Source organism: Salmo trutta, chromosome 24, assembly GCF_901001165.1.
Source record: "Salmo trutta chromosome 24, fSalTru1.1, whole genome shotgun sequence".
NCBI lineage: Eukaryota > Metazoa > Chordata > Actinopteri > Salmoniformes > Salmonidae > Salmo > Salmo trutta.
The window spans coordinates 35,144,044-35,216,132 of record NC_042980.1 but is presented as its reverse complement, the minus strand read 5'-3'; the positions used below and the strand labels follow the sequence as shown (position 1 = coordinate 35,216,132).

At 45.4% G+C, this 72,089-nt stretch overlaps 3 protein-coding genes and 2 long non-coding RNA genes across 5 annotated transcripts; 2 read left to right on the top strand and 3 right to left on the bottom strand.

Moving 5' to 3' along the window:
- Nucleotides 1-3,733: 3,733 nt before the first annotated feature.
- LOC115160541 (keratin-associated protein 4-3-like) lies at nt 3,734-5,199 on the bottom strand. The gene is made up of 2 exons (XM_029710707.1): nt 5,181-5,199; nt 3,734-4,416 (listed from the first exon to the last, which is right to left on the bottom strand). The coding sequence occupies exons 1-2, from the start codon at nt 5,197-5,199 to the stop codon at nt 3,734-3,736; spliced, it is 702 nt and encodes a 233-aa protein (XP_029566567.1).
- A 6,103-nt stretch (nt 5,200-11,302) lies between these two features.
- LOC115161190 (uncharacterized) lies at nt 11,303-21,043 on the bottom strand. The gene is made up of 3 exons (XR_003869204.1): nt 20,908-21,043; nt 14,140-14,248; nt 11,303-11,995 (listed from the first exon to the last, which is right to left on the bottom strand). It is a non-coding gene; the product is annotated as an uncharacterized LOC115161190 (long non-coding RNA).
- Nucleotides 21,044-21,664: 621 nt separating this feature from the next.
- On the bottom strand, nt 21,665-25,442 carry LOC115160540 (vegetative cell wall protein gp1-like). Its single transcript, XM_029710706.1, has 2 exons — nt 25,214-25,442; nt 21,665-23,109 (listed from the first exon to the last, which is right to left on the bottom strand). The coding sequence occupies exons 1-2, from the start codon at nt 25,440-25,442 to the stop codon at nt 21,665-21,667; spliced, it is 1,674 nt and encodes a 557-aa protein (XP_029566566.1).
- Nucleotides 25,443-39,806: 14,364 nt separating this feature from the next.
- On the top strand, nt 39,807-62,773 carry LOC115161187 (insulin receptor substrate 2). The gene is made up of 2 exons (XM_029711968.1): nt 39,807-43,440; nt 60,323-62,773. The coding sequence occupies exons 1-2, from the start codon at nt 40,113-40,115 to the stop codon at nt 60,325-60,327; spliced, it is 3,333 nt and encodes a 1,110-aa protein (XP_029567828.1). The 5' UTR covers nt 39,807-40,112; the 3' UTR covers nt 60,328-62,773.
- On the top strand, nt 48,956-50,840 carry LOC115161191 (uncharacterized). The gene is made up of 2 exons (XR_003869205.1): nt 48,956-50,609; nt 50,644-50,840. It is a non-coding gene; the product is annotated as an uncharacterized LOC115161191 (long non-coding RNA).
- Nucleotides 62,774-72,089: the final 9,316 nt, after the last annotated feature.

Sequence of the window (72,089 nt, the reverse complement as noted above, 5' to 3'; positions counted from 1 at the left end):
GACATGGCTCTGGTAGGGTTCTTAATAAAGATGCTACGTCAGACGGGGACAGCTATTTTAAACAGACCAACAACCTTCAAGAATAGTGTCGGTCAAGTGCCCTCCACATCAATGTGGAAAAGACAAAGGAGCTGATCATTAATGGCAACAACTTCCCAATGTTCCAACCACTCTCTCTGAACGACCAACCAGTGGAGGTGGATGACTGTTTTAAATACCTAGGGACACAAATTGATAATAAGCTGAGTTTTACAGAGAATTCAGACTGTATTTTTTTTTAAAGCAAGCCAACGCCTGTTCTTAATCAGGAAATGAAAAGGGTTTGGCGTCAGCCAGGATCTTCTGGAGAGGGTGTACAGCAGCTTGGTGGAGAGCATCCTTCCGTTCAATATGACAGTCTGGTATGGTAATCTGAGCGTGAGGAGCAAAAGCAAACTGACCAGAATAGTAAACACAGCCAGCAAAGTAATTGGCTGACCACAGGCACAGTTGAGCATTCTGTTCCACAAGGCAACCAAAAATAAGGCACTGCCATGGGCAAGATTAACTTTTTCAAACATTCATTCTCCCCTTGTGCTGTTGGACTACTAAATGCAAAGTAAATTGTATCTGTATATGTGCAGTTGGGAACAGTTGTGAGTGAATGTATTAATGTCCTCTATGTTGTTAGTGTATGCAACATGATGGACTGACTGGTTTAAATGTGTATGATGTGAGAATGTATGTGTATGTGATTCTTTTAATGAAGGTGATGCCAAACAAAAATGTTCATGCTGGATGGACAATAAAGTTTTTATTTTCTCTCTCTCTCTCTCTCTCTCTCTCTCTCTCTCTCTCTCTCTCTCAGGTTGTTGACATTGAATTCCAGCACAGACTGATTGTTTTGTTGACAAATTGTTCTTAAAGAGTAGAGGTGAGAAAATGTGTGAATGTGTGAATGGGTGAATGGGTGAATGGGTGAATGGGTGAATGGGTGAATGGGTGAATGGGTGAATGGGTGAATGTGTGAATGGGTGAATGGGTGAATGTGTGAATGGGTGAATGTGTGAATGTGTGAATGGGTGAATGTGTGAATGGGTGAATGGGTGAATGGGTGAATGGGTGAATGTGTGAATGGGTGAATGGGTGAATGGGTGAATGTGTGAATGGGTGAATGTGTGAATGGGTGAATGGGTGAATGGGTGGAGGACGAAACACCTATTTAATGTCAAGTCAAAAAGACACATACGATACACACACTACTGTGTGACTGTTCTTTTGTGGCACTGGCGTTTCCAAGGTGGAAGCAGGTCTGTAAGCGTTAGGAAGGGGTGTGGTAACCTGTCACCTAAAACCACTTAAATCACAAAGAGACAGGCAGAGAGCCATATGCACTCTTTTAACCCAATACTGATCTGTCAATCTCTCTGCTTTATGTTTTTATTTTCATTTCTTCCCTTCTGTTCCTTTATTTCAATACATCTGCTAATGACCTCTACTCCTGCATCTTTTATCTCTCTCCTTCCTTCTCTCTTTCCATCTCTCTCTTTCTTCAACTAGGGTATCCTCTGATGTGAAGGATCCTTTGTCTCCAGATTAAGAGGCTTGGCTGGGTTATCCCTAATCATCTCTTTATTTTTTGTTATTTCTCTTCAGGAGAGGGGGAGAGATGAGAGGGCTCCTTTGATTTTAATCTGGAGATCATTTTCCATAGGGGGCCCTAACCTGCGCCGTTGTAGTGTTACGTTCCCATAACACAAACTCAAAATGTCATCGCTCACAGAAAAGGGAACTAACAAAGGAAATCACTTTGACCAACAAAACAAAACAGATAAGTGTTTCAAAAGGGGTTTTGAAAGGCAGAACGTGTGTGTTTTGTGTGTGTGTGTGTGTTTCCTATTTAGGTAAGCAGGGGGGGCACGGCAGAGTAATTAGAGGGAGGGAGAGAGAGATTGAGAGAGAGAGAGAGAGAGCCTGACAACTTAAATTGGGAGAGATTATAGTATAGTCAAGATTTATTTTAAAGCCTTTGATCGTTGGAAAAATAAAAAGTTGAAAGTAAATGCCTTTGAAATGGAAGGAAGAGGAACAGAACGGCCTCAAACTGTATCAATGCCATCGATTCACCTTGACGTTACACTTAGTGAACTAAACCTCACGCTTCCCTGAAAGAAAGTGTATGTCTATAGCTGTGCTCTCACACATCACACTCCTGGTTGCTTTGGTAACCATACCTTGAACCTTGCAACATGTGTTGCATGTCACTGTGGCACTAATGCTTATCCTTGATGTCAGGCACATACCATATCAAAGGTTGACAGGGTGTAACTGTACAACAGTGGAGGCTGCTGAGGGGAGGATGGCTCCTAATAATGGCCAGAATGGAGTGAATGGAGTGGTATATAAACACATGGTTTTCATCTGTTTGATACCATTCCATTACACTCAATTGTAGACATTATTATGAGCCGTCCTCTCTTCACCAGCCTCCACTGCTGTATGATATTTTTCACAGCCCTTCCTTACAAAGATGTACATCAATAGAGGGTTGAGCTGAGTTGTGCTGTATGTGGCAGGTGGAATAGCAGAGACAATACGGGTTTGAAAGTATTATATTATATTATAGAAGTCATTCTGCTGCACAGCTTTCTATGTATGACCTCATTGGGGGGGGCTTGGGCAAGTTTTGGAGCTCACTGTATATTCCATATGTAACAGTTGTTAAGGTACTTTCTGATTTTCACCAGGTTCATATATTAATATGGCATGTTGATGTGTTATTATGCATGCCTGCATCCTGGGAGTAGGGGAGAGTGTACTTACGTTTTGCCCTGCGTGCTTGTGCATAAATCATTTTGATCCACTATGAGAGGTAAGCACGCTTTCTTCTCGTCTTCAGAAAGTTTGATTCTTTTAAGCACAAAGTCATACACACAGTGTTTTGTTCATGAATAATGTTGTATATTTAGAGGTTACTGATAAGTGGATGGTATTGTTAAGATGTAATTGTAGTTTTTAGGATGGTATCAACATTCTGAATTCACCATGTGGTTAATAGCTAGCTAAGGTATTAGCAGGCTATGGTATGTGTGAACGATGGCTAGCTCCTGGAATGATCCCAGTCCCTTGTATTGTGCATCTGTTGTAGAAAGAGGCGACGATTCGCAGAACATATGTGCTCTACAAATGTTTTATTTTCTTTTGGATGCAGATGCAGGATGCAGAGAGTGAATTCTGATTCATTAAAACTACCTGATCTCCAAAGTCCACGTCTATAGTCTCAATCAACCACACACAACGCACAGTTACAGCGGTGCAGTACAGCACCGGTTACACATACACAAGGGTGCCCATGCCTAGGTTGAATGTCTCTTCTTTCTACCCACTCACAGTATTTAGGATGATTGTTCTCAGTTGTAATTCTTGGGCATTGGGGAAATGGGCTTATTTGTACATATCTTACCCTTATAAAATCAGATGCCACTCACTACTTCTCCTTGGGTGGGTTTTCTTTTTTGTCAAAGCCATAATGACTCAAAGGCATGCACACATGCACGCACATACACACACATGCACACCCGCAAACACGCACGAGTGCACACGCACACGCGCACACACACAGTGTAGGTACTATTAATCTCATTGTCCTATACTATGCCAGTATTGACAACAACCCATTAGAGAGAGAACTGAAGAAGAGTAACGTTGACATATAAATGTATGCAAATGCAAACCTTCTTCTCACCAAGTGCCTTCAGTCACCATCACAGCAGTCCTCATCACAGCAGTCCTCATCACAGCAGTCATCTTCACAGCAGTCCTCATCACAGCAGTCATCATCACAGCAGTCATCATCACAGCAGTCATCTTCACAGCAGTCCTCATCACAGCAGTCATCTTCACAGCAGTCCTCATCACAGCAGTCCTCATCACAGCAGTCATCATCACAGCAGTCCTCATCACAGCAGTCCTCATCACAGCAGTCATCATCACAGCAGTCCTCATCACAGCAGTCACCATCACAGCATTCCTCATCACAGCAGTCATCATCACAGCAGTCCTCATCACAGCAGTCCTCATCACAGCAGTCATCATCACAGCAGTCATCATCACAGCATTCCTCATCACAGCAGTCATCTTCACAGCAGTCCTCATCACAGCAGTCATCATCACAGCAGTCCTCATCACAGCAGTCCTCATCACAGCAGTCCTCATCACAGCAGTCATCATCACAGCAGTCATCTTCACAGCAGTCCTCATCACAGCAGTCCTCATCACAGCAGTCCTCATCACAGCAGTCCACATCACAGCAGTCCTCATCACAGCAGTCCTCATCACAGCAGTCCTCATCACAGCAGTCCTCATCACAGCAGTCCACATCACAGCAGTCATCATCACAGCAGTCCTCATCACAGCAGTCCTCATCACAGCAGTTGTCTTCACAGCAGTCTTAAAGTCACAGCTTAAAGCACTGCCTTCTGCCTTTAATGCTTTCATGATGAAAACAACATCAACATCTGATGTTTCTCATGTAATCCTTTAACACAATCATCATATCTCAAAAATGAAATTACATTTAACACAACCGCAATTAGTCCTGGTCCTAATCAATTAGGATCATCTACATTTCAGCAGGGATTACATATTGATCAGACAATCAATACCTGGGAGCTTCGCTGTGACCTTAAGTGCTCTCGAACAACAGAAAACATGTTGTGTCGGAAGGTCTGCATGTCTGCAGAACATTAGCAACATTAGTGTGTGTATATATCTATGTGTGTGTGTGTGTATGTGTATGTGTGTGTATGTGTATATTCGTGTGTGCGTGCTTGTGTGTTTATGTTTGTGTGGCTGTAGCTTCCCATTAGCACAGCTATACCATAACAATCCATAGCCCACCCCACAGGAGACCCTTGCTGCCTTCCAGTGTAGAATAAGTTTAACACACTGACAGCAGGGCATGGTTCATCTTAACTGGAAGGGTTATGGCAGTAACAGGAGCAACCTAACCAGTAGGGTGCTTGAGGAGGGCTCTCTGCACACCAGCAGCTCTGAGCTTGTACCCATACATTCATTATCCCAACGTTACTGCTCACTTCATCTATCTAGTAGACCTCATAACATATTCATGAGCAAGAGTGTTGAGTTTAATGTGTGTGTGTGTGTGTGTGTGTGTATGTGTGAGCCTGATATAAAGTTACCATCAGAGTCACTGATCATGCTCCCTCTGCATGTAGCACTATGCTCTCAGTTTAATTGATCATTCTCCCTCTGCATGTAGCACTATGCTCTCAGTTTAATTGATCATTCTCCCTCTGCATGTAGCACTATGCTCTCAGTTTAATTGATCATTCTCCCTCTGCATGTACCACTATGCTCTCAGTTTAATTGATCATTCTCCCTCTGCATGTAGCACTATGCTCTCAGTTTAATTGATCATTCTCCCTCTGCATGTAGCACTATGCTCTCAGTTTAATTGATCATTCTCCCTCTGCATGTAGCACTATGCTCTCAGTTTAATTGATCATTCTCCCTCTGCATGTAGCACTATGCTCTCAGTTTAATTGATCATTCTCCCTCTGCATGTACCACTATGCTCTCAGTTTAATTGATCATTCTCCCTCTGCATGTAGCACTATGCTCTCAGTTTAATTGATCATTCTCCCTCTGCATGTAGCACTATGCTCTCAGTTTAATTGATCATTCTCCCTCTGCATGTAGCACTATGCTCTCAGTTTAATTGATCATTCTCCCTCTGCATGTAGCACTATGCTCTCAGTTTAATTGATCATTCTCCCTCTGCATGTACCACTATGCTCTCAGTTTAATTGATCATTCTCCCTCTGCATGTAGCACTATGCTCTCAGTTTAATTGATCATTCTCCCTCTGCATGTAGCACTATGCTCTCAGTTTAATTGATCATTCTCCCTCTGCATGTACCACTATGCTCTCAGTTTAATTGATCATTCTCCCTCTGCATGTAGCACTATGCTCTCAGTTTAACTGATCATTCTCCCTCTGCATGTAGCACTATGCTCTCAGTTTAATTGATCATGCTCCCTCTGCATGTAGCACTATGCTCTCAGTTTAATTGATCATGCTCCCTCTGCATGTAGCACTATGCTCTCAGTTTAATTGATCATTCTCCCTCTGCATGTAGCACTATGCTCTCAGTTTAATTGCCAGCGTCCCAGACAGACAGAATGTGTGGGAACAGGAGCTGATATCAATCATTCTAATAATACATGAAAGTGAATATGCTTATTCTTCAAATAATTTGGTTGAATGCTTAGTGGGATGTGTGTAAGGGTGTGTGTCTTTTTTTTGTTTCTGTGTGTGTGTGTCTGTGTGTGTCTGTGTGTCTGTGTGTGTGTGTCTGTGTGTGTCGACAGCTAGGCAGTATTATGACTGATTCACGTATTAGAGGGGTGCGTCAAAGCCTACTGTGTGTGTGTGCGTGTGTGTGTCTGTGTATGCACCCTGCCGTCTCCAGTTTGCAGACTTGCATTACGATCTCAAACACCCAATTCATTAACAGAGCCTCCCCATGTTCCTCTCTCCCCAGCCTACACTCCTACACTCCTACTAAATATGATCACTGTCTCATAGTGGGCCTGAACAACGCGGGCCGCTCAATATAATGCAGCCTGACTCAGGGCAATTCCATGGTATCAGAGTGATGCTGAGGCTCCAATTTTTTTTAGTTTAAAAAAACATATCTCTATGCACAAGGACTACTTTTTACAATTTCCACAGAAAATCTTTACAAAAACACATTTATTTAAAGAACAGTGCAGATGCATGTAGTTTGACATACATTTTAAAGTGAAAAATCTGAGTCTCAGCATCTCTCTGTAACCGTGGAAATGCCCCTAATAACAACTTAATAGCATAATCAAAAACATTTTCTATAAAAATGTCTGTCTTCACAAAGTAATCTATTTGCCCTCTGTTCACCCAAGATGCTGTCTCAATGCTTCGGCATAACATAAATCAATTCTAGAACAATTGGTGCATTGAATACTGTATATAAACATGGGATTGTATCATAAATGTTTGAATACGCTGTCCATGGAAATGAACTACAGCACATATAATACTGTATCATATTAGATGTGAATGGTGTCAGGAATTCCCAAGTTGAGATGCCCACAATTTAGAGAGCCAGGGATGTTGATGTATCATATGGCTACTGTCTGAGTGATGGCCTCAGCCCTTCTCTCACCTCATGTGGTTTCATTGCAGAGACGCCTCAGATAAATAAGTAAAAGCAGAGCATAATTGCGCTGAACACCCAGAAACTCAGAAAAGTCCATTAACTAGTTGATTAACTGTGTTTTAGAGGGAGACTCCCCTCTCCTACCCATGGGCCTCTCTGTTCCTCTCAGACAGACAGTCATTAACACGCAACATTAAATTAAAACACTCAATTGGTTAATCACACCACATGCATCATTTAGCCGTCTGTCCCCTCTCTCTCTCTCTCGTCTCTCTCTTTTTCTCTCTCCCTGTTTTCCACTGTCTCTGTTTTTCTCTTGAGGCACCACATAAGTCAAACTGAGCTCCATTGTCTGAGATGCTGCATGAAGAACATTTACCAACAAAGACTACGCATCTCTTCCAATACAATCCCAGTGTGTGAGCACACACACATACACATACGGGCACACACTCACAAATGCATGCACGCCCATGTAATGCAACCCCCCAATCCCTTAAGTACAAGCACCATGTGTAATGCTCCTAACGTACAATCACATTTCCCCTCACGATAGAAGACTTAACCTATTAATCCTTATATTAGCCTGTGTCCCTCATTTCAACTTCACACCAGATCACACTTAAATCTTAGATGAGGACATTGAGGCTGAGGCTCTTACACCATAAACCCATAAATGTGTGTTTGTGTATACACAGGTGTGTGTGTGTGTGTGTGTGTGTGTGTGTGTGTGTGTGTGTGTGTGTGTGTGTGTGTGTGTGTGTGTGTGTGTGTGTGTGTGTGTGTGTGTGTGTGTGTGTGTGTGTAGACGTAACAAAGCAAAAGTAAATCCGGGACACTCCAATTAGTATGATGTGTTACATTTCATATGGTATGTATTCATTTGTCGACATCCGTTATCCATTTCGTATGATATGCTACGAATTAGAATTCGTATGATATGTTATGATTTGCAGTTTGTACAATATGTCATGAAATGTATTTCATACAATATGTTTAAAATTTGCTAAATGTATTATGAGTTACGAATTCCAATTTGCTGTCACTAACATTAGCTAGGTGGCTAGAGCTAACGTTAGCTAGGTGGCTAACTTTAGCTAGAGTAGGGGTCAGGGTTAGGAGTTATGTTAAAAGATTAAGGTTAGGGTTAGGGGAAGGGTTAGCTAACATGCTAAGTAGTTGCACAGAAGCTAAAAAGTAGTGAGAAGTTCAAAGTTGCTAATTACCTAAAATGCTAATGTTGTCCTTGATGAGATTCGAACATGCAACTTTTGGGTTATTAGACCACTGCAGTAAACAAAAGTAGGGTGATTGGTTGGGGTATATGGATAGGCATATTATACGCCTACCCAGCTACCCCAACGAATCACCCTACTTTTGTTTACTGCAGTGGGCTAAATCAAAGTAACACAGCGTGATTCTTGCTAGTCTTAAACAAATCTACTTTGAAACAAAAGCATACAGCTCACACACATAGCAATAAGCTCAACCAATAAGAGTCTAAGCCCTGTCTAAGCCGGGGGGTTCTGCTAAGCAATATGGAATTGTTTTAAGAAGTTCATACCAAGGATCATTTTGCTATTTCATTTTGAATTTGAAGAATTAGAAAAAAATATTTTAGAACAAACGCATTGAATATCAAATTCACTACATGGAACAACAGATAGTTCCCCCCCCCCCCCCCCCCCGCCCAAAGAATCAAAAGGAAGTTTGTTCTGAAATGTTTATTCTATATCTAAGAAATATTTTTTTTTTGTACATATATTTAACCCCTTATTTTTGGCACTAAACAGGGTCCATATCTACAGTGCATTCGGAAAGTATTCAGACCCCTTTTGCACAATTTGTTACGTTACAGCCCTATTCTAAAATGTATTAAATAAAAAAATCTACACACAGTACCTCATAATGACAAAGCGAAAACAGGTTTTTAGAAATGTTTGTAAATGTATAAAAAAAGTAAAACATGAATACCGTATTTGCATCCTATTTCCATTGATCATCCTTGAGATGTTTCTACAACTTGATTGGAGTCGACCTGTGGTAAATTCAACTGATTGGACATGATTTGGAAAGGCACACACCTGTCTATATAAGGTCCCACAGTTGACAGTGCATGTCAGAGTAAAAACCAAGCCATGAGGTCAAACAAATTGTCCGTAGAGCTCCGAGACAGGATTGTGTCGAGGCCCAGATCTGGGGAAGAATACCAAAACCTTTCTGCAGCAATGAAAGTCCCCAAAAACACAGTGGCCTCCATCATTCTTAAATGGAAGAAGTTTGGAACCACCAAGACTTCTTAGAGCTGGCTGCCTGGCCAAACTGAGCAATCGGGGGAGAAGGGCCTTCGTCAGGGATGTGACCAAGACCCGATGATCACTCTGACAGAGCTCCAGAAGTCCTCTGTGGAGATGGGAGAACCTTCCAGAAGGATAACCATCTCTGCAGCACTCCACCAATCAGGCCTTTATGGTAGAGTGGTCAGATGGAGCCAAAAAAAGGCAGGAGAGGCTTCGGGACAAGTCTCTGAATGTACTTGAGTGGCCCAGCCAGAGCCCGGACTTGAACCCGATCAAACATCTCTGGAGAGACCTGAAAATAGCTGTGCAGCAACGCTCCCCATCCAACCTGACAGAGCTTGAGAGTATCTGCAGAGAAGAATGGGAAAAAGTCCCCAAATACAGGTGTGTCAAGCTTGTAGTATCATACCCAATAAGACTGTAATCGCTGCCAAAGTGCTTTAACAAAGTACTGAGTAAGGGGTCTGAATACTTATGTAAAAGGGATTTTTAATATTTTTATTTTTTTTGTAGATTGATGAGGGGAAAAAACAATTGAATCCATTTTAGAATAAGGCTGTAATGTAACAAAATGTGGAAAATCTAATGGGGTCTGAATACTTTCTGAATGCAGAGTACTTCCATTCATTGTTTCAACTGGTACGGGGGGACCTTCGGACAAGTCTTGTGAGGTCTGTAAGCTTTCCAGAGAAGAACAACCAACATGTACATGTCCGTGAGAGTCTCACCTTTCTACAGAGGGGCCATTTTAGTGTGTAGCCCAAACTGTTCGGACGCTACAGAATGAAGTTGGCATATCGGCTGTACAAGAACACCATCGAGTTTGTGAGAGTCTCATCTTTCCATAGCTGGGTCATAATAGTTTGTAGGCCAAACCGTTCGAACGCTTCAGACGATTTTTTGAGAAGACCAATTTTGGGATGTCTCATGGTCTGACATCCAAACACATATCTCTAGCTTATACTGACAGATTTTTATGGTGATTTCTTTTATTATGCCAATTAGATTTCCAAGTGGGCACAGACATCGACTCTAGGGGGTAAACAAAAAGAAGACTCCTGTACCATGTCAGATATAGAGTTGACATTTATTCAATTTGAGTTTGCAGCCCAATATTACGCTAGCTCTCCCCTAATGTTAAAAATCAAATAACTTTTATTGGTCACATACAGATGTTTAGTATATGTTATTGCGGGTGTAGCGAAATACTTGCAATAACGTGAGAAATAACATTGAAAAAATGTAAAATACTGCAAAGTTGCCTTGGAGCCAGAAACAAGGCGGCCATGTCTATCGGTGCCATCTCACACATCTTACAACATCTCACACATCTTACACCATTTCACACATCTTACACCATCTTACACCATCTTACACCATCTTACACCATCGCGCACATCTTACACCATCGCGCACATCTTACACCATCTTACACAATCTCACACCATCTCACACCATCTCACACCATCTCACACATCTTACACCATCTCACACATCTTACACCATCTCACACCATCTTACACATCTTACATATCTCACACTATCTTACACCATCTCACACTATCTCACACCATCTTACACATCTCACACCATCTTACACATCTTACACATCTTACACCATCTCACACCATCTCACACCATCTTACACATCTTACACATCTTACACCATCTTACACCATCTCACACCATCTCACACATCTTACACATCTTACACCATCTTACACCATCTCACACCATCTCACACATCTTACACATCTTACACATCTCACACCATCTCACACCATCTTACACATCTCACACCATCTTACACATCTTACACATCTTACACCATCTCACACCATCTCACACCATCTTACACATCTTACAAGTTCATGACCGTAGTTGAGTGGAGGCTTTAGCTCAAAGGGCTAACAGTTTCTTGAGACCCGGGTTTAAAACCTGGTTGGTCAAACAAGCAGAGTAACAGTTTAGGAAGAGAATAGACCAGCACAGATAATGACGGTACAGTCAGCCTTGAGTAACAACGTCGGTGCCCCAAGTCTGGCTCAGTATTATTTAATAGGGATAATCCTCCTCCACTCTATAATGGAATTACCATACATTATTGCAAATCTCTGTGGAGGAGCTTAAACTTGACCTTACCTGTAACTCAGTTATGCAGAGAGAGAGAGACACAGTGGACTTAACACTGTTTACAATGGCATTAGCTGCCTAGTAAGTCAGATTTAGCCCAGCTAACATGCTTCCTTCATCCCCTTACCAACTCTGGCTTATTTAACTATAGCCCCGAGCCCTTTGTACAGCCCTGCCTAGCGCTCATCTTGATTGGCGAGGCACCCAAAGACAACTGTGGATTCGTATTTATAGTTTGTCCAGATTGGACAGATTGGGCTCGTTCCTGTGGAGATGGCTGTGATGAACCTCAGATGACCGCACTCAGCTGGAAACAGGCTGACACAGAATGGCATAATGAGCTAGCCTTCCTCATCTGACCCCCTGAATCAGAGGGAGACAGAGAGAGGGAGAGAGACAGAGGTATCTTTATAGACCTTTATGCAGATTGCTGTGGAGAATGGGCATAATGAAAAACACAACAGAGGGTAATATAGAGAAGTAGACGCAGAAAGCATTCTCTCTTCTGGTCTGCAGGGTCCTCCTGTAAGTACGCTTTGTCATCAACACAGCCAACATAGTCACATGTTGACTTCAACACTGCCACATACTTAATCTTATACCAGCATTTCATACTAGATCAATATTAATTAACAAAACAAAAGACACTAGACTGGCATATGTTATAAAGATTCATAAAATGTATTTATCATTCAATCAGGATGAGATTTACAACTCTCTCTCTCTCCTCTGGGTATCCCCGGACTTATGGGAATGAAAGTAAGTAAAAACGGAAGATTTTGAATAGTTAAATAAATGCTATACTAGTCAGTGATTAAATGTATATTGAGGCATGTGTATGGTTTACGCCATACAAGGGTTAATGTTGCAGCTTTCCTCTGATACTGTAGGGTTATGGTTTGAACTTCAGTATAGCTGCTCTAATTCTTTTATTGATAACAGGTAGTGTTTGAGCGGTGGGAGGCTATCGAGGGAGGGTTGAGGTCATCTGTGGTAGGTACGTATGGTAGGGGGTTACGGGTCTCAGCTCTAGCCAACGAGTTAGGAGGGGATTGGACTTTATCAGGACAGATCAGTTCTAACCTTCCCTGTAGCTCAGTTGGTAGAACATGGTGTTTGCAACGCCAGGGTTGTGGGTTCGATTCCCACGGGGGGCCAGCACAGAAAACATTTTTTTTATGAAAATGTATGAAATGTATGCATTCACTACTGTAAGTCGCTCTGGATAAGAGCGTCTGCTAAATGACTAAAATGTAAAATGTAAATGTTCTAATGAGAGGGAAAGTAAACAGAAATGCTGCCAACAAAAGACAGAATATAGAAGAGAATTAGAAATGTGTTTTGTCCTCTGTTTCAAGTCTTCCCCTGAATAAAGTTGTAAAATGTATATCTCAATATCTTTACTTTGAAGAAAGCATTTATGTTAATGTTATTCTAAGGCGCATTTGTCTATTTCCACTGGAGGTAGTCTTTAAACAGACCCCACTCCTATTAATGTATTCTTTATCCTGAACTCTCTCCAGGGAATTATAGAAAGCACACTTATCATAACATGTATTCGTCGCCCTAAAACTAATTCTGATTTACCAGAAGCACCTGGGGTGAAGGTAAAACAATACTCAATATGCCACCTTGCAATAGGAATACCATTACTTTAGTAGTCTAGTCACGGTAGAACACGGCAACAACAACAAAAACAGTTTACATTCTATTCTACAAGGACCCTGTGCATTATCCTGAACCCACAATGAAATATTCCATTTGTTCTTGCTGAGAGGTTGAACTTAATTAAATTACAATGGTCTTTAGTTTGTTTCCAAAAATACAACCTACCCACCCCATCTCCTGAACTCAGAATGGATTACAACCTCCACTTCATGAATATGTATGACCCTGGGGAGGGGGTCAGTCCCAGAGATGTATTGGTTTTAATCAATGCTGTGGCAATGATGAATGCAATCAAGGCTCATATGCATATTTAAAGGAAAAGGGAAACTGCTGTTAAAAGGGACAACAATCCGGAAAAAAGCTTGTGCAGGCTACTGTTGAGATAGTCTTGTTCACTAGCTGCAAAGCCTAGATCTCTAGCACACAAGGCTATATGAGCAACAGTCACATATCAACCAAACAGACAAACAAAATACATGTATAAGGCCATTGGTTTGTATGTGTGACTGTTAAGAGTCTGTCTCTTGTTGTGTAAGTGTGTGATGTGGAAATCATGAGAGCCCTCTATAAAGTATAAGGCTCGCACCACTGATGATTATGGTGTTGAGCAGTAACACAGGGAGAAGTAGGCTTATGGCTTAACAGGATCCAGAGAGGCTCATGGCTGCCGGGGAGGCCAAGATTACACGTTTGGCCAAAGTCATGTCCAATCTAACCACCTTCTCATTCTCTCTCCTGTTGTCGACCTCTGTCTCTCCTGTATAGTCTGTATCCATCCCTATTTCTCGCTTATAACCCTCACCATGTCTCTTTCTTTTAACTGTATACTTTCCACTAACCAATTTCACAAGGTACTTCCATCAGTCCCTCCAGCCGTTCCTCCAGACATCTCTCCAGACGTCCCTCCAGACGTCTCTCCATCTGTCCCTCCAAGGGTCAGTTGTGGTGCTATGAAAAGGCAGGGACACATAAACAAGAGTCAGTCTCTACCCCTTTGACCCCCACCATCCAACCCTCCATCTGTGTGCTGCTAACCTAATTCACTTTGACCTTTAAGAGGCCATGGCACTATGAACCCACGACCCAAGGGCCACTGCTCCTCTGCTGCTGTTGTTTTTAACCAACAAGGTCACAAAGTCTTCTGATTCAAGCAGAAGCCAGGCAGTGTTGCATAAAATAACATTCTGTGGCAAAAGCAAAAAAAAACAAGGCAACAGAGATTTACTGCATGCAGTCAATTTCAGATGTGCCTGTGGCTACACTCCTATACTTAGTGAATCATTTTGTGTCATATTCTTTTACTCCTTGAATTGTAGAACCATATGCGTCAAGATGCACAGTTAGAGGCAGATATAGTGTCCAATCAGAGTCCAAAACCTCTCAGCAACAATGAGGTGTCCTGTTTTACAATGTTTTTGTGTCTGTGTGTGCGTCTGATTTACGTTGTCTGGCATATGGCCTGGGAGTGGTGGGAAGACTCGAAATATATATCCTTCATCTTTCTCTTAGAGCTGCCAGCAGACGGAGGTGAACGAATCTCTCAAAAGATGTTGGCCTTGCCTTTTTGGAACCGCCTCCTCGTCCTGGTCCTTTACTTATCTGGTTCCTTAACCTCACTTCCTGTCTCCTTCCGTCCTGCCTTTATGCCTCTGTCTCCTAGTCACGTCCCTTTTCTGACTTCTTCTCTAGTATTTCTCTGTCTTTCTCTACTACCGTTCTGTCTCTCTCTTCTTCTGTGTTGCCTTTCTGTGTCCGCCTTTCTGTGTCCCCTCCTTTTCTGTCTCCTTGTCCACTACCTCTTTGGATTCCATGTATCAGACCCTGCACCATGTCCCCTACTCTGTCTCCTATCTCCCTGTGTCACACTCCAATATTACCATGTGAGCGCGTACCTCCCATTCTCTAGAACGGGTATTACCAAACTGAATACCCCAGGGGTACACCCAATGCCGTCGGGGGTACGACAAATAAAAATGTGATTCACATTTTTTTAATTTAAAAATATATATAATAATAATTCTTCACATTTTCAAACAGTCCATTTATATTTTCCAACTGGGCTTTTTTCTCGCCTGAGTAGCCTCGTTACATTGCCAAAAATAAAATTAAACCATCTAGTGTTCAGCGAAATAGCAACACAATGTCAAATACAGGTAGCCTAGTCAAATAATTAACATCTCCAATCACATTAACCGTTACTCTCTCACGGGAATTCCATCAACGGTCCGTATGTAGCCAAACGTAGCTGCTGCTCATGTTGGTATCTGTACAGATGGCGCAAAAGCCATGACAGGAAGACATAGTGGAAGCAGTTGCTCCCGATGCTACTTGGGTTCACTGCAGCATCCACCGAGAGGCTCTTGCTGCCAAGGTAATGCCTGACAGCTTGAAAGACGTTTTGGACACTACAGTGAAAATGGTTAACTTTGTTAATTAAAGCAAAAGGCCCCTGAAATCTCGTGTATTTTCTGCACTATGCAATGCTATGGGCAGCGACCATGTAATGCTTTTACAACATACAGAAGTGTGCTGGTTATCAAGAGGCAAAGTATTGACACGTTTTTTTTTAATTGAGAGACGAGCTTAAAGTTTTCTTTACTGACCATAATTTTCACTTGTCTAACCGCTTGCATGATGACGAGTTTCTCACATGACTGGCCTATCTGGGTGATGCTTTTTCTTACCTGAATGATCTGAATCTAGGATTACAGGGACTCTCCGCAACTATATTCAATGTGCGGGACAAAATTGAGGCTATGATTAAGAAGTTGGAGCTCTTCTCTGTCTGCATTAACAAGGACAACACACAAGTCTTTCCATCATTGTATGCTTTTTTGTGTGCAAATGATCTCAATCTTACATACAATGCCAAACGTGATATAGCGAAGCACCTGAGTGAGTTCGGTGCGCAATTACACAGGTACGTTCCCGAAATGGATGACACAAACAACTGGATTCGTTATCCCTTTCATGCCCTGCCTCCAGTCCACTTATCGATATCTGAACAAGAGAGCCTCATTGAAATTGCAACAAGCGGTTCTGTGAAAATGTAACTTAATCAGAAGCCACTGCCAGATTTTTGAGCTGTGCTCAGAGTATCCTGCCTTGGCAATCACGCTGTTAAGACACTGATGCCCTTTGCAACCACGTACCTATGTGAGAGAGGATTATTGGCCCTCACTAGCATGAAAACGAAATACAGGCACAGACTGTATATGGAAAATGATTAAAGACTGAGACTCTCTCCAATACAACCCAACATTGCAGAGTTATGTGCATCTTTTTAAGCACACCCATCTCATTAACCTGTGGTGAGTTATTTACAATTTTCAATGAACAAATAGTGACGGATAGTGACCTGAACGCACAAACAAAACGGAGGTATTTGGATATAACTATGGATTATTTGGAACCAAAACAACATTTGTTGTTGAAGTAGAAGTCCTATGAGTGCATTCTGACGAAGAACAGCAAAGGTAATCCAATTTTTCTAATAGTAATTCTGAGTTAAGTGAGCCATAAACTTGGTTGGTGTCAAATTAGCTAGCCTGTGATGGCCGAGCTATGTACTCAGAATATTGCAACATGTGCTTTCGCCGAAAAGCTATTTTAAAATCGGACATAGCGTTTGCATAAAGGAGTTCTGTATCTATAATTCTTAAAATAATTGTTATGTATTTTGTCAACGTTTATCATGAGTAATTTAGTAAATTCACCAGAAGTTTTCGTTGGGTATGCTAGTTCTGAACATCACATGCTAATGTAAAAAGTTGGTTTTTGATATAAATATGAACTTGATTGAACAAAACATGCATGTATTGTATAACATAATGTCCTAGGTGTGTCATCTGATGAAGATCATCAAAGGTAAGTGCTGCATTTAGCTGTGGTTTTGGTTTTTGTGACATATATGCTTGCTTTGAAAATGGCTGTGTGATTATTTTTGGCAGGGTACTCTCCTGACATAATCTAATGTTTTGCTTTCGCTGTAAAGCCTTTTTGAAATCAGACAATGTGGTTAGATTAACGAGAGTCTTGTCTTTAAAATGCTGTAAAATAGTCATATGTTTGAGAAATTGAACTTATAGCATTTTTGAGGTATTTGTATTTCGCGCCACACGATTCCACTGGCTGTTGACTAGGGAGGGACGCAAACGTCCCACCTAGCCCAGGTTAAGTGTGCCTTGAATTCCAAATAAATCACAGACAGTGTCACCAGCAAAGCATCCCAACACCATCACACCTCTTACTCCATGCTTCACGGTGGGAACTACACATGCGGAGATCATCCATTCACGTAGTCTGCATCTCACAATGACATGGCGGTTGGAACCAAAAATGGCTACCCCAACCCAGGCCAACAGCTCCGCACCCCTCGCAGCTACTTGCCCGAGCCTCCCCAGCTTCTCCTTCACCCAAATCCAGATCGCAGATGTTCTGAAAGAGCTGCAAAACCTGGACCCGTACAAATAAGCTGGGCAAGACAATCTTGACCCTCTCTTTCTAAAATTATCTGCCGCCATTGTTGCAACCCCTATTACCAGTCTGTTCAACCTCTCTTTCATTTCGTCCGAGATCCCTAAAGATTGGAAAGCTGCCGCGGTCATCCCGCTCTTCAAAAAGGGTGACGCTCTAGACCCAGACTGTTACAGACCTATATTCATCCTGCCCTGCCTTTCTAAAGTCTTTGAAAGCCAAGTTAATAAACAGATCACTGACCATTTCGAATCCCACCCTACCTTCTCCGCTGTGCAATCTGGTTTCCGAGCTGGTCACGGGTGCACCTCAGCTACACTCAAGGTCCTAAATGATATCATAACCACCATCAATGAAAGACAGTATTGTGCAGCCGTCTTCATCGACCTGTCCAAGGCTTTCGACTCTGTCAATCACCGTATTCTTATTGGAAGACTCAATAGCCTTCGTTTCTCAAATGACTGCCTTGCCTGGTCCACCAACTACTTCTCAGACAGAGTTCAGTGTGTCAAATCGGAGGGGCTGTTGTCCAGACCTCTGGCAATCTCTATGGGGGTACCACAGGGTTCAATTCTCGTGCCGACTCTTTTCTCTGTATATATATCAACGATGTCGCTCTTGCTGCTGGTGATTCCCTGACCCACCTCTATGCAGACGACACCATTCTGTATCCATCTGGCCCTTCTTTGGACACTGTGTTAACTAACCTCCAAACGAGCTTCAATGCCATACAACACTGCTTCCGTGGCCTCCAACTGCTCTTAAATGCTAGCAAAGCCAAATGCATGCTTTTCAACCGTTCGCTGCCCGCACGACTAGCATCACTACTCTGGACGGTTCTGGCCTAGAATATGTGGACAACTACAAATACCTAGGTGTCTGGCTAGACTGTAAATTCTCCTTCCAGACTCACATTAAACATCTCCAATCCAAAATCAAATCTAGAATCGGCTTTCTATTTCGCAACAAAGCCTCCTTCACTCACGCCGCCAAACTTACCCTAGTAAAACTGACTATCCTCGATAGGCAGATCGATCCTCGACTTCGGCGATGTCATTTACAAAATAGCTTCCAATACTCTACTCAGCAAATTGGATGCAGTCTATCACAGTGCCATCCGTTTTGTTACCAAAGTGCCTTATACCACCCACCACTGCGACCTGTATGCTCTAGTCGGTTGGCCCTCGCTACATATTCGTCGCCAGACCCACTTGCTCCAGGTCATCTACAAGTCTATGCTAGGTAAAGCTCCGCCTTATCTCAGCTCACTGGTCACGATAACAACACCCACCCGTAGCACGCGCTCCAGCAGGTATATCTCACTGGTCATCCCCAAAGCCAACACCTCCTTTGGCGGCCTTTCCTTCCAGTTCTCTGCTGCCAGTGACTGGAACGAATTGCAAAAATCGCTGAAGCTGGAGACTTTTCCCTCACTAACTTTAAACATCAGCTATCTGAGCAGCTAACCGATCGCTACAGCTGTACATAGTCCATCTGTAAATAGCCCACCCAATCTACCTTCCTTATCCACATATTGTTTATATTTACTTGCTGCTCTTTTGCACACCAGTATCACTACTTACACACCATCATCTGCTCATAATCATCTGCTCATCTATCACTCCAGTGTTAATCTGCTAAATTGTAATTACTTTGCTACTATGGCCTATTTATTGCCATACCTCTTCATGTCATTTGCACACACTGTATATAGACTTTCTTTTTTTTCTCTTGTGTTATTGACTGTACGCTTGTTTAATCCATGTAACTCTGTGTTGTTGTTTCTGTCGCACTGCTTTGCTTTATCTTGGCCAGGTCGTAGTTGTAAATGAGAACTTGTTCTCAACTAGCTTACCTGGTTAAATAAAGGTGAAATAAAAAATTAAATTAAATAAAAATCTCAAATTTGGACTCATCAGACCAAAGGACAGATTTCCACCGGTCTAATGCCCATTGCTTGTGTTTTTTGGCCCAAGCATGTCTCTTCTTATTATTGGTGTCCTTTAGTAGTGGTTTCTTTGCAGCAATTCGACCATGAAGGCCTGATTCACGCAGTCTACCCTGAACAGTTGATGTTGAGATGTGTCTGTTACTTGAACTCTGTGAAGCATTTATTTGGTCTGCAATTTCTGAGGCTGGTAACTCTAATGAACTTATCCTCTGCAGCAGAGGTAACTCTGGGATTTCCTTTCCTGTGGTGGCCCTCATGAGAGCCAGTTTCATCGTAGCGCTTGATGGATTTGCGACTGCACTTGAAGAAACTTTCAAAGTTCTTGACATTTTCCGTATTGACTGACCTTCATGTCTTAAAGTAATGATGGACTGTTGTTTCTCTTTGCTTGTTTGAGCTGTTCTTGCCATAATATGGACTTGGTCTTTTACCAAATAAGCTGTCTTCTGTATACCACCCATACCTTGTCACAACACAACTGACTGGCTGAAATGCATTAAGAAGGAAAGAAATTGCACAAATTAACTTTTAACAAGGCACACCTGTTAATTGAAATGCATTCCAGGTGACTACCTCATGAAGCTGGTTGGGAGAATGCCAAGAGTGTGCAAAGCTGTCATCAAGGCAAAGGTGTCTACTTTGAAGAATCTAAAATCTAAAATATATTTGGATTTGTTTAACACTTTTTTGGTTACTACATGATTCCATGTGTTATTTTATAGTTTTGATATCTTCGCTATTATTTTACAATGTAGAAAATCGTCAAATAAAGAAAAACCCTTGAATGAGTACATGTCCAAACTTTTGACTGGTACTGTACACATGGAAAATATCCCTATCAAGAACATGAGTGAACAGAGAGTGTGTGTGTGTGTGTGTTGTGTTGTGTGTTGTCTGTGTGAGGGAGGGAGGGAGGGAGGGAGGGAGGGAGGGAGGGAGAGGGTAAGCAGAGAAAACAATTGAGTGAGCTAGTGGGTAAAGAAAGAGTTCTGATTAGGGTTACAAAATTCCAGGAACTTTCAATAAATTGCCTGATTTTCTAGAAATCCTGGTTGGAAGATTCCAGATTTTCAAGCTAATTCCGGTATTTCTGGAAAAACAGGTAATTTATTGAAAGTTCCCGGAATTTTGCAACCCTAGTTCAGATCCTAAACCCCGGTACACATAGCCTCCTACTCACAGTTTGCGTACGTAATCCTATTCGGATCAATTCAGGACAAACTGAGTGCCCCCTCTCCTTATCCCTCTCTCCCTTCTTCCTCTCTCCACTCACTCACTTTAGAACATCATGTAAGCATTGATGTATTCCTGTCAGCACTGCTGCACTGTGTGTGTATGTGTGTGTGTCAAAAAGGTCCAAAAGGGGGTTTGCGCCGCCCTATGGGACTCCCAATCACGGCCAGTTGTGATGCAGCCTGGATTCGAACCAGGGTGCCTTTAGTGTCGCCTACAAGCAATGAGATGCAGTGCCTTAGACCGCTGCGCCACTCGGGAGCCCATGTGACCCCAGACAATGCATAATTATGACAAAAGACAAATGAAGCCATTATGGAGCCTGCATATTATGTGAATTCAAATCTGTTTGATCAAAGCTGGGAAGTGCACTGGTTTCACACATATACATCTAGGCTAAGTGTGTGTGTGTGTGTGTGCCGGTGCATTTGGGTGTGTGCGTTCACACGCTTATGTGTGTATGTATGAGTGTGTGGTCGGCTTAAAGTAATATGTTGTGTAGGAAATGCTCATGAATAAATATATTGCTATCTGTGTGCGTCTTTATATAAACATGCTATCTGGCTCCTACATCTGGTAAAATAAACATGTTCTATCTCTCCAGCTTTGCTCCAATAAATAGACCTCCTGCCTCCTCTTATGAGTATATTAAATAAATATCTGTCTCACTTACCCATGAAATGAGAAAACTTAGTCATTTATCGTCAGTGTTGCACAAGATAAAGCAAGGTAAAACAGAGAAAAAAGGGGGAAGGGCGAGTGAGGAAAGGGATAGAGAGAGGGAGAGAGAGGGGCAGTAGGGGCTGGCAAGGTAAGGGAGGGGGCAGTAGGGGCTGGCAAGGTATGGGAGGGGGCAGTAGGGGCTGGCGAGGTAGGGGGCAGTAGAAGCTGGTGAGGTAGGGGAGGGGGCAGTAGGGGCTGGTGAGGTAGGGGAGTGGGCAGTAGGGGCTGGTGAGGTAGGGGAGGGGGCAGTAGAAGCTGGTGAGGTAGGGGAGGGGGCAGTAGGGGCTGGTGAGGTAGGGGAGGGGGCAGTAGGGGCTGGTGAGGTAGGGGAGGGGGCAGTAGTGGCTGGCGAGGTAGGGGAGGGGGCAGTGAAAGCTGGCGAGGTAGGGGAGAGGGCAGTAGGGGCTGGCGAGGTAGGGGAGTGGGCAGTAGGGGCTGTCGAGGTAGGGGAGGGGGCAGTAGGGGTGGCGAGGTAGGGGAGGGGGCAGTAGGGGCTGGCGAGGTAGGGGAGTGGGCAGTAGGGGCTGGCGAGGTAGGGGAGTGGGCAGTAGGGGCTGGCGAGGTAGGGGAGGTGGCAGTAGGGGCTGGCGAGGTAGGGGAGGGGGCAGTAGGGGCTGGCGAGGTAGGGGAGTGGGCAGTAGGGGCTGGCGAGGTAGGGAGTGGGCAGTAGGGGCTGGCGAGGTAGGGGAGTGGGCAGTAGGGGCTGGCGAGGTAGGGGAGTGGGCAGTAGGGGCTGGTGAGGTAGGGGAGGGGGCAGTAGGGGCTGGCGAGGTAGGGGAGGGGGCAGTAGGGGCTGGTGAGTTAGGGGAGTGGGCAGTAAGGGCTGGCGAGGTAGGGGAGTGGGCAGTAGGGGCTGGCGAGCTAGGGGAGTGGGCAGTAGGGGCTGGCGAGGTAGGGGAGTGGGCAGTAGGGGCTGGCGAGGTAGGGGAGTGGGCAGTAGGGGCTGGCAAGGTAGGGGAGGGGGCAGTAGAGGCTGGCGAGGTAGGGGAGGGGGCAGTAGAAGCTGGTGAGGTAGGGGAGGGGGCAGTAGAAGCTGGTGAGGTAGGGGAGTGGGCAGTAGGGGCTGGTGAGATAGGGGAGTGGGCAGTAGGGGCTGGCGAGGTAGGGGAGTGGGCAGTAGGGGCTGGCGAGGTAGGGGAGGGGGCAGTAGAAGCTGCGAGGTAGGGGAGGGGGCAGTAGAAGCTGGCGAGGTAGGGGAGTGGGCAGTAGGGGCTGGCGAGGTAGGGGAGTGGGCAGTAGGGGCTGGCGAGGTAGGGGAGTGGGCAGTAGGGGCTGGTGAGGTAGGGGAGGGGGCAGTAGGGGCTGGTGAGGTAGGGGAGTGGGCAGTAGGGGCTGGCGAGGTAGGGGAGGGGGCAGTAGGTGCTGGCGAGGTAGAGGAGTGGGCAGTAGGGGCTGGCGAGGTAGGGGAGTGGGCAGTAGATCTTATCTGTCGGAAAGATATCAGTTTGTCTCTGTGAATGGTTCGTCCTCTGACAAATCAATTGTAAATTTCGGTGTTCCTCAAGGTTCCGTTCTAGGACCACTATTGTTTTCACTATATATTTTACCTCTTGGGGATGTCATTCGAAAACATAATGTTAAATTTCACTGCTATGCGGACGACACACAGCTGTACATTTCAATGAAACATGGTGAAGCCCCAAAATTGCCCTCGCTAGAAGCCTGTGTTTCAGACATAAGGAAGTGGATGGCTGCAAATGTTCTACTTTTAAACTCGGACAAAACAGAGATGCTTGTCCTAGGTCCCAAGAAACAAAGAGATCTTCTGTTGAATCTGACAATTAATCTGGATGGTTGTACAGTCGTCTCAAATAAAACTGTGAAGGACCTCGGCGTTACTCTGGACCCTGATCTCTCTTTTGAAGAACATATCAAGACTGTTTCAAGGACAGCTTTTTTCCATCTACGTAACATTGCAAAAATCAGAAACTTTCTGTCCAAAAATGACGCAGAAAAATTAATCCATGCTTTTGTTACTTCTAGGCTCGACTACTGCAATGCTCTACTTTCCGGCTACCCGGATAAAGCACTAAACAAACTTCAGTTAGTGCTAAATACGGCTGCTAGAATCCTGACTAGAACCAAAAAATTTGATCATATTACTCCAGTGCTAGCCTCCCTACACTGGCTTCCTGTTAAGGCAAGGGCTGATTTCAAGGTTTTACTGCTAACCTACAAAGCATTACATGGGCTTGCTCCTACCTATCTTTCCGATTTGGTCCTGCCGTACATACCTACACGTACGCTACGGTCACAAGACGCAGGCCTCCTAATTGTCCCTAGAATTTCTAAGCAAACGGCTGGAGGTAGGGCTTTCTCCTATAGAGCTCCATTTTTATGGAATGGTCTGCCTACCCATGTGAGAGACGCAGACTCAGTCTCAACCTTTAAGTCTTTACTGAAGACTTATCTCTTCAGTAGGTCCTATGATTAAGTATAGTCTGGCCCAGGAGTGTGAAGGTGAACGGAAAGGCTGGAGCAACGAACCGCCCTTGCTGTCTCTGCCTTGTCGGTTCCCCTCTTCCCACTGGGATTCTCTGCCTCTAACCCTTTTACAGGGGCTGAGTCACTGACTTACTGGTGTTCTTCCATGCCGTCCATGGGAGGGGTGCGTCACTTGAGTAGGTTGAGCCACTGACGTGGTCTTCCTGTCTGGGTTGGCGCCCCCCCCCTTGGGTTGTGCCGTGGCGGAGATCTTTGTGGGCTATACTCGGCCTTGTCTTTGGACGGTAAGTTGGTGGTTGTAGATATCCCTCTAGTGGTGTGGGGGCTGTGCTTTGGCAAAGTGGGTGGGGTTATATCCTGCCTGTTTGGCCCTGTCCGGGGGTATCATCGGATGGGGCCACAGTGTCTTCTGATCCCTCCTGTCTCAGCCTCCAGTATTTATGCTGCAGTAGTTTATGTGTCGGGGGGCTAGGGTCAGTCTGTTACATCTGGAGTATTCTCTTGTCTTATCCGGTGTCCTGTGTGAATGTAAATATGCTCTCTCTAATTCTCTCTTTCTCTCTTTCTTTCTTTCTCTCGGAGGACCTGAGCCCTAGGACCATGCCTCAGGACTACCTGGCATGATGACTCCTTGCTGTCCCCAGTCCACCTGGCCATGCTGCTGCTCCAGTTTCAACTGTTCTGCCTGCGGCTACGGAACCCTGACCTGTTCACCGGACGTGCTTGTTGCACCCTCGACAATTACCATGATTATTATTATTTGACCATGCTGGTCATTTACGAACATTTTAACATCTTGACCATGTTCTGTTATAATATCCACCCGGCACAGCCAGAAGAGGACTGGCCACCCCTCATAGCCTGGTTCCTCTCTAGGTTTCTTCCTAGGTTTTTGGCCTTTCTCAGGAGTTTTTCCTAGGGAGTTTTTCCCAGCCACCGTGCTTCTTTCACATGCATTGCTTGCTGTTTGGGGTTTTAGGCTGGGTTTCTGTACAGCACTTTGAGATTTCAGCTGATGTACGAAGGGCTATATAAATAAATTTGATTTGATTTGATTTAGGGGCTGGCGAGGTAGGGGAGTGGGCAGTAGGGGCTGGTGAGGTAGGGGAGTGGGCAGTAGGGGCTGGCGAGGTAGGGGAGTGGGCAGTAGGGGCTGGTGAGGTAGGGGAGGGGGCAGTAGGGGCTGGCGAGGTAGAGGAGTGGGCAGTAGGGGCTGGCAAGGTAGAGGAGTGGGCAGTAGGGGCTGGCAAGGTAGGGGAGTGGGCAGTAGGGGCTGGCGAGGTAGGGGAGGGGGCAATCGTCTATGATTTCCATGAGATTTTCTGGTCTTGCAAAAAGGTAAATAATCCTGAAATGTCAATGAAATAATAGTGTGAAGTAAATGTCTGTCCAGGCCCTGCTGAAAAAAAACAGCATGCACCAACATGGTGCCCTCACCGTGTTTTCGTGGTGCCTTAGCTGTGTTTTCGTGGTGCCTTAGCTGTGTTTTCGTGGTGCCTTAGCTGTGTTTTCGTGGTGCCTTAGCTGTGTTTTCGTGGTGCCTTAGCTGTGTTTTCGTGGTGCCTTAGCTGTGTTTTCGTGGTGCCTTCGCTGTGTTTTCGTGGTGCCTTAGCTGTGTTTTCATGGTGCCTTAGCTGTGTTTTCATGGTGCCTTAGCTGTGTTTTCATGGTGCCTTAGCTGTGTTTTCATGGTGCCTTCACTATGTTTTCATGGTGCCTTAGCTGTGTTTTCATGGTGCCTTCACTATGTTTTCATGGTGCCTTCGTTGTGTTTTCATGGTGCATTTGTTGTGTTTTTGTTGTGTCTTAGCTGTGCTTTCGTGGTGCCTTAGCTGTGTTTTCGTGGTGCCTTAGCTGTGTTTTCGTGGTGCCTTTCGTTGTGTTTTTGTGGTGACCAGCATTCGCTGTGTTTTGCTTGTGACCAGGATTCGCTGTGGTTAGAAAGAAGAATAAATCAGACTAACCAAACCATCTAAACTGGAACACTAATCTCAGTAACAGATGCAATAAATTCAACTAACAAATTGGATTAGATGTTATTTATCTTTGTGTAGCATAATATTAATTAATCAATCAATGTAAATGCAAAAACACAACAACAAAAAGATATTGAAATAAACAATTCTAAAAATCAACAGCAATAGAGCATGCTGGGAAATATGATAATGATGGGCGTGATCAGACCAGCTTGACCAGCTAGACCATGCTGGACCAGCTTGATCACCAGCATATTAGCATCACCAGCCTAAGCTGGTATGTGTCCAAAACTCAGTGAAGGCTGGTCACCAGTGTCCAAAACACTGCAAAGGCTGGTCACCAGTGTCCAAAACACTGCTAAGGCTGGTCACCAGTGTCCAAAACATTGCAAAGGCTGGTCACCAGTGTCCAAAACACAGTGAAGGTGTTACATCTGCTCCTGCCATGCCCTCTACTTCTCATCCTGTGTCTCCCTAAGCTGCCACCACTCCCCCCAGTGATCTCTCCCTCTTCCTCTCTGTGTGTATGTGTGTGATTGTGTGGACGGAGACAGGTGTGCTGGAGGCAGAGCAGATCCCCACCAGCTGCAACCTGTTCCATAATCCAGACCTCTACAAATACTCAAATACAAATACTCCCTGTCTCCAGTCCCACTACTCTGTCCTGGACCCCCACACTCCACTGTGTCCTTGGATTCCTCTCTTGACCTGCTTACCCAGTCCCAATTCCAATCACTATAGGCTCAGCCTCCACACCTGGCTTCCTGCAACCCGCTCGAGCTTCCCCTGGCCTGCACCCCAGCTTCCCCCTGTGTTTCAATAAATACCTTGGTTACCTCATCCCAGTCTCCTCGTCTGAGTCTGCTCTTGGGTTCACCTGTTCCGCTCCGCGTGACAGAAGGCTGATCACCAGTGTCCAAAACACAGTGAAGGCTGGTCACCAGTGTCCAAAACACTGCAAAGGCTGGTCACCAGTGTCCAAAACATCACAAAGCCTAGACACCAACAAAAACAGCTAGAGTCTAGCTGCTAGACCATGATGGTAAAACAGCATAACCAGCTAGACCACACTGGTCAGACAAGCTTGACGAGCATCCGACCTGCATTTACCAGCAAATATCAGCATTGAAATGTATGGTGATCTATGCTGTTTATTTTCAGCACGGGGAGTGATCTTCATCATTAAATCTAATTTGGAACAATGACCCAATACTCTATATCCCTCAAACTCAACTCTGTACCTACTTTTTAAAAATTGTTCCCCTCTCGTCAGGGACTGATTTAGACCTGGGACACCAGGTGTGTGGAATTAATTTTCAGGTAGAACAGAAAACCAGCAGGCTCCGGACCTCATAGGGTAGGATTTGAGTACCCCTGCTCTATATCTTTGCTATTCAATATGACATTCATACGATAGAGCTACTTTAGTCCTAACCTCTAATTTCTCCATATTTAATACAACCCCACACAACCCCACACATACCCAGTGTCAAATGTGCAGATTCATTTAGATAATAGATTATGTCCATTCCAATGATTTAGTTGACTGAAGTAATCAAGAGTGTAATCATTGCTGCGAGGGCTCGATAGGGGAGCATGTCATGTCCAATAACACAGGAGATCTCAAGCGACACATGCTGCCTTTCTTCTAGGTCACTCCGTCTGCCATATTAATCACAGGGGAAATTAACTAGAAGAGAAATGTCAATCTGTCATTTACTGTATTAATTAGGGAATTGAGTCAATTAAAGCTGACACCATCAGAGTAACAGAGAGACCTATATCCAGTATGTACCATCCAGACCCTCCTCTGTTCACACACAGGTTACAGGTTAACATTCCATAGCAAATCAAATACTTTTTTATAGTTCATTGTTACGTTCCCCAGCTTCTGTGTTGTTTTGGGTTTGTATGTATTTGTGTGTGTGTATTTCAGGAAATGGCTTCCTGGATTCTAAGCAGCTGATTGGTCGGCCCCATCGAAGAGTGGCGCTCTGAACCCTCCCTCTCGTCAGGGGATACAGCTGTTTTCAATTACCAACTCCTTCTCCAGCTGGAATAAAGCTAGTGTTCCTTTGTAAGGAGAAGAGTGAGCTTCTTTGATGTCCTGTGTTGGGTTTCCTCAGTACCAGTTGTGTTGAAAGTATTTTGTAGCAGCTACTTCTGAGGTATGCGTATGCCAATAGGACTCAGTGTTTTTGATTATTGAAATTGTTCACTGAGTTTGAATTATTCTTTCATTTGTTCCCAGGGGGGAAGGCACTTTGGGAGTCCTTAGGGAAGAGTTCTGCGGGCATACATAACCCGTAGTACTTACTGTCTATGCACACTAGGTAAGACCTGGGTGGACCACCCCCTGTATTTTGGTTAGTGTGCCAGGAGGTGCTAAAAGGTTAGGTAGGAGAGGGGACTTTTTAAATTCTATTTTCTTTGTTTTGGTTCCATCCAGCCCCTTTTCCCCACATTACTGTTTTAAGGAAATAAATTCCCTGTAAACAATAATATTCTCTGCCTCTGTCATCCTTACCTGCACCTACAATCACATATCTCTTTCACTCCACGGGGAGTTGAGTGTAGCAGGGTGAGGTGTACGTAACATCCATATTCAAGCTGAGATTCTCCTTTTCTCTGGTGAAGTCTTGAGAAGTCACAAGACAAACACACACTAAGGGCAGAGACATACAGGGTGGCTTCTCTCTGTGGCTTTGTTGATCCCCACATCATCTCAGGTCACTAACCAAACAGAGGAGTGAGTAGATATTTGGCTCTGACTGAATGTCTGAGTGACTCTGGGTAGCTGAACTGGAGATTATTGTCCCCTACGCCGCTGGACTTGTTTTGAAAGTTGTCATAAGTAGCCTTGTACAAGCCGGAAAGGCTCATAGGGCAGGAGCCTATTTCTGTAGAGTAAGGCAGCTTAATGTGCAAGCACACCCCCTGGACATTAATCTATCGTAGAACCTTACCCCTGATCTATCTTCTTAACTCTGAGTGCCAAGCAGAGACACATCAGGTCCTATTTTTACAGTCTTTGGTATCACTCGACCAGCGATTGAACTCACAACCTTCCAATATCAGGACGAACACTCTAACCACAAGGCCACTGAGTTGTCATTGTGTTAAGCTACTGTGAAGTCCTATGCTAACCCTGAAAACAAACGCTGATCTGTATGGCTATACTCCTGAACATGACACTTCAGGAAAAACACCATAATATGGTCGGGGACAGCTAATGAAAATAACAGGATCACAATCAAGATTGACAACATGAAAACAACAGGATCACAATCAGATCGACAACATGAAAACAATATGCATCAGACACCCCCAGGGCTCAGGATATAATCTGTTTTGCAGCTGAACAAAATGAGGATTGTGTGAGGGGTGACGACTGGTGTGTTTGTGGGTGCGCGGAGGGTGGTTACAAATGCCGCAATAGGCTACTGTTCATTTGAGGCAGGGGGCTTGTGTTGGAATGAGAGGAGTAAGTCTGATCCCCCATGGCCCCCTCTAGCCCCGACCCTAATCTTATCTCATCACACAGGATAAACTAATCTGCTTTATGACAGATTATGAAACCAATTGTGATCAACAGTGTAGTGACGGCACTGCAGGGGATGGAGAGGCTGGTGACTGGGGTTGTGACTCAGCTATTGAAGTATACTGTAGGATCCAGTGGATGTGTATGTATTTGGGGTGAGGGGTGTGTTTGTGTACGATAGTCTTACCGTGGCCAGTATCCACAATGCATCGCAGAGTAAGAAATTGGTGGTAAGTGCTGAGAATAGAGACATTTTACTCCTACTCTTGTGGATAAAAATAAAAGATATGCATGAAGTCTCTTTAGTCATGACTCCCACCTAGTCAACAGATATTTATGAGACCTTGTGAGCTATCCTAACCATTTAAGTGTTACAAGCAAAACTACACTGAACAAAAATATAAACGTAACATGTAAAGTGCTGGTCCCATGTTAAATGAGCTGAAATAAAAGAACCCAGAAATGTTTTGTTAGCACAATAAACAAATTTCTCTCAAATTCTGTGCACAAATTAGTTTACATCCCTGTTAGTGAGCATATCTCCATTGCCAAGATAATCCATTCACCTGACAGGTGTGGCATATCAAAAAGCTGATTAAACAGCATGATAATTACACAGGTGCACCTTGTGCTGCAGGCAATAAAAGACAACTCTAAAATGTGCAGTTTTGTCTCACAACACAATGCCACAGATGTCTTAAGTTTTGAGGGAGCGTGCAATTGACATGCTGATGGGAGGAATTGCCACTAAAGCTGATGCCAGAGACATTAATGTTCATTTCTCTACCACAAGCCGGCCTCCAATGCCGTTTTAGAGAATTTAGCAGTACATTCAACTGGCCTCAAAACCACAGACCATGTGTAACCACACCAGCCCAGGACCACCACATGCAGCTTCTTCACCTGCGGGATCGTCTTGAGACCAGCCACCCAGACAGCTGATGAAAATTTTGATTTTCACAACTGAAGAATTTCTGCACAAACTGTCAGAAACCGTCCCAGGGAAGCTCATCTGCGTGATCGTCATCCTCACCAGGGTCTTGACCTGACTGCAGTTCGGCATCATAACTTACTTCAGTGGGCAAATGCTCACCTTCGATGGCCACTGGCACCCTGTAGAAGTGTGCTCTTCACGGATGAATCCCGGTTTCAATTGTACCTGGCAGATGGGAGACAGCATGTATAGCGTCATGTGGGCGAGCAGTTTGCTGATGTAAACGTTGTGAACAGAATGCCCCATGGTGGCAGTGGGGTTATGGTATGGGCAGGTAAAAGCTATGGACAATGAACACAACTGCATTTTATCGATGGAAATTGAAATGCACAAAGATACCGTGACGATAGGCCCATTGTCGTGCCATTCATCCGCAGCCATCACCTTATGTTTCAGCATGATAAATCATATCAAATCAAATTTTATTGGTTGCAGGCATATATTTAGCAGATGTTATTACGGGTGTAGCAAAATGCTTGTGTTCCTAGCTCCAGCAGTGCAGTAATATCTGACAATTCACAACAATACACACAGATCTATAAGTAAAATAATGGAATTAAGAATTACATAAATATTAGGATGAGCAATGTCGGAGTCCGGAGTATAAATATGTACAGTACCAGACAAAAGTTTGGACACACGTACTCATTCAAGGGTTTTTCTTTGTTTTTACTATTTTCTACATGCACAAAGATACCGTGACACCCACCAAGTAGAAGAATAGTGAAGAAATCAAAACTATGAAATAACACATATGGAATCATGTAGTAACCAAAAAAGTGTTAAACAAATCGAAATATATTTTATATTTGAGATTCTTCAAATAGCCACCGTTTGCCTTGATGACAGCTTAGCACACTCTTGGCTTTGCACACTCTTGGCATTCTCTCAACAACCTTCATGAGGTAGTCACCTGGAATGCACTTCAATTAACAGGTGTGCCTTGTTAAAAGTTCATTTGTGCAATTTCTTTCCTTCTTAATGCGTTTCAGCCAATCAGTTGTGTTGTGACAAGGTAGGGGTGGTATACAGAAGACAGCCTTATTTGGTAAAAGACCAAGTCCATATTACAGCAGCTCAAGAACAGTTCAAACAAGCAAAGGGAAACAACAGTCCATCATTACTTTAGGACATGAAGGTCAGTTGATGCAGAAAATTTCAAGAACTTTTAAAGTTTCTTCAAGTGCAGTCGCAAAAACCATCAAGCGCTATTAGGAAACTGGCTCTCATGAGGACCACCACAGGAAAGGAAGACACAGAGTTACCTCTGCTGCAGAGGATAAGTTCATCAGAGTTACGAGCCTCAGAAATCGACAATTAACTGCACCTCAGATTGCACCTCACAGAGTTCAAGTAACAGACACACCTCAACATCAACTGTTCAGAGGAGACTGCGTGAATCAGGCCTTCATGATGGAATTGCTGCAAAGAAACCACTACATTAGCATGTGATCTTCAGAACTAGCATACCCACCGAAAACTTCCGGTGAATTTACTAAATTACTCACGATAAACGTTGACAAAATACATAACAATTATTTTAAGAATTATAGATACAGAACTCCTTTATGCAATCGCTATGTTCGATTTTAAAATAGCTTTTCGGCGAAAGCACATTTTGCAATATTCTGAGTACATAGCTCGGCCATCACGGCTAGCTAATTTGACACCCACCAAGTTTGGGGCTAACTAAACTCAGAATTACTATTAGAAAAATGTGATTACCTTTGCTGTTCTTTGTCAGAATGCACTCCCAGGACTTCTACTTCAACAACAAATGTTGTTTTGGTTCCAAATAATCCATAGTTATATCCAAATACCGCCGTTTTGTTCATGCGTTCAGGTAACTATCCAAATGGTGACGCGCGAGCACATTTCGTGACAAAAAAATTCTAAATATTCCATTAACGTACTTAGAAGCATGTCAAACGCTGTTTAAAATCAATTTTTATGCTACTTTTCTCGTAAAATAGCAATAATATTCCAACCGGGCAACGTTGTATTCATTCAAAGGCTGAAAGAAAAAAAATGGAGAAGTCTCTTGAAAGCGCATCTCAGTCTCACTGTCCCCAGGCTGACCACTTACAAACAGAGCTGTTGTACTTTGCCCAGAGACAGCAGACACCCCATTCCACTTTCTGGCAGCTTTAGAGAGCCAATGGAAGCCTTAATAAGTGTCACGTTACAGCACAGATGCTGTATAGAGATGCAACAGAAGGACAACAAATTGTCAGACAGGGCACTTCCTGTATGGAATCTTCTCAGGTTTTGGCCTGCCATATGAGTTCTGTTATACTCACAGACACCATTCAAACAGTTTTAGAAACTTTAGAGTGTTTTCTATCCAAATCTACCAATTATATGCATATTCTAGTGGGCAGGAGTAGTAACCAGATTAAATCGGGTACGTTTTTTATCAGGCCGTGAAAATACTGCCCCCTATACCACAACAGGTTAACGAGCCTCTCAAAGTACTTCATGATGACAAAACTGAGTGCTTTGGGGAGATAGTCATTTAGTTCAGTTACCTTTGCTGTCTTGGGTAAAGGAACAATGGTGGACATCTTGAAGCAAGTGGGGACAGCAGACTGGGATTGGGAGAGATTGATTATGTCCGTAAACATTCCAGCCACCTGGTCTTCGCATGCTCCGAGGACGTGGCTAGGGATGTCGTCTTGGCCAGCAACTTTGCGAGAGTTAACATGCTTAACCCTTGTGTAGTCTTAACATTCTGTATACTCCCCTTGTCCTAAGGGTAAAAAATTACCCCCCTTCACTAAACCCCTAAAATAAAGCAGCTTAATTGAACTTTAAACTCCAAATCTATTTCGCATGAAGAAACCACCAGTCATTCATCACAAACTTTGTGAATATCTGGGTTTTCCCTCTTCACAATGCAGAAAGACTGCATTTAATCAGTGGACACTGCACATTTTTATTACAACACACCTGTCATAATAGTTTTCTTTACTAAAGTAGAGGTTTATTTTGCAAGAGATAGCACTTGATTAGCCTAAGAAAGTAGCAGAAATGTGCAGAAAGTAGTTTTGAATGCATTTTATTGAAGGGAAACATAGTGATATATTCTTATATACTGTACAATGAGGAATTCAACTACAAAATAGTAGTCTTCTCCCATTTTTTTAATCATTGCCCCCACCCACAAGGTGTATAAACAACAACAATACATAAGAATAAAATAAGATATTAGATTCAAAACAAAAATGTGAAGAACATAAATCAATCAACTCTAAATAGCACATGTAGGACAGTATGTGTGTGTGCCTGGAATTTGCAGATGTATTTATCACATGTGCAGCACATGGTATTTGTTTTACAGTCCTTCTTTAGGGGGCAGAATTGTCATCTCCTTCTCTTGCCTGCCCCAGCTGCAGCCTCAGGTGGATCAGAAAAAGATTTATCCCCCTGAACAGTTTTCACAAGCATTGCAGAGGCTGCTGTGCTGGGGAGGCGCTCCCTTCTTTGAATGTGTGGGGTTACAAGTACCTTTCCCAGCTGCTCCAGGAACACCCTTCTCTTGTTCCGCTTATCAGGCATCCAGGTAGGGTAGATCTTGTTCCATATCACAAAGGCATTGTATGAGGACACATCAATGATGTTATGGAAGATGACCAGGGGCCAGCGGGCAGTCATCCTCCTGCAGCTGTAAATTCCAATCACCTTGTCCAGGTTGTCCACACCTCCTTTGTTGTTGTTGAGGTCCAGGATGATGGCTGGCTTCCTGTCCTCACGATCACTGATCTCAGCTGTTTTGTGCGGTGTGCTCAGGAGGACCACATTCTTGTTCCTCTTTGGTAAGAAACTAGAGTGGTGGTGGGGGTGAAGGCTTTGATGAGAAGGCCTCTCCCCCTTGTTGCGAGGAGTGCAGGGGGGAGCTCAGGCTTGTTCTTTCTAACTGTGTCAATCATGGTGATCTTCCTCTTCAGGAGCTGCTGTCTGAGTTCAATCAGTAGCACACATAATCTCATTTTCTCATTGTGTGTGTTTGTGTGTTTTTGTGGTGTGTAAATTATGTTATAACTGCCGGGTCAAAAATGACCCTAAGACAACCTTTGTATCCTGGTGATGTACAGCTTTTATGGAAATATGAACAAAGGCGACGTTTCACTTGTTCTAATGTTGGGGTCACTCTATGAAAAGTCATCAAATTTAAAGTTGAAAAAAAATAATTTTGGGTGTTTTCTCTGCTGTTAAACATAGTGGCATGCAATTTTTGACCCTTAAGACAACACAAGGGTTAAATGTCTTACTCACGTCGGCCTCGGAAAATGAAAGCCTACAGTCCTCGGGAGCGGCCCACGTCGGTGGCACTGTGTTATCCTCAATGCGGGCGAAGAAGGTGTTTAGCTTGTCCGGGAGCAAGACGTCTGTGTCTGCGAGCAGGTTGTAGAAACATCTCAAGGATGAGCAATGAAAACGGGATGCACCTGAGCATAATTTCAAGTCTCATAGCATAGGGTCTGAGTACTAATATAAATAAGGCGTCTGTTTGTTTTTTTATACATTTGAAAAAATGTCTAAAAACATGGCAAATGGTGGTCACACCAGATACTGACTGGTTTTCTGATCCACGCCCATATTTTTTTCTTTATAAGGTACTGTATCTGTTACCAACAGATGCATATATGTATTCCCAGTCATGTGAAATCCATAGATTAGGGCCTAATGAATTTATTTCAATTGACTGATTTCCTTACAATCTTTTAAATTGTTGCACGTTGTTTTTATATTTTTGTTCAGTATTACCTAAGAGGGTGGAGAAGACATGAAAGAGGAGCAGGGTGTGTACACGACTATGGACTGACGGCATTCAGGCAAGGAAGGCAATTTATGGGCCTATCACACCCCTTATTGGAGTTTTAAGGACTCCTCATTTGCATTTTATACTGGAGGGGGTTAATGGGTAATGCAAATAGAGACCCCCTTTTCCTCCTTGTTTCCCTCCCGAAGCCCACCCACAACCCTTTCCATCTTCTCTTTCTCCCTGTCTCCTGATTAAGGAATCAAGCTCTTATTACACGCCTCATCTCCCATTCTGCTCCTCTCCATCTCTCTCTCCATCTCTCTCTCCCTCTCTCTCGCCATCTCTATCTCTCTCTCCATCTCTATCTCTCTCTCCATCTCTATATCTCTCTCTCTCTCCATCTCTATCTCTCTCGCCATCTCTCTCTCTCATCTCTCTCTCTCATCTCTCTCTCTCCAGCTCTATCTCTCTCCATCTCTTTCTCTCTTTTCGCTCCACTCGCTCTCTCTTTGCCCATCAGAGGCACTCTCAATGTTATAGCCATCCTTACCATAGACTATCATTAAAATGTTATAGCCATCCTTACCATAGACTGTCATTAAAATGTTATAGCAATCCACTCTCAGTGTTACAATCACCCTGACCATCCTGTAGATCACGAGCATTCTGTATGTTATAGCCTTGCATACTCCTCCATAATGACATAGGTAAACAGGGAGGGGTTGGTAGGGGGTAGTTATATAACAGGGTGCTGCAGTAGTATAATGGCTGTTAGTTCTGGGTGCTAGAGTTAACCGACCAAGTAGAGGAGATACCAGATGGTCTCCAGTCTTCCCTGGTCGTCTCCTTCACGTCAACATGGTCTAAAGATGAATATGCAAAATCCTCAACCTATTAAAATCCTATTCGACATATCAGCACTTTGACAACACAAACTAGGTCTAAGAGAGATACGGATCTAGATTCAAATCTCTCTTTAAGAGGTAGTGTGGAAGACATCTACACCAGATACCCCCCTCTGACTGGTACAGTTTAAAGACAATAGAGCCCCACAGTGGAAGTGTCATAATATCCATAAAACAATCATTTTTCCACCATTCATTTTTCCCATAGGGGGTTTTAGACCCACTGACGTTTTGATAACCATGTAAATCTCTCTCGGACAAGACTTTTATCAATATATTACGCTCTATTTACTCACAGATTTGAAAATGCTAATTAGCATCAAAGTAGACATCGTGCAAAACTACAAATCCCTGCAAGCTCCTGCATGTCATCTCTAGCTGATACCTTTTCTAACAGCTATTGTGTCAATTTAAAACTTGGACAAGACAGTTCACAGAATTGTCCATTTAAATAAATGTAGCCTATTTATTAATTACTACATTTGGCTAACATTAGATAATTAATCCAGAGATTCTTACATTTGCCTGGATTTGGCTGTATCGTTCAGATCATCATGGCATTTGTAGTTATTTACGATAGCCACATTAGCAGCTAATTTGCATTTCATTTTTGGTGGGTAAATACAGCCGAATATATTGATAAAAGTCACCTTGTCCTAGAGATGTATACAGTTATCAAAATATCCCAGTTGTGTGAGGTGGTGAAGCCTGCACCCAAATGAAATGTATCCCATCAGGCCCTGACTCTGCCATGCATTGATTGATTTGACCAGTTCAACAGCTGTGGGGGAACTGAGGGAGAGAGCAGGTTAGGCTGATGTCATTTCATGATTTGATTCCATTTCCAGTGCTGCACCAGTCAAATCCAGTGCTATTGTTGGCATAATTGACCTGTGCAGGGCAATGTGTAAATGACCTTGGTGCTGAGGACAGAGTTGACTGGCTGCTGAGCCAGCAGAAATGTCTTTAACAGGAATAAAGAGGAGTGGGGGAGTGACTTTCAGTGGTTTCATCTTCATGCCACTAACACAGGCCACTTATGTGGTGGGCGAACTGACTGTTAGTTCTTAGTTCATCCTAGTTGAAAATGCATAATGGTTGGATATCTATGTTTGACTATCTGTCAGGTTCAGTCCATTTTCTTTTTAAACCACTACATGATGGCATTCCACATGAAATATGAAAGATGTTAATAACGATGTTAAGTCATTTTCTAATTAAAGTGGGGGTCATAATTGTAATAGGTGACTAAAGCCTCCCATCAGCTGTCACCCTCGACTCTCTATCGAACATTCATTCCAGGAAAATTTGCATCACCGGCAGAATGTAGTAGCCTAGGCCTACCACCAAACAGAAAAACACGACCTTACATCACCTCGTCTGGCAGACAGACGGGGTGTTTTTCACAACAGACCGCTTTCCCTCCAGTCTACGTCTACGGGACAAGAATCCGGGATGAGGTGGCACGGGCAGATTTTTAGGTTCGGGCGGGAGTGTGATAGCCAGCTGGGCAGAGAGTTGTCTTCATCACTACGCACATCACCTGCCGCTGACGCACCAAGATTCAGGACCAATGACTCTGCGTCATTATAAAAGAAAAATATATAATACAACCATATTTGGGTCATGATTTTCTGTTTTCTGTGTTGAGAGGTGCTCTCTCCGCTCTCCCTCCCCTTCCTGCGTGGAACGTAGGCTATCTGTGCTCAAATACGCAATAGAGGAAGCATCCAACGGGTCATCTCCCCTTTTGCTCAGTCTGTGAAGGCAAATATACTCTTGCAGTACTGTTCTGAGCCTGGGCGCAGTAAAAATAGGCCAGTGGGCGCGCGCCTTACGTAACAATCTACGGAGCGCGCCGTGGGCTCTTGGTGCTTTCAAGACAACTGGGAACTCTCTGACTTCCGAATTCTGTGCGTTCAAAGCAAATGGGAACTCTGACAAAAACGAGCAAAACTGCGAAAAATCGGTTTGAACGTCATCCAAGCTCTGAGCTCTAGAACGATGCCCGAGTTTCCTACTTTGATATCCGAGTTGGATGACCGTTCAAAACGATTTTTCCCAGTCAAAGCTCGTTTTTTTCCGAGTTCACAGTTGTCTTAAACTCACTGAAGTCGGAGATTTCCGAGTACCGAGTTCCCAGTTGTTTTGAACGCGGTATTTCTCTCACTCACACAGTTGTTTACAATTTCACTGTTTAAAGACTCTTCTGTTGCCAAATTCGGTAAGAGAGGAAAAGAGGGAGAGGGCTCTCTGGCCATCATGGCGCAGGCATGAATGTAGGGTATTATCAGGGGACACAGGGGCAATATCGAGTGTTGCCTGCGTCAGAGGCTCTCCCGCTCACCCTTCCAGCCTAGCTGTGTCACAGAGCCGCAGTCTCGTGATGCTTGTTTACTTCTGAAGTAGGAGGGCAGAGGCTGGGTACAGACTGGGAACAGTCACGCACCCTCCTCTCACGTCACGTTGTAAATCGCAGTTGATGCCAATTGACGTTTGGAGCATGGATTATCCATTGTAGAATCTACTAGATCATGCATCATGCCGTGTTTTTAGAATTGTGCTATAACCTGTGTAAAAAATTCATACGAATGCAAATAGACCAAATTCTTTATATCATCAAGGCTTGTATTACATGCCTATTATAGCCATTGTTATTTATTGACAGCATCAACTTGTCATAATAAAATTACATGTGTGTATAACATAGGTGTATATTCACACAAACTTCTATCAGTTTATCCACTCTGAAACCTGTGACGAATATAATTGAGCTTTCCCTCCATAATTCTTATTGCGCACTAATCACTGCTATACTGCGCACAAACCTAATAAATACAACAATACTTAACCCAAATAGCCGCCAGGGCCTGTAATACGTCTCGTCATAAATCATTTGATAATAGGCTACATAGCCTGAGTTGCTCTGCGAGAAGAGGATACACGTACGCATTTAATATGCATACGGGCCTAGTGAATGCACCACCGGCATGGTGGATGGTGCATTCATATGCTAGTCGGAACTAGGAAGCTCTGACATTTCCGACTTGCTAACTGGTTGAACGCGGCACGAGTATAACTACAAAGAGTTAGCAAATCGGACATTCCGACTAGCACATGAACAGCATCAACAGTACCCAGATTGAGTCGCAAGAGGTCAGGAGTGTGTATGAGAGTGTGCATTGTTACAACACAGTACATAGCCAGTAATATGACATTTTAAATGTCAATATTCTTTTAAAACTTTTGTGAGTGTAATGTCCACGTTTTTTAAAATTGTTTATTTCCCTTGTTTATTTCCTATCTGTTTCTTGTCTATTTCACTTGCTTTGGCAATGTAAACATATGTTTCCCATGCCAATAAAGCCCATTGAATTTAATGTAATTGAGTGGGAGGGCTTTCTAACATCTGACGAAGTCTTTTCACTATCATGCAGCCCTCTCCACCACCAATGAGCCCAATAAGTAGGCGGATTTGCAGGTACGCCCCGTCGGCTTGCAGCGACCAAGTGTCAGTGTGTGAATTTTTTCCCTCCCCTTCTCTTTTTTTTGTAACCAAAGCTGGATGTGTAGAACGTCACATATTGTTTCCCTCTTCTCTCCGGTCACTTTAGCGATATGGGTTATTTACTGTTAAACAGCTACAGACGCCGAACGCACAGCCGGCGCCTGGAGTGAAACATTGCTTCTGAGAGATACGGACTACACAGAGTTTCTCTCCAGAGTTTCTCTCCAGCCTTCGATAAGTGAGGATATAACAGCAGGTTAACGAAAGTAAGATTTGTTTTTTAAAGGACGATAGAATGGCGAGTCCTCCAAATACTGGGGGAGGACACTTGTTATCCAACGCGAACATTAGTAACACCAAGATTAAGAAATGTGGATACCTCAAGAAGCAGAAGCACGGACACAAGCGCTTCTTCGTTCTGAAGGAGCCGGACGAGGGCTTCCCTGCCCGGCTGGAGTACTACGAGAGCGAGAAGAAATGGAAAAACAAGTCAGCGGCAAAGAGGGTTATACCTCTTGACTGCTGCCTCAATATCAACAAGAGAGCTGACGCCAAACACAAACACCTTATCGCCCTCTATACCAAGGACGAATATTTTGCCGTGGCGGCAGAGAATGAAAAAGAGCAGGAGAATTGGTACCGAGTCTTAACGGATTTAATGAGCGAGGGGAAAGTGTACTCCGACGGCTCCGCTTCCAATTCCGCGTCTTCGCTGGTGGGGTTTGATGAGGCGAACTACGGGATGATTACGCCGGTAACTGCAGCGTATACGGAGGTATGGCAAGTGAACCTGAAATCAAAAGGGCTGGGGCAGAGCCGGAATCTGACCGGTGTGTACAGACTGTGTTTATCCAGCCGGACTATCAGCTTCGTAAAGCTCAACTCGGATGTCGCGTCCGTCAGTTTACAGCTGATGAACATTCGGAGATGCGGACACTCAGAGAGCTTTTTCTTCATCGAGGTCGGACGGTCAGCAGCCACGGGACCAGGCGAGCTGTGGATGCAGGCTGACGACTCAGTGGTGGCGCAAAACATCCACGAGACTATCTTGGAGGCCATGAAAGCCATGAAGGAGCTGTCTGAGTTTCGGCCGCGCAGCAAGAGCCAGTCGTCAGGCACTAACCCCATCTCCGTGCCCACCCGGCGGCACCTCAACAACCTTCCTCCAAGCCAGACCGGGCTCCAGCGGCGGTCGCGCACTGACAGCATGGCCACAACTTCCCCGGTTAGTAATTTTACCTCCTGCCGGATACGCACTGCCAGCGAGGGAGAAGGCACCATGGCGCGCCCCATGTCTGTTAACGGGAGTCCCCTCAGCCCCGGTATTCAACCGAACCTATTAGGAAGATCAAACACCATTACAGCCCGGCCCTGCCGGACATTTGAATCCTCCTCCCTCCAGCACAGTAAGTCCATGTCCATGCCTCTGTCCCACTCCCCACCCACAGCCACCCCAAGCCCTGTCAGCCTGTCCTCCTGCTCGGAAAGCAGCGCTCCTTGCCCCTCCAGCTGCAGTGCCTCGGTCTCCCCCAGTGATGGGGGCTTCATCTCCTGTGATGATTATGGCTCCAGCCCTGCAGGCCTGCACCTCACCCTCCGCAGTAACACCCCAGAGTCCCTGAGGGAAGACACACCCCCCTCCCGGGAAGGCAGCGACCTCCACGGCTACATGGTGATGGAGAGACAGAACCAGAACGGTTACCGCCGGTTACCAGAGCTGGACAAGGCATACCGGAAACGCACATACTCCCTCACCACCCCGCGCCAGCACAGGGCACCGCCCCAGGTCTCCTCTGCCTCATTGGACGAATACACGCTCATGAGGGCCACCTACACCAGTGGTGGCCAATCGGGTCGCAGCTCTCACATGGCTTCCCCAAAAGTGACCTATCCCGAGGACTATGGCGATGTCCAGATAGGCTCCAACGGTCACCTAGGCGACAGTGGCTACATGCCCATGACTCCGGGCGTGGCCCCTCAGACAGGGGGGGTCAAAGGTAATGCTTACATGCCCATGAGCCCCATGTGTGTGTCGGCCCCAAAGCAGATCATCAACCCCCGCTCTCACCCCTCTCCAGCTGGGATGGGTCCCCATACAGATTCCCCTGGCAGTGTGTCTCTGGGGGACAGCGGCTACATGAGGATGTTCTATGGGGCCAAGATGTCTGTGGACAGCTCAGATGAGAAACTCACCAATGGGGAGTACCTCAACATGTCCCCTGTGGACCCTCTGGTGACCTTCACCCCCCCAGACTACTTCCTCACAGACACTACCCCCCAGCCTCACCCTCACCACAGACAGCCTTACTCCATCAGTTCCCAAACCCGCTCTCTCAAAGCTCAGCCCCAGAGAAACGGTGACACGGACCAGTACGTGGTGATGAGTCTACAGAGGCAGAGGATAGAAGAGGAGTCCAACTACTGTCCCATCTCACCAGTCTCCATCGGTACGCCCCCCACCAACACCCTCTCCTCAGCCCCCTCGATCCTCAGAGCCGGCAGGGTGACCCAGGAGGGGGGTTTGGTCCACAGGGGGAGGGTGAGTCGGCCTACCCGGCTCGCTCTGGACTCTCTGAGGACACTGCCCTGTATGAGCGAACACCCTCTCCCCTCTGAGCCCAGGAGTCCCGGGGAGTACATCAACATAGACTTTGGCAACGCCACACGATATCCACCTGTCTCTGCCACGACTGAAAGCTCTGCTTCATCGCTGGGCTCGGTGGACGGGCCGGCGAGGAGTTCCCCGCCACTCTCCGAATACGTCAACATCGACATCAGCTCATGCTCTTCCAAACACAGGGATTCCCCTTCTTCAATAGGGCGCATGGAGCCGAGTCCTGTGCTCCTCGTGTGTCCCAGCCAGCCTCACAGAGAGGGTCAGAGGGAGAGAGAGGAGGAGAGAGAGGGAAAAGAGGAGAGAGTCGTAGTGGAATATCCTCTCCAAAAGCATGTGAGCCCTGTGTGCCCGGTTGGCGCTGTAAAAGACGACTACACTGAGATGACCTTCAGTCCTACCAACCCCTCTGCCTCTCTCCCTGCCTCTCTGTGCCCCTCTGACTCCACCACCCCCCTGCCTACCAGCCCCTCGTCCTGCATCCAGAGACTCACCCTGGGGGGAGAGGGCGTAGTGGTGGTCCCCCCTGTCCCTGTGGAGTCCTTCCTCCTGGGGGGTCCCTCCATCCCCCCCGTCAACCCAGACAGGGGGGCTAAGGTGATCCGGGCTGACCCCCAGGGTCGCAGGCGCCACAGCTCCGAGACCTTCTCCTCCACCACCACGGTAACGCCAGTGTCTCCGTCATTCGCCCACGATGCCAACAAACGGCACAGCTCGGCATCGGTGGAGAACGTGTCGCGGCTGGTCCGGAGCTCGGAGGGCTCAGAGGAGGAGTATGGGAACAGCAACAGCCCCATGTGTCGGGAGACTTCGGCGGGCTACCAGAACGGACTCAACTACATTGCCTTAAACCTGATGGAAGGGAGCCTGGGGGGCTGCAGCAGTCTGGGGGGCTGTGAGGGACTGCTGAGGTTCAAGGCAGCGTGCGGATGCAAGGGGGGCATGAACGGTTTCAACGCCAGCCCCTATGCCACCATGGGCTTCAAGGAGACTGCAACAGCAGTGAAAGGTGAGCCTCTGCCGATTATATGTGTGCCTTTGCATGCTTATCATGAGCCCATTCATTCATCCATGGCTTAGAAATAGAATGAATGGAAAGGATGTCCCCATTTAAGTCAATGATGGCATAATGGTTAGACTAGACATTTTGAGTGTAGCCATGCCAGGAAGCAGGAATCTTACCCTTCAATGTATGCTGTGATTTATTGAGTCAATTCAACTGACATTACGAAAAATACATTCCATTGCATGAGCTACATCAAACTGTTTAGTGTTTATGTTTGTTGTTGCAAGTCCGTTTAAACAAATGTATTTGGTGTATACTGCTTATAGTGAAACTACTTACTTCAACATAGATATTATTTATTTCTCTAAACATGATTTATTAAACATGGCGGCTGAAATGATAAGTGACGGTGCAAGTTGGAGCACAATGAGAAGTGTAGCGTATTAGTCCTGTTGTGCAGCTTATTCAGTCCATATCAACTGTGATATTCGGAGTAGCCCGTCGCACACATTCAGTCCATCATTAAGGCCAAGGCTGCGGGAAATACGCGTGGTGTCGTGATGCAAATGATTGAAGCTGTTTGAATTCTGGATCAACGTGTGCGCTCGAGCCACAGCCAGCGTTTCCTGTGACGCAGTTATTCTTCTGGACCAGACTACGCTAGTGCAAATGTACGGAGACAGGAGAAAATATCCCAACGCGTTGCTTCCATGATGCTAAATATTTTTTTGCTCAGCATGCCAGAACAATCCATAAGGAATATATCGGCCAGGGGGTTTCTTGTTTATGTAACACAGTTATATGTGCTCTGAGAGGATTAGGATATGAGTCAGCAAATATAGTGGAAAGTAGGCTAAAACGGATTCTGTTCAAAATGATCACAGAACAGAAAATAAATGGATTTAGGGGACAATTCACCTACCAAATCACACTTCAACCCCGTCTGTAAATATTGATGGGTCCCGTTTAAGGGGTGGGAGGTTGGGGAAACCAAAACATGACCTTTCACCTCGTTCCTGGCTTATGTCTACTGTAGTATCAGTAGCCTGCTATACAACAGTAAATAACACACTCCCCATATATTTGGTTTGGACATTGATGGTGAAATATACATTACTTGTAGGCCTATAGGCAGCGGTTACACAATGTTGTGATCGGCAATGCCCTGGTAAAGGGAGTGCTCTCTTTCTCCTTTCCTCATCTACGTTCACTCTTCCTCTGTCTACCTCTCTGGCTGTAAACAGAAGGGCTGGGTGCAGTCAGTGCACTGGGTCCCCCAGAAAAACAAGTGAGTCAGTTGTTTATCACTTGTCAGGTATTGAGTTTCATGTTAGGAATGCAGTGTACAAAGGCTGCTGGGAGATGTGAATTTTCACTTGTTTTTCTAACCTACTGGGGGGGATTGTAGATCACGGTGGTGTTTTACGGTGAGGAACTTTACAAAACAGACTAACACACACACTGCACCTGCTCTCAAGAGGATTAAAAACATATGCACTGATTGGCCAAACATACTCAATCAAGGGTGTGTGTTAAGTATTATGCCAGTGTATTTACTTATGTTTGTGTAATAATGGATTTCATGTGTGTTTGAGCATGACTGGGGTTGCACAATTCTGGGAACTTTCAATAAATTCCCTGGTTTTCAATAATTCCCTGGTTTTCAATAAATTCCCTGGTTTTCTCTGAAATAGTGGTTGGAGTATTCCTAAAAGCAGGAGGAATCCTCCTAGGATTTCTGGAAAATGTTGCAACCCTAAGCGTCTCTGCTGACTGAGTTGTTTGGTAGATATAGCAGACATTTCCACAAAGTTGAGCAGAAAGAAAGACCTGGCCCTAAGCTACGGAAGGAGAGGAGATGGGGGAGGAGGAATGGAGACAGAGGAGTGACATGTATTAGTTTGTTTTTCAAAATCAGGACAAAACAGACCACAGTGGGAGGGAGGGAGGGGGGTAAGAACAGAGGAGGGGAGACAACAAAGCCAGAGAGAAGGAGCAGAGTTGATCCGGTACGAGTTGGCCGTGGCCGGTTATTGCTTGGTTATTTATGGCATTCCTGAAAAACAAATGATCAGCCGGAGAGAAAGAACAAAGTGTTTACCAAGAAATTACAGGCTTTTCCACATTCTTCCCTCAGCACCACAATGTGACTCGTAGTCAGCATTCCACATGCTCACATTCATTTGTGACCGGCTGGATTTGGAATGCAAATCATTTGAGGCTGAATTGGCCTTTATATTTTGTGTGTGTGTGTGTGTGTGTGTGTGTGTGTGTGTGACAGCTGTTGTGTGTGTCTGTTTGTAGTTTACTCTGGCCTTGTGTTTATAGGTTACTCTGGCCTTGTTTATAGGTTACTCTGGCCATGTGTTTGTAGGTTACTCTGGCCTTGTGTTTGTAGGTTACTCTGGCCTTGTGTTTGTAGGTTACTCTGGCCATGTGTTTGTAGGTTACTCTGGCCTTGTGTTTGTAGGTTACTCTGGCCTTGTGTTTGTAGGTTACTCTGGCCATGTGTTTGTAGGTTACTCTGGCCATGTGTTTGTAGGTTACTCTGGCCTTGTGTTTATAGGTTACTCTGGCCATGTGTTTGTAGGTTACTCTGGCCTTGTGTTTGTAGGTTACTCTGGCCTTGTGTTTGTAGGTTACTCTGGCCTTGTGTTTGTAGGTTACTCTGGCCATGTGTTTGTAGGTTACTCTGGCCATGTGTTTGTAGGTTACTCTGGCCTTGTGTTTATAGGTTACTCTGGCCATGTGTTTGTAGGTTACTCTGGCCATGTGTTTGTAGGTTACTCTGGCCTTGTGTTTGTAGGTTACTCTGGCCTTGTGTTTGTAGGTTACTCTGGCCATGTGTTTGTAGGTTACTCTGGCCTTGTGTTTGTAGGTTACTCTGGCCATGTGTTTGTAGGTTACTCTGGCCATGTGTTTGTAGGTTACTCTGGCCTTGTGTTTGTAGGTTACTCTGGCCATGTGTTTGTAGCTTACTCTGGCCATGTGTTTATAGGTTACTCTGGCCATGTGTTTGTAGGTTACTCTGGCCATGTGTTTGTAGGTTACTCTGGCCATGTGTTTGTAGGTTACTCTGGCCATGTGTTTGTAGGTTACTCTGGCCTTGTGTTTGTAGGTTACTCTGGCCTTGTGTTTGTAGGTTACTCTGGCCATGTGTTTGTAGGTTACTCTGGCCTTGTGTTTGTAGGTTACTCTGGCCATGTGTTTGTAGGTTACTCTGGCCATGTGTTTGTAGGTTACTCTGGCCATGTGTTTGTAGGTTCCTCTGGCCTTGTGTTTGTAGTTTACTCTGGCCTTGTTTGTAGGTTACTCTGGCCATGTGTTTGTAGGTTACTCTGGCCATGTGTTTGTAGGTTACTCTGGCCATGTGTTTGTAGGTTACTCTGGCCATGTGTTTGTAGGTTACTCTGGCCATGTGTTTGTAGGTTACTCTGGCCTTGTGTTTGTAGGTTACTCTGGCCTTGTGTTTGTAGGTTACTCTGGCCTTGTGTTTGTAGGTTACTCTGGCCATGTGTTTGTAGGTTACTCTGGCCATGTGTTTGTAGGTTACTCTGGCCATGTGTTTGTAGGTTCCTCTGGCCTTGTGTTTGTAGTTTACTCTGGCCTTGTTTGTAGGTTACTCTGGCCTTGTGTTTGTAGGTTCCTCTGGCCTTGTGTTTGTAGTTTACTCTGGCCTTGTGTTTGTAGGTTACTCTGGCCATGTGTTTGTAGGTTACTCTGGCCTTGTGTTTGTAGGTTACTCTGGACTTGTGTTTTTGTGAATTAGATATCAGTGTTTGAGACTTTTTTTAGTTTATTGGTTCATTGACTCATTGAGCTGATGGCCGGTCCAAAGCTAGTGTTTTTGGTGTTGTTGTTGTTTTGGTTTGGGGGTAGGCATGCACTCACTGAGAGGGGAGAGGGAAGGGGGTTGTTCACTGAGTGGGTTGGGGGCTGTTTAAATTTCAAAGCATACCCCCATATGGCCCACCCCTGCACCTCACTCTGCCGCCCCGGGTCAGAAACGTAACCTTTGAACTGGCCCTGGGTGTGTGAGGGCCCTTGGGATTAGCAGTGAGGAAGGGAACGCTACAAGCAAACACCAGTTATCTGGAAACAGAATAAGAAACATGTATTCTCCTCTCCTACGCTCTCTAGTCTATCTCTGTGTCTGAAACTCTCTCTCTCTGTGTTTTCTCTGAAGCTCTTATCATTTCTCTCTCCTTTCTTCATGTTTTCCTCTTTTTTTATGAGAGCTCTCTCTCTTTTGGGCTGTCAGGTGTTTGATAGAGACACTCATTCTCTCCCTGTTTTTATTTGGGAGCTCTGACCTCGTCCCCTCTTTTGTTTCCCTCTCTACCTCAGTGTGTGTGTGTTAGCAGATGGTGGGGGCCAGGGTCTTGCACCTGCCCCTCCCAGCAGTGCTCACTGGTTATCTGGCCCTTCAGAGGCAATGACTGAGCACCATCTGCGTGAGAGAGGCCGAAAAAACAAATCCAATTTTGATAAACTCCCATATCTATTGGGTGAAATACCACAGTGAGCCATCACAGCAGCAGGATTTGTGACCTGTTTCCACAAGAAAAGGGCAACCAGTGAAGAACAAACACCATTGTAAAAACGAACTATATTTATGTATATTTATTTCCCCTTTTGTACTTTAACTATTTGCACATCGTTACAACACTGTATATAAAGATAATATGACATTTGAAATGTCTTTATTCTTTTGGAACTTCTGTGAGTGTAATGTTTATTGTTCATTTTTTATTGTTTATTTCACTTTGTTTATTATATATTTCACTTGCTTTGGCAATGTAAACATATGTTTCCCATGCCAATAAAGCCCCTTGAATTGAATTGAGACCAAATATCACTCTAACCCTCACTCTCTCTCTCTCTTTTCTCTTTCACTCACTCACTTTTTTCCCTTTCTCTATCTCTCTGTCCCTCCTTCTCTCTCTCTTTATTTCTCTCACTTTTTCTGGCATTAGTTTCTGTTTACTGTAAGTCATGTGATTGAGTCTCCTAGTCAGTTGGTCTCTGCCCTCCTTTCTCTCTCTGCCCAGAGAGCCCTCTGTCTGTAGCTCCTAGTTCCAGCTGAGGGCCTCTGGTTGGCTTTAATAAAATGCCATAGAGGTTTGTTTAACAACTAATTAAACAATTAGTAAATTAGATAGCTAAATAGCCCCATTACAGGAATTCCTTGAATTGCCTCCTGTTTTATGGACTTCTTTGAAAATAATAATTGCTTTTGAGAATTTTAACTGAATTAGTTACCTAAATGAACTTCACTGAGGTGGTGTGATTTTAGAGGATAGCATAGCTGTGCTGAAAAAGGCTGATTGACTTGTAAGCTGCTGTGTGTGGTTAATTATAGATCAATCCAATAATAATACCTAGACGTAGTGGCATATTTCTAATAACGTTTGTCTTCACCTGTCTTTCACCCCTCTCTCACTTTCCCTCCCTCCCTCCCTCCCTCCCTCCCTCCCTCCCTCCCTCCCTCCCTCCCTCCCTCCCTCCCTCCCTCCCCTTCTCTGTCTGATAGCCATAAACTAGGACGGGATGTTCCAAGGTTAGATAAACTCTGTTAACGTTCCCTCCATTTAGCTGGGAGTTAAGGAGTATTACATTCTGTTCAGGATTAGACATTGTTGAGTATTTTGTTTTGTTTCGAGTTAGATTTAGTGGAAGGGAGAGCACACACACACACACACACACAGGTTTCCCAAACACTGAGGTGAGTTGCAGTTAGGATCACTTAAGCCTCATTGAGCTCATGTTCTCCTGACTTCTCGGGAACAGGCTTCACTCCCTCCTCACCCATTCCGTCTTATTGCTCTCCATTTTCCTTTGGTTCACTCCCTTTCCTTCCCTCTTCCTCTCTCAAATTCAAATAGACATTTTCCCATGTGCCCCCCAAAAAAAACAGTCTGAGATATGCTACTGCTAGGAGAATTACAGACCTGTTGTCTGAGATATGCTACTGCTAGGAGAATTACAGACCTGTTGTCTGAGATATGCTACTGCTAGGAGAATTACAGACCTGTTGTCTGAGATATGCTACTGCTAGGAGAATTACAGACCTGTTGTCTGAGATATGCTACTGCTAGGAGAATTACAGACCTGTTGTCTGAGATATGCTACTGCTAGGAGAATTACAGACCTGTTGTCTGAGATATGCTACTGCTAGGAGAATTACAGACCTGTTGTCTGAGATATGCTACTGCTAGGAGAATTACAGACCTGTTGTCTGAGATATGCTACTGCTAGGAGAATTACAGACCTGTTGTCTGAGATATGCTACTGCTAGGAGAATTACAGACCTGTTGTCTGAGATATGCTACTGCTAGGAGAATTACAGACCTGTTGTCTGAGATATGAACTTCATATTTTGTACTTTAAACTACAGTAGCATGTCTTTTCTTTTGTATATGCCTGTGGAGTGTGTGAGTGTGATGTAGAGTGTTCCTGGCCTGAGAGCAGCAGGTCTATGTATAGCCAGTGAGAAATAAATAAATAATGTGGAGAGGAGTGTGGTAGGAGGGAGGGGCACCTTCCAGGAAGGGGTAGAGGGGTGTGTGGTGGCGTGGCTGTAAGGGGGATGGGTAGGCGGTAACGGGTTTGTTTATCCCTCCCTCTACCCCCTCGCTCTCTCCCTCTGTGACCAGCGTGTGTGAAATTAGTTGTATTAGGGGAGGTAGTCTCTCTCAGCTGACACACACTGCACTGAGAAGGGCTGGTTGAGTCTCCACTGATAAAAGAGGATTGTGATGGCTTGGCAGGACTGTGTGATTGGTAACCAGGGGTGTGTGTTTAGAAACCTCGGCTGTGTGTGTGAGATGATTAAGCTCTGATTCTCGGCAACTCTCCCTCATCCCCACTCCCTCACACCCCTGTGTCTGCAACCAACTGGTCTGGACCGGCCCTGCTGGGCCACACACACACACACACACACACACACACACACACACACACACACACACACACACACACACACACACACACACACACACACACACACACACACATTCCCATGTCAGGTTGACTTTGTTACTCTGGTTGTCCAACCCTCTCCCTGAATGGAGTGACTGGACCCTGGGTGTAATTGGCCCTGTGAAATTCAAACTACTTCTGTGAACTCTGCCGTCACATACACCACACCAAGTCAGAAGATATTTTATCAGGTGTGGTGTTATGGTGAGGTTGGTCAGCCATGAGGTGTGGTGTTATGGTGAGGTTGGTCAGCCATGAGGTGTGGTGTTATGGTGAGGTTGGTCAGCCATGAGGTGTGGTGTTATGGTCAGGTTGGTCAGCCATGAGGTGTAGTGTTATGATGAGGTTGGTCAGCCATGAGGTGTGGTGTTATGGTGAGGTTGGTCAGCCATGAGGTGTGGTGTTATGGTCAGGTTGGTCAGCCATGAGGTGTGGTGTTATGGTGAGGTTGGTCAGCTACGAGGTGTGGTGTTATGGTGAGGTTGGTCAGCCATGAGGTGTGGTGTTATGGTGAGGTTGGTCAGCCATGAGGTGTGGTTCCCAATAACAGGCTAGGTCCTGGTTCCTGGTTGTCTGTCTGACAGAGCACGGCACAGGGTGACACAGGGTGACACAGTGTCTGTGGAAGTGGGTCAGCCCCTCTAATGTGATTAGCAGGATAATAGAGACTCTAATCAGCCTCCTGTGAGTGTGAGTAGCGCAAGGTGAATCACTCCTCTATTTACTGGTATATCATGTACTGCACCTCCTCTGTGACTGTGGAGTGACAGAGGCATTTAGCAGTTTTGGGTATAAATAGTAGTTATCCCATTCCTCTCTTATTCTCCTAGTAGGTGGGTATAGGGAGTTCTCCTAGTAGGTGGGTATAGGGGGTTCTCCTAGTAGGTGGGTATAGGGGGTTCTCCTAGTAGGTGGGTATAGGGGGTTCTCCTAGTAGGTGGGTATAGGGAGTTCTCCTAGTAGGTGGGTATAGGGGGTTCTCCTAGTAGGTGGGTATAGGGGGTTCTCCTAGTAGGTGGGTATAGGGGTTCTCCTAGTAGGTGGGTATAAGGGGTTCTCCTAGTAGGTGGGTATAGGGGTTCTCCTAGTAGGTGGGTATAGGGGGTTCTCCTAGTAGGTGGGTATAGGGGGTTCTCCTAGTAGGGGGGGATAGGGGGTTCTCCTAGTAGGTGGGTATAGGGGGTTCTCCTAGTAGGTGGTATAGGGGGTTCTCCTAGTAGGTGGGTATAGGGGGTTCTCCTAGTAGGTGGGTATAGGGGGTTCTCCTAGTAGGTGGGTATAGGGGGGTTCTCCTAGTAGGTGGTTAAGGGGGGTTCTCCTAGTAGGTGGGTATAGGGGGTTCTCCTAGTAGGTGGGTATAGGGGGGTTCTCCTAGTAGGTGGGTATAGGGGGTTCTCCTAGTAGGTGGGTATAGTGGGGTTCTCCTAGTAGGTGGGTATAGGGGGTTCTCCTAGTAGGTGGGTATAGGGGGTTCTCCTAGTAGGGTGGGTATAGGGGTTCTCCTAGTAGGTGGGTATAGGGGGTTCTCCTAGTAGGTGGGTATAGGGGTTCTCCTAGGAGGTGGGTATAGGGGGTTCTCCTAGTAGGTGGGTATAGGGGGTTCTCCTAGTAGGTGAGTATAGGGGTTCTCCTAGTAGGTGGGGTCTCCTAGTAGGTGGGTATAGGGGTTCTCCTAGTAGGTGGGTATAGGGGGTTCTCCTAGTAGGTGGTATAGGGTGTTCTCCTAGTAGGTGGGTATAGGGGGTTCTCCTAGGAGGTGGGTATAGGGGGTTTCTCCTAGTAGGTGGAGTATAGGGGGTTCTCCTAGTATGTGGGGTATAGGGGGTTCTCCTAGTAGGTGGGTATAGGGGGTTCTCCTATTAGGTGGTATAGGGGGTTCTCTAGTAGGGTGGGTATAGGGGGTTCTCCTATGGTGGTATAGGGGTTCTCCTAGTACGGTGGGTATAGGGGGTTCTCCTAGTAAGGGTGGGTAATAGGGGGTTCTCCTAGTAGTGGGTATAGGGGGTTCTCCTAGTAGGTGGGTAGAGGGTGGGTTCTCCTAGTAGGTGGGGATAAAAGGGGGGTCTTCCTAGGTAGGTGGGTATAGAGGGGTTCTCGTCTAGTAGGTGGGTAATAGGGTGGTTCTCCTAGTAGTGATGTGGTAAATGGGGGTTCTCCTAGTAGGTGGGTATAGGGGTTCTCCTAGTAGGTGGGTATAGGGGGTTCTCCTAGTAGGTGGGTATAGGGGGTTCTCCTAGTAGGTGGGTATAGGGGGTTTCTCCTAGTAGGTGGGTATAGGGGGTTCTCCTAGTAGGTGGGTATAGGGGGTTCTCCTAGTAGGTGGGTATAGGGGGTTCTCCTAGTAGGTGGGTATAGGGGGTTCTCCTAGTAGGTGGGTATAGGGGGTTTCTCCTAGTAGGTGGGTATAGGGGGTTCTCCTAGTAGGTGGGTATAGGGGGGTTCTCCTAGTAGGTGGGTATAGGGGGTTCTCCTAGTAGGTGGGTATAGGGGGTTCTCCTAGTAGGTGGGTATAGGGGGTTCTCCTAGTAGGTGGGTTATAGGGGGTTCTCCTAGTAGGTGGGTATAGGGGGTTCTCCTAGTAGGTGGGTATGGGGTTCGTCCTAGTAGGTGTATAGGGGTTCTCCTAGTAGGGTGGGTATAGGGGGTTCTCCTAGTAGGTGGGTATAGGGGGTTCTCCTAGTAGGTGGGTATAGGGGGGTTTCTCCTAGTAGGTGGGTATAGGTGGGTTCTCCTAGTAGGTGGGTAATAGGGGTCGCCTAAGTGGTGGGTATGGAGTTCCTAGTAGGTGGGTATAGCGGGTTCTCCTAGTAGGATGGTATAGGGGGTTCTCCTAGTAGGTGGGTATAGGGGTTCCTCATAGTAGTGGGTATAGGGGGCTTCTCCTAGTATGTGGGGCATAGGGGTTTCGCCTAGTAGGGTGGGTATAGGGGGTTCTCCTAGTAGGTGGGTATAGGGGGTTCTTCCTAGTAGGTGGAGTATAGGGGTTCTCCTAGTAGGTGGGTATAGGGGGTTCTCTAGTAGGTTGGGTATAGGGGGGTCTCCTAGTTAGGTGGGTATAGGGGGTCTCCTAGTTAGGTGGGTGATAGGGGGTTCTCCTAGTATGTGGGTTATAGGGGGTTCTCCTAGTAGGTGGGTTATAGGGGGTTCCTCCTAGTACTGTGGGTATAGGGGGTTTCTCTAGTAGTAGGGTAGGGGGTATAGGGGGTTCTCCTAGTAGGTGGGTATAGGGGGTTCTCCTAGTAGGTGGGTATAGGGGGGTTCTCCTAGGAGGGGGGTATAGGGGGTTCTCCTAGTAGGTGGGTTATAGGGGGTTCTCCTAGTAGGTGGGTATAGGGGGGTTCTCCTAGTAGGGTGGGTATAGGGGGTCTTCCTAGTAGGGGTATAGGGGGTTCTCCTAGTAGGTGGGTATAGGGGGTTCTCCTAGTAGGTGGTATAGGGGGTTCTCCTAGTAGGTGGGTATAGGGGGTTCTCCTAGTAGGTGGGTATAGGGGGTTCTCCTAGTAGGGGGGTATAGGGGTTCTCCTAGTAGGTGGGTATAGGGGGGTTCTCCTAGTAGGTGGGTATAGGGGGTTCTCCTAGTAGGTGGGTATAGGGGGTTCTCCTAGTAGGTGGGTATAGGGGGGTTCTCCTAGTAGGTGGGTATAGGGGGTTCTCCTAGTAGGTGGGTATAGGGGGTTCTCCTAGTAGGTGGGTATAGGGGGTTCTCCTAGTAGGTGGGTATAGGGGGTTCTCCTAGTAGGTGGGTATAGGGGGTTCTCCTAGTAGGTGGGTAAGGGGGGGTTCTCCTAGTAGGGGGTTCTCCTAGTAGGTGGGTATAGGGGGTTCTCCTAGTAGGTGGGTATAGGGGTTCTCCTAGTAGGTGGGTATAGGGGGTTCTCCTAGTAGGTGGGTATAGGGGTTCTCCTAGTAGGTGGGTATAGGGGTTCTCCTAGTAGGTGGGTATAGGGGTTCTCCTAGTAGGGTAGGGGGTTCTCCTATAGGTGGGTATAGGGGTTCTCCTAGTAGGTGGGTATAGGGGTTCTCCAGTAGGTGGGTATAGGGGTTCTCCTAGTAGGTGGGTATAGGGGGTTCTCCTAGTAGGTGGGTATAGGGGGTTTCTCCTAGTAGGCTGGGTATAGGGGGTTCTCCTAGTAGGTGGGTATAGTGGGTTTCTAGTAGGGGGTATAGGGGGGTTCTCCTGTAGGTGGGTGTATAGGGGGTTTTTCTTTTTTTTCCTAGTAGTGTGGGTATAGGGGGTTCTCCTAGTAGGTGGTTATAGGGGGTTCTCCTAGTAGGTGGGTATAGGGTTTCCTAGTAGGTGGTATAGGGGGTTCTCCTAGTAGTGTGGATAGGGGGGTTCTCCTAAGTAGGTGTATAGGGGGTTCTCCTAGTAGGTGGGTATAGGGGGTTCTCCTAGTAGGTGGGTATAGGGGGTTCTCCTAGTAGGTGGGTATAGGGGTTCTCCTAGTAGGTGGGTATAGGGGTTCTCCTAGTAGGTGGGTATAGGGGTTCTCCTAGTAGGTGGGTATAGGGGGTTCTCCTAGTAGGTGGGTATAGGGGGTTCTCCTAGTAGGTGGGTATAGGGGTTCTCCTAGTAGGTGGGTATAGGGGGTTCTCCTAGTAGGTGGGTATAGGGGGTTCTCCTAGTAGGTGGGTATAGGGGTTCTCCTAGTAGGTGGGTATAGGGGGTTCTCCTAGTAGGTGGGTATAGGGGGTTCTCCTAGTAGGTGGGTATAGGGGTTCTCCTAGTAGGTGGGTATAGGGGTTCTCCTAGTAGGTGGGTATAGGGGTTCTCCTAGTAGGTGGGTATAGGGGGTTCTCCTAGTAGGTGGGTATAGGGGTTCTCCTAGTAGGTAGGGTTAGGGGGGTTCTCTAGTAGGTGGGTATAGGGGGTGGTTCCTAGTAGGTGGGTATAGGGGTTTCTCCTGGTGGGGGGGTATAGGGGTTCTCCTAGTAGGTGGGTATAGGGGTTCTCCTAGTAGGTGGGTATAGGGGGGTTCTCCTAGTAGGTGGGTATAGGGGTTCTCCTAGTAGGTGGGTATAGGGGGTTCTCCTAGTAGGTGGGTATAGGGGTTCTCCTAGTAGGTGGGTATAGGGGGTTCTCCTAGTAGGTGGGTATAGGGGGGTTCTCCTAGTAGGTGGGGATAGGGGGTTCCTCCTAGTAGGTGGGTATAGGGGGGTTCTCCTAGTAGGTGGGTTAGGGGGTTTCCTAGTAGGTGGTATAGGTGGGTTCTCTAGTAGGTGGGTATAGGGGGTTCTCCTAGTAGGTGGGTATAGGGGGTTCTCCTAGTAGGTGGGTATAGGGGGTTCTCTAGTAGGTGGGTATAGGGGGTTCTCCTAGTAGGTGGGTATAGGGGGTTCTCCTAGTAGGTGGGTATAGGGGGTTTCCATAGTAGGTGGGTATAGGGGTTCTCTAGTAGGGTGGGTATAGGGGGTTCTCCTAGTAGGTGGGTATAGGGGTTCTCCTAGTAGGGGTAGGGTCATAGGGTGGTAATAAGGGGTTCTCCTAGTAGGTGGGTATAGGGGTTCTCCTAGTAGGTGGGTATAGGGGGTTCTCCTAGTAGGTGGGTATAGGGGGGTTCTCCTAGTAGGTGGGTATAGGGGGTTCTCCTAGTAGGTGGGTATAGGGGGTTCTCCTAGTAGGTGGGTATAGGGGGTTCTCCTAGTAGGTGGGTATAGGGGTTCTCCTAGTAGGTGGGTATAGGGGTTCTCCTAGTAGGTGGGTATAGGGGTTCTCCTATTAGGTGGGTATAGGGGGTTCTCCTAGTAGGTTGGGTATAGGGGGTTCTCCTAGTAGGTGGGTATAGGGGGTTCTCCTAGTAGGTGGGTATAGGGGGTTCTCCTAGTAGGTGGGTATAGGGGGTTCTCCTAGTAGGTGGGTATAGGGGGTTCTTCCTAGTAGGTGGGTATAGGGGTTCTCCTAGTAGGTGGGTATAGGGGGTTCTCCTAGTAGGTGGTATAGGGGTTCTCCTAGTAGGTGGGGTATAGGGGGTTCTCCTAGTAGGTGGGTATAGGGGGTTCTCCCTAGTAGGTGGGTATAGGGGGTTTCTCCTAGTAGGTGGGTTTATAGGGGGTTCTCCTAGTAGGTGGGTATAGGGGGTTCTCCTAGTAGGTGGGTATAGGGGGTTCTCCTAGTAGGTGGGTATAGGGGGTTCTCCTAGTAGGTGGGTATAGGGGGTTCTCCTAGTAGGTGGGTATCGGGGTGTTCTCTAGTAGGTGGGTATAGGGGGTTCTCCTAGTAGTTGGGTATAGGGGGTTCTCCTAGTAGGTGTGTATAGGGGGTTCTCCTAGTTATGTGGGTATAGGGGGTTCTCCTAGTAGGTGGGTATAGGGGTTCTCCTAGTAGGTGGGTTATAGGGGGTTCTCTAGTAGGTGGGTATAGGGGTTATCCTAGTAGGTGGGTATAGGGGGTTCTCTAGTAGGTGGGTATAGGGGTCTCCTAGTAGGTGGGTATAGGGGTTCTCCTAGTAGGTGGGTATAGGGAGTTCTCCTAGTAGGTGGGTATAGGGGTTCTCCTAGTAGGTGGGCATAGGGGTTTCTAGTAGGTGGTATAGGGGTTCTCCTAGTAGGTGGGTATAGGGGTTCTCCTAGTAGGTGGGTATAGGGGTTCTCCTAGTAGGTGGGTATAGGGGGTTCTCCTAGTAGGTGGGTATAGGGGGTTCTCCTAGTAGGTGGGTATAGGGGTTCTCCTAGTAGGTGGGTATAGGGGTTCTCCTAGTAGGTGGGTATAGGGGTTCTCCTAGTAGGTGGGTATAGGGGTTCTCCTAGTAGGTGGGTATAGGGGTTCTCCTAGTAGGTGGGTATAGGGGGTTCTCCTAGTAGGTGGGTATAGGGGTTCTCCTAGTAGGTGGGTATAGGGGGTTCTCCTAGTAGGTGGGTATAGGGGGTTCTCCTAGTAGGTGGGTATAGGGGGTTCTCCTAGTAGGTGGGTATAGGGGTTCTCCTAGTAGGTGGGTATAGGGGTTCTCCTAGTAGGGGGGTATAGGGGGTTCTCCTAGTAGGTGGGTATAGGGGTTCTCCTAGTAGGTGGGTATAGGGGTTCTCCTAGTAGGGTGGGTATAGGTTCCCTAGTAGGTGGGCTATAGGGGTTCTCCTAGTAGGTGGGTATAGGGGTTCTCCTAGTAGGTGGTGTATAGGGGTTCTCCTAGTAGGTGGGTATAGGGGTTCTCCTAGTAGGTGGGATAGGGGGTTTCTCCTAGTAGGTGGGTATAGGGGGTTCTCCTAGTAGGGGGTATAGGGGGTTACTCCTAGTAGGTGGGTATAGGGGTTCTCCTAGTAGGTGGGTTATAGGGGTTCTCCTAGTAGGTGGGTATAGGGGTTCTCCTAGTAGGTGGGTATAGGGGGTTCTCCTAGTAGGTGGGTATAGGGGGTTCTCCTAGTAGGTGGGTATAGGGGGTTCTCTAGTAGGGGGGTATAGGGGGTTCTCATAGTAGGTGGGTATAGGGGGTTCTCCTAGTAGGGGGTATAGGGGTTTCTCCCTAGTAGGTGTGGGTTATAGGGGTTCTCCTAGTAGGTGGGTATAGGGGGTTCTCCTAGTAGGTGGGTATAGGGGGGTTCTCCTAGTAGGTGGGTATAGGGGTTCTCCTAGTAGGTGGGTATAGGGGGTTCTCCTAGTAGGTGGGTTAGGGGGTTCTCCTAGTAGGTGGGTATAGGGGGTTCTCCTAGTAGGTGGGTATAAGGGGTTCTCCTAGTAGGTGGGTATAGGGGGTTCTCCTAGTAGGTGGGTATAGGGGTTCTCCTAGTAGGTGGGTATAGGGGGTTCTCCTAGTAGGTGGGTATAGGGGTTCTCCTAGTAGGTGGGTATAGGGGTTCTCCTAGTAGGTGGGTATAGGGGGTTCTCCTAGTAGGTGGGTATAGGGGGTTCTCCTAGTAGGTGGGCATAGGGGGTTCTCCTAGTAGGTGGGTATAGGGTTCTCCTAGTAGGTGGGTATAGGGGTTCTCCTAGTAGGTGGGTATAGGGGTTCTCCTAGTAGGTGGTATAGGGGGTTCTCCTAGTAGGTGGGTATAGGGGGTTATCCTAGTAGGTGTGTATAGGGTTCTTCCTAGTAGGTGGGTATAGGGGTTCTCCTGATAGGTGGGTATAGGGGTTCTCCTCAGTAGGTGGGTATAGGGGGTTTCTCATAGTAGGTGGGTATAGGGGGTTCTCCTAGTAGGTAGGGTATAGGGGGTTCTCCTAGTAGTTGGGTATAGGGGTTCTCCTAGTAGGTGGGTATAGGGGTTTTCTCCTAGTAGGTGGGTTATAGGGGTTCTCCTAGTAGGTGGGTATAGGGGGTTCTCCTAGTAGGTGGGTATTAGGGGTCTCCTAGTAGGTTGGGTATAGGGGGTTCTCCTAGTAGGTGGGTATAAGGGGTTCTCCTAGTAGGTGGGTATAGGGGGTTCTCCTAGTAGGTGGGGTATAGGGGGTTCTCCTAGTAGGTGGGTATAGGGGGTTCTCCTAGTAGGTGGGTATAGAGGATCAGTATTCTGGAAAAGTATCATTATTATAGTATTTTGGTCTGACGTTTTGTTTCAAGTTCTGGTGTTGTCATTTCTCTCTCTCTCTGTGTGTGTGTGTGTGTGTGTGTGTCCTAACACTGCGGGTTCTGAATCAGGGTTGTTTAAGAGATTGGCGATCACATCTAGCTCTGTGATAAAACCTCTTGTTCTCTGCTGGAAAAAGACAGTGGTGTAAAGTATACAAGTAAAACTTTGAAGTACTACTTAAGTAGTTTTTTGGGGTATCTGTACTTTACTGTTTATATTTTTGACAACTTTTACTTCACCTCATTCCTAAAGAAAATAATGTACTTACTTTTTACTCCATATGTTTTCCCTGACACTCAAAGTACAGGACAGGAAAATGGTCCAATTTACACATTTATCAAGAGAACGTTCCTGCTCATTCCTTCTGCCTCTGATTTGGAGGACTCACTAAACACAAATGATTCATTTGTAAGTTATGTCTGAGTGTTGGAGTGCGACCCTGGCTATCTGTAAATGGAGAAAAAAACAAGAAAATGGTGCCGTCTGGTTTGCTTAATATAAGGAATTTAAAATGATTTATACTTTTACTTTGATACTTAAGCATATTTTTGAAATTACATTTACTTTTCATACTGAAGTATATTTAACATCAAATACTTTAGACTTTTACTCAATTAGTATTTTACTGGGTGACTTTCACTTTTACTTGAGTCATGTTCTGTTACTTTTACTGAAGTATGACAATTGGGTACTTTTTCCACCACTGGAAAAAGAGAGAGGGAGAAGAGAGGTAGTGAGTGGGAGAAAGGGAGGCATGGAGGGGAAGTGCAGTGGGCTGTTACTTCCACTGCCATGCCAGCACTGCATGCAAATCACACTGCACAAACAAGTACACAGGAGCAAGGGTCACAGCGCTGTTTTTCAGAGAGAGAGACTCTCTACTCACAGTGTTTACACAAGGCCAGAAAAACACACACTGTGTGTGTAAACTTACTATGTGTGTGTTTGTTTGTCAGTGTGTGTGTTTGTTTGTAAGTGTTTGTGCTTGTTTGTTTGCCTGGTCGGTTTTTGTCAGTTTCTGTGTTTTGTGTTTCTCTTAGAGTGCTATATGCTTAGGTGTGTGTTTTATTTTCTGTGCTTCTGCATATGCTTCTGTATGTTTTTCAATGTGTGTGTCAGTGCTGGCATGGGTCAGTGTTTGTCGTCATTGGAGACTGTACTCTGTCAGCTGAATAGTGCTAAACGTGCTGTTTTCCCTCTGCCACTTCATTGTCTCCAAGCTGACGAGCACACTCACGCACACATACGTACAAATCATTTTCAATGGAAGAGATAACGAGAGCACAGTGGGACAAAAAAAGGAATGCATTTTTAAGTCTGTATGTGGGATTTGCTTGTAGATAATATGGCAACCTAATTAACCAAACCCCTCCCCTCTCTGTTTCTCTTTCTCTCCATTCAGACTGAAATCTGATGGGACCACCCCCATCCTATACCCCCTCTCTCTCTCTCTCTCTCTCTTTCTCCCTCCCTCCTGGCTGTGAACGATGGATAACGCTGCAGCCTAGTGACGAGGTCGCCACGCCGACAGCTGGACCATGTGCTGCAGTAGACAAACTTTAACCTCCACCATCCCCTCCCCTAGGGGTCAACAGGGCCGCCGTCGTCACGACAATGTGGACACTTGACCCCCCCTCCCCCAAGTCTCCTATCTTCACTCCCCCCTCTCGGCACCCAGACATTGAGGGGCCGTCGCTGCTGCTATCTAGACAAATAAAAAGAATGTTTCTTCAAAGATTATCTATGTACATTCAAAGTTACTTCTGCAAAATGATATTATTATTATTATTATTATTATCATTATTGTTATTATTATTATTCCACTGGTTATCGTTTGGCTTTGGCTGACAGGGCCAGTTAACCTCACCTTGAACCAAACCTCAAGATATGCGAAACACTCGTTATACATACTTACACAGGTTTATTTATTTATATGTGTGCACTTAGTGGTGCATGTGTGTGTGTGGATGTGTACACTGAATTTGTACTGAAGAGAGGTGGCATTTTACGAATACATTCAACAATGTAGTGAGTTAGCAGTTGCTTAAAACCCCTACCTCAGAGCAAACCAGGTTAGTACTTATTTACACACCAGAAATATATATCGAGATATATTTATTTATTTTCAGAGGTGAATGTTTTTATGAACACCAATCCAAAGCCTTACTACTCTCCTGTCCGCAGTTTCTGACGGACGTTTAGTTTGGACCTATAAACACGCAGAAAATCAAAGACTTAAATCCATTGCCATGGAGACGGAATGTTTGTCTGATCAGCCGGAGAGGAAGAAATGTCTGTCTGACCTCTTTCCCTCTGCAATCAAAGATTATTGAGATTATTACAGTTCGTTCACATATAGTTACTATATATTAATATGACATAGTAATATATTTATCATTGCATACAAAGCTTACGAGAAGAAGCTGTTCGGCATTATTCATCACGCAAGTAAAAGCCATGAGAAGGGGATCCAGGAGGAGTTTTCTGGAGTAGGACACACATCATGTCCCAGTTTGACCTGGGCTGGTGGTCTGTTGTTAATGCCTAGAACACCATCATTGAGACAAAGCCTTTATATACTTTAACAGATTACCTAGTTCACTCACAACGACCCACCTGTGACACGTTATTCTCACCTGATGCCTCAGCACGGCGCCTGTGGTTAGCTGTGATAGGCTATTTGGCACAGAGGTGTGCTGTGATTGGGCTGGTGGGCAGACTCGTGACTGGTTTTCAGAGAGGTTTTGACATGCTTGAAGCTATGGCTGCTGCTTTGGGCTGTGAGACAGTAAGTAAGGAGGAGACACACCAGAGCTAATGCTGCACGGTCTTGCACTTACAAACTGCCTAGATTGTAAACACAAGACACTTGAATGTAGTCTATTCCATGTTCTCCTCTTGGGGAACGTAACCACCTTGACAATGAGGAGAAATACCACAACAATATCTACTACAACTGCTACAACATGCAGAATAAGACAAAAGAAACAGGCAAAAACGTAATGAACAAAAAAAAGGAATAAGGACGAAGAGTGTTGCTTACTTTGTCAGTTCATTGGTACTCAACGTTCGCCTATATACTGTAAAAATGTACAAATACAGAGAATAAAATTGAGCGCAAGCTGAACCTTTTGTTTGAGAGAAATTTTAAGTTAAAGATGATAAGTTATGTTTGTACTGTTTATGTGTTTGGAGTGAGTTCCCGGAAACAATGAAAGCACTAATTATTAAGTTATATACAGGCAGCAATGTTTGGCATGGATTTTAAAATGATTATTACAGGATGGTCTTGTGAAATGATTGCCTCTACAAGGACATTTTCTAATGCTGTAATTCCGAGAAATACTTTAAGAGAACAAATCATTCATTAATACTTGACATACAAGTTTATTCTTGCTACTTAGGTACATTTCACAAATGGCACATGCAATATTTACATTTTTAAGAAATTTGTTTATAGAGAGGTACCAAATGTATAATAATATGTTAATAATGTTTGTTAAACCTTAAAATATATTATTTTTTTGCTCTTTGTAATTTTTTTCTGCCAATTGATATAATGGAAAGTGTTCTGTTTGTTTTTGCTAATAGAGCGTATTGGTGATTTGACCAGTGGTTTTTTGCATTTGGATAACGTTCCTGTTGGGTTTTTATTTAGCGTCTAAACATTACGATGATATGACGACCTAGCTTAACTTGCTGTGTCTTCCATTGTAAATACTTCATATCTCATGACTTATTGAGATACTACTAAGATATGATCATTTAAACCTAGTGTAGTTGCCATGGCTTTAGACTGTGTTGATTCTTTAAAGACACATGCAATAAAGAATAACATTGTTTAAAAAGCTAATGACTCTGTCTCCTCTCTTTCTCCACAAACAAGTGTGGAGGTTTTTTGTTGGGATCTCTTATCTGAATGGAAGAAAGATGGAGCATCATCCGTCTCCACAGACACCAGATGTCTCAATTCATTTTTCAATAAATCAAATAAAAACCTCTCTCAGCTTGTCTTTTGTGTCTTAGCCACGCATGTTCATCTGTTCCCTCTCTGCTAGTCTCCTCAATGAGTATTGTACTATGACTTCTGCCCATTGAACAACACCCCAGTGGCAACACTGAGAATAATTATTTTAGCATCTTCTAGCATTAGCGCTGTTATGGGTTTGCCCCCCCATCCCCAACCCCCTACAATAGTAATTAGACTAGCTTGTCATGAGCGACAGAACAGAGAAGGAATAAATAAAAGCAGTTATGGGATTATGTTTCTGTGCCCTCAGCCATATGCTGTCAGATTATTCCTTCTCACAGCCATGCTAATTGAAATGGTAATTAAGGCTGGAAAACTTTGTATAATTGTAACAGTAACAGTCTGGTTGGGATATTAGTTTGTGTGTGTGTGTTTTTGGGGGCAGGGTGTGTGTGTATGCGGGAGGGGTTGTAATTATGTGTGTGTACAGTCGTGGCCAAAAGTTTTGAGAAGGAGGCAAATATGAATTTTCACAAAGTCTGCTGCTTCAGTGTCTTTAGATATTTTTGTCAGATGTTACTATGGAATACTGAAGTATAATTACAAGCATTTCATAAGTGTCAAAGGCTTTTATTGACAATTACATGAAGTTGATGCAAAGAGTCAATATTTGCAGTGTTGACCCTTCTTTTTCAAGACCTCTGCAATCTGCCCTATCATGCTGTCAATTAACTTCTGGGCCACATCCTGACAGATGGCAGCCCATTCTTGCATAATCAATGCTTGGAGTTTGTCAGAATTTGTGGGTTTTTGTTTGTCCACCCGCCCCTTGAGGATTGACCACAAGTTCTCAATGGAATTAAGGTCTGGGGAGTTTCCTGGACATGGACCCAAAATATCAATGTTTTGTTCCCCGAGCCACTTAGTTATCACTTTTGCTTTATGGCAAGGTGCTCCGTCATGCTGGAAAAGGCATTGTTCATCACCAAACTGTTCCTGGATGGTTGGGAGAAGTTGCTCTCGGAGGATGTGTTGGTACCATTCTTTATTCATGGCTGTGTTCTTAGGCAAAATTGTGAGTGAGCCCACTCCCTTGACTGAGAACCAATCCCACACATGAATGGTCTCAGGATGCTTTACTGTTGGCATGACACAGGACTGATGGTAGCGCTCACCTTGTCTTCTCCGGACAAGCTTTTTTCCGGATGCCCCAAACAATCGGAAAGGGGATTCATCAGAGAAAATGACTTTACCCCAGTCCTCAGCAGTCCAATCCCTGTACCTTTTGCAGAATATCAGTCTGTCCCTAATGTTCTTCCTGGAGAGAAGTGGCTTCTTTGCTGCCCTTCTTGACACCAGGCCATCCTCCAAAAGTCTTCGCCTCACTGTGCGTGCAGATACATTCACACCTGCCTGCCGCCATTCCTGAGCAAGCTCTGTACTGGTGGTGCCCCAATCCCGCAGCTGAATCAACTTTAGGAGACGGTCCTGGCGCTTGCTGGACTTTCTTAGGCACCCTGAAGCCTTGTGAAGCCCTTTTTGTGCAAAACAATGAAGATGGCACGTGTTTCCTTGCAGGTAACCATGTTTGACAGAGGAAGAACAATGATTCCAAGCACCACCCTCCTTTTGAAGCTTCCAGTCTGTTATTCGAACTCAATCAGCATGACAGAGTGATCTCCAGCCTTGTCCTTGTCAACACTCACACCTGTGTTAACGAGAGAATCACTGACATGATGTCAGCTGGTCCTTTTGTGGCAGGGCTGAAATGTAGTGGCAAAGAGGGACTTTGCAATTAATTGCAATTCATCTGATCACTCTTTATGACATTCTGGAGTATACGCAAATTGCCATCATGCAAACTGAGGCAGCAGACTGTGAAAATTAATATTTGTGTCATTTTCAAAACTTTTGGAACTGGAAAGACTGGGCCATGGAGGCGCACAGGTGGTCTTGCTCGCACCTCCTGCACAACCCATCCTGGCTGGGTGGAACTAGCAGCCCTGTACGAGCGGGGTGCTAGTACAGGGCGAACTGGGCTGTGCAAGGGCTTGATAGATACCGTGCGTAGAGCGGGCGTAGGGTAGCCTGGTCCTAGGAGGCGTACCGGCGACCAGACGTGCTGCGCAGGCATCCTCCTACCAGGCTGGATGCCCACTCTAGCACGGCATCTGCGAGGGGCTGGAATATCTCGCACGGGACTGTGCGAGCGTATGGGCGAGATCGTGCGCACTTCTCCAAACTTCGGCGCCCTCCACTCCATACGTATCTCCATGTAAGCACGGGTAGCTGGCTTATGGCTTTTCTTTGGCCTAGCCAATCTACCCGTGTGCCCCCCCAATTTTTTTTATTGGGGGTGCCTCTCGTGCTTCTCCATCAGCACGTTCATGGCCTCATATCGCCGCCTCTCAGCCTTCGCTTCCTCTATCTCCTCCCGTGGGCGACGGTATTCCCCAGCCTGGTGCCAAGAATGCTGATGTAAATGTGATATTTCATTTTTTTACATTTTTAATACATTTGCAGAAATGTAAAAAAATATGACATTTACATAAGTATTCAGACCCTTTACTCAGTACTTTGCTGAAGCACCTTTGGCAGTGATTACAGCCTTGAGTCTTCTTGGGTATGACGCTACAAGCTTGGCACACCTGTATTTGGGGAGTTTCTCCCATCCTTCTCTGCAGATACTCTCAAGCTCTGTCAGGTTGGATGGGGAGCATCGCTGCACAGCTATTTTCAGGTCTCTCCAGAGATGTTGATTATGAGGTATTATGTGTAAATTGACGAGGGGAAAAAACTATTTAATCAATTTTAGAATAAGGCTGTAATGTAAGAACATATGGAAAATGTAAAGGGGTCTGAATACTTTCCGAATGCTCTGTATATGTCACGGTGGCAAGGCATATGAATTAAGAGGGTTTACAGAGCAAACAACACACTTATCACAACACATAGAGTAGGTTGTAATATGGCTATGTTTTACCGGCTTGGCATCCTCAGTGATTTTACCACGGCACTGCTACTGATGATTTGTTGCTTGATTGAACCCTTTTTATGAAGTAAAAGTGCTGTGAAGAGACATTTGTATGCAATAATCTTGAGATGATTTGACTGTTTTATGCGGAAATAGTGCAGTGACATTTGCAGGGCCTGGCATAATATGTGGGGAATTGTTGATTTTGCCAAACAAAATTGCAATCCTGGACGGACTGAGGGATTTTGAAGGGAGAGGTCCCACCTGGTCTCTCTTAACGAGGTCTCATCCATCACTCCTCTTCTCCCTCTCTCTCTCCACCTGTCCCTCTCTCCCTCTCTGCTCGTTAGGCCTAACTAAGCACACTAATTTATTCCATTAAATAATAAAACAACCAAAGTGTTCTCTATGGAGACACACACACACACATACACACCCTCACACTCACACTCACACACACACGCACATACACACACACCTTCACACGCACACTCACACACACACACACACACACACACACACACACACACACACACACACACACACACACATACACACCCTCACACTCACACACACACGCACATACACACACACCTTCACACACACCCTCACACACACACACACGCACATACACACACACCTTCACACACACACCTTCACACACACCCTCACACACACACACACACACACACACACGCACACACATGCACACACACACCTTCACACACACCCTCACACACACACACACACACACACGCACACACACGCACACACATGCACACATGCACGCACCCCCCCCCCACACACACACACTGTCATACTGTCATAATTACAAAATATTTTGTGAAAGGGTAATACACTTTTCTGTTCATTTGAAGATTTGCAAGTACATGCCAAAACTTTCCAAGTGTATTCCCAAATACATTCAATTCAAATAAAAAAATATCTGAATACTTACTTCCAAACAGTAATTGAAATACCCTAAATAGTATTTGAACCCAGGTCTGGTGTGCGTGTGCATGTGTGTGTTAACAAAAAAGAGTATATGTGTGTGTTTGAGAGTGTGTACTAATGGTGGTGAGGGAGGGGGTTGGTTCCTGGGTGTATGAGGGGAGAAATGTATCCTCTCCTCCTGGGAGGCATCAGCCATGCCACAGACTCTCACCATAACAAACCAGGAAACGGGATGCTTCCGGGAGACAATCTGGGTCATACATTAGCAATCCTGCTGTGTGCGTGTTGGGGAAGGTATGTGTGTTATGAGTTGTACTGTTCTTGAGTATGTGATATTCCCACTAATAACCAGGCTTGTAGGCCATTTAACCATCTCCTCTCCCTCTCCCTCTACCTTTACCTCTCCTCTCTCCTCTCTCCTCTCTCCTCTCTCCTCTCTTCTCTCTCTCCCTCCTCCCTCTCCCTCTCTCTCCCTTTGCCTCTCGCTGTCCCTCTCCCCTCTCCCCTCCCCTCTCCTCTCCCCTCTCCTCTCTCCTCTCTCCTCTCTTCTCTCTCTCCCTCCTCCCTCTCCCTCTCTCTCCCTCTGCCTCTCGCTGTCCCTCTCCCCTCTCCTCTCCCCTCTCCTCTCCCCTCTCCTCTCTCCTCTCTCCTCTCTTCTCTCTTCTCTCTCTCCCTCCTCCCTCTCCCTCTCTCTCCCTCTGCCTCTCGCTGTCCCTCTCCCCTCTCCTCTCCCCTCTCCTCTCCCTCTCTCCCCTGCCCTCTCCCTCTCCCCACTCCCTCTCGCTCTCCCTCTGCCTCTCGCTGTCACTTTCCCCTCTCCACTGTCCTCTCTTTCCTCTCCCCTCTCTCTTCTCTTCTCCCTTCTGTCCTCCCTCTCCCTCTCTCTCTCCTCTCCACCCCTATAGTCCATGTGGCCAGTCATGGTCCATTGGCATCGTCCCAGATCCATTACTGCCACTTTGACAAAAGCATGAGGAAGAAAAAGGAATTAGAGGAGGAAACCTGCCTCATCACCATGTACCTCAAACACGAACATACACTACACACACACATAAATACACACCTCGTTAACACTCATCACCATGTACCTCAAACACGAACATACACTACACACACACATAAATACACACCTCGTTAACACTCATCACCATGTACCTCAAACACGAACATACACTACACACACACATAAATACACACCTCGTTAACACTCATCACCATGTACCTCAAACACGAACATACACTACACACACACACATAAATACACACCTCGTTAACACTCATCACCATGTACCTCAAACACGAACATACACTACACACACACATAAATACACACCTCGTTAACACTCATCACCATGTACCTCAAACACGAACATACACTACACACACACATAAATACACACCTCGTTAACACTCATCACCATGTACCTCAAACACGAACATACACTACACACACACACATAAATACACACCTCGTTAACACTCATCACCATGTACCTCAAACACGAACATACACTACACACACACATAAATACACACCTCGTTAACACTCATCACCATGTACCTCAAACACGAACATACACTACACACACACATAAATACACACCTCGTTAACACTCATCACCATGTACCTCAAACACGAACATACACTACACACACACATAAATACACACCTCGTTAACACTCATCACCATGTACCTCAAGCACGAACATACACTACACACACACACATAAATACACACCTCGTTAACACTCACCACCATGTACCACAAACACGAACATACACTACACACACACACATAAATACACACCTCGTTAACACTCATCACCATGTACCTCAAACACGAACATACACTACACACACACATAAATACACACCTCGTTAACACTCATCACCATGTACCTCAAACACGAACATACACTACACACACACACATAAATACACACCTCGTTAACACTCATCACCATGTACCTCAAACACGAACATACACTACACACACACACATAAATACACACCTCGTTAACACTCATCATCATGTACCTCAAACACGAACATACACTACACACACACACATAAATACACGCCTCGTTAACACTCATCACCATGTACCTCAAACACGAACATACACTACACACACACATAAATACACACCTCGTTAACACTCATCACCATGTACCTCAAACACGAACATACACTACACACACACATAAATACACACCTCGTTAACACTCATCACCATGTACCTCAAACACGAACATACACTACACACACACACATAAATACACACCTCGTTAACACTCATCACCATGTACCTCAAACACGAACATACACTACACACACACATAAATACACGCCTCGTTAACACTCATCACCATGTACCTCAAACACGAACATACACTACACACACACATAAATACACACCTCGTTAACACTCACCACCATGTACCTCAAACACGAACATACACTACACACACACATAAATACACACCTCGTTAACACTCATCACCATGTACCTCAAACACGAACATACACTACACACACACATAAATACACACCTCGTTAACACTCATCACCATGTACCTCAAACACGAACATACACTACACACACACACATAAATACACACCTCGTTAACACTCATCACCATGTACCTCAAACACGAACATACACTACACACACACATAAATACACGCCTCGTTAACACTCATCACCATGTACCTCAAACACGAACATACACTACACACACACACATAAATACACGCCTCGTTAACACTCATCACCATGTACCTCAAACACGAACATACACTACACACACACACACATAAATACACGCCTCGTTAACACTCACCACCATGTACCTCAAACACAAACATACACTACACACACACATAAATACACGCCTCGTTAACACTCACCACCATGTACCTCAAACACGAACATACACTACACACACATAAATACACACCTCGTTAACACTCATCACCATGTACCTCAAACACGAACATACACTACACACACACATAAATACACACCTCGTTAACACTCATCACCATGTACCTCAAACACGAACATACACTACACACACACACATAAATACACGCCTCGTTAACACTCATCACCATGTACCTCAAACACGAACATACACTACACACACACACATAAATACACGCCTCGTTAACACTCACCACCATGTACCTCAAACACAAACATACACTACACACACACATAAATACACGCCTCGTTAACACTCACCACCACACATATACTTACAGTATACTCCTACAGCTCATTGCTACTCACCACCATGAATACCCACACACACATACACGCACAAACACACACACACAACCACACACACACTCATTGAGTAGGGTCCAGGTGGTGTTGTCCTGTTGCTGAGGGAGGGGAGGAGGAGTAGGAGGCAAGGGGGTAAGGAGCAGGGCTAGCGGCAGGATGTCTGGGAGTCGTAGTTATAACTCCAGCAGAACAGGACAGGACAGAACAGGGTTGTGGAAGTGTGGGACGTCGTGTTTTGGCTCTTGAAATGAGAACAGGGCCAGGAGAAACACAGGAAACATCTCTCTCTCTCTACTCTTTTTTCGTTGGTTCTTTCTACTGTCCATCTCTTTCATCAGTTTCCCCTGTCCTCCATCTTTATCATGTCTCCTATTTTTCCCTTTCCTTACTGGCTTTTCTCCCTTTCATCGGGGAGATCACTTTGATCTCCGTCTTGCTTCATGACTGTGTTAGGTTGATTAAAACACCAGGCAGACAGTGTTGGAACTAACTAGCCTGTTGTTGAGATCCTCTCTGTAAGTTCTGGTGAAATGATGTGCTTGAGGAAACATGCTCTCTATCTGTTGGGTTTTAGACACGCCCAGACCTGACATACAGCAGATGTAAACACACACACCCACAGTCTTGTACAGCTAACCTTGTGGGGACACACAATTCAGTCCCATTCAAAATCCTATTTTCCTTAACAGACAGACAGACAGACAGACAGACAGACAGACAGACAGACAGACAGACAGACAGACAGACAGACAGACACACACACACACACACACACACACACACACACACACACACACACACACACCTGCCAGGGATGAGTCACTCTTGGTGGGCTGGGTCGGGAGACAGAGCATGAGCTCATTGCATCCCTCACACTCCCTCTCTTCTCTTCCTCGCACTCTCCCTTTTCATTCCATCTTGCCGCTCCTCCTTTCCCTCACTATCTCTCTCCTTCTCTCGTCTTCTTCCTCCTTATTTCTTTCTCTCTCCCTGTCCCCATCTCTCTCTCTCTTCTCTTCTTCTCTCTCCCCCATCAGTTGTTTTCCTGTCCTGTCTTTGTTGTTCTTCTCTCTCTGATCAGAGGTGGGAAGGGGTGTGGCTGAGGTGAGCTCCATTCAGTTGGTGGCCAGGTGTGGGCGGGGCCACAGTCAACGTGCCCGGCCGTGAGTAGCATGAGAACCCTACCTGGAAAAACAGCTGGGAATGTCTTGAGATGAAATACAGGCTGACCAAAACACACACACACAGATGGGACATATTGACTCATTTCTCAGGAATCACAGGGCTTGGTGTCTGGGAAACACTTTATAAAGTCATAAATTGGTTGTTGTTATGATATCAAACCCCACTTACAAGAAACACAGCATCATAGGGAGATCTGGCAGGAATCTATTTCTTTCTCAATAACTTCTTCACGTTTACATGTTAGTCATTTAGCAGAAAATCTTATCCAGAGCAACAAGGGTTAAGTGCCTTGCTCAAGGGTACATCAACAGATTTTTTCACCTAGTCGGCTCAGGGATTCAAACCAACAACCTTTCGGTTACTGGGCAAAAGCGCTTAACCACTAGGCTACCTGCAGCCCTACTTGCCATGCATTCATTACTACACTCTCCCTTTCTCTCTCTGTTTATTTCCTCATATATTTTCCTTCTTGCCCCTCACTCTTGTGTTCAGACAAGCCTGTGGAATGCCCTTCTGGGAAATTTTATATAAGTCCCTCTTCCCTGTTTGTTCACCTTCAGACAGACACAGTTCCGACTCTCATTCCAAGGCTCTTCTCAGAACCACTGGAACGTGTGTGTGTGTGTGTGTTTCTGATTCATTACAGAGTTTTTTTACTGCCCATCTCTTCCTTTCAGCCCTGTTGCTCTCTCTTCTTGTTCATAAACAAGATAACTATATCAAGCATCTAAAACAAAGGAGGGCCAAGGCGTGTGTGTGTGTGTGTGTGTGTGTGTGTGTGTGTGTGTGTGTG

Coding starts and splice junctions, on each gene's coding strand:
- LOC115160540 (XM_029710706.1), bottom strand. CDS start 25,442: ATGGAAATCATAGACGATTGCCCCCTCCCCTACCTCGCCAGCCCCTAC. Junction 23,110..25,213: donor CTACCTCACCAGCCCCTACT/GCCCACTCCCCT, acceptor TCTTTCCGACAG/ATAAGATCTACTGCCCACTC.
- LOC115161187 (XM_029711968.1), top strand. CDS start 40,113: ATGGCGAGTCCTCCAAATACTGGGGGAGGACACTTGTTATCCAACGCG.